This window comes from Diadema antillarum, unplaced genomic scaffold (genome assembly GCF_040938485.1).
Source record: "Diadema antillarum isolate AM-2024a unplaced genomic scaffold, OU_Dant_1.0 seq00001050_RagTag, whole genome shotgun sequence".
Classification (NCBI taxonomy): domain Eukaryota; kingdom Metazoa; phylum Echinodermata; class Echinoidea; order Diadematoida; family Diadematidae; genus Diadema; species Diadema antillarum.
Genome location: NW_027271880.1, coordinates 452,093 through 524,181, shown reverse-complemented (window position 1 = coordinate 524,181; position 72,089 = coordinate 452,093).

Sequence of the window (72,089 nt, the reverse complement as noted above, 5' to 3'; positions counted from 1 at the left end):
AGAGTTCTATTTGTTTCGTGTAGGTAGGTGGTTTGGAACCAAATTTTGGCACTTTTGTCACTTTCGAATAAGTTTCTGTGCAAAGATTAGGAGCTTTCTTCTCAGTCTGTCAAGATTTCCATGCCAAACGAAGCAGATTGTGCAAATTCACACAAACTTGTGAGAAAAATGTTTATAGAATGAACATTTTTGCAGAAGCTAATGATCATGCATAATTCACTCCATCATTTATGTTTTTGTTATGAACTTGAGTATTATATTTTTTTCCATGTGGTTTATAGCATTCTTTCTGGGCCACCCTTAATATGATTACAAATGCAATCTTGTTCCCTAATTTGTACAGATCAAGCAAGACTTCAGCCAGGAGATCATGGCTGAAGACAGGATGTTTGCAGCATGGCCATGTATGCTGACAAAGTACTCTAGTATGGGGAATCAAGATGTCCATCGTAGCAAATGCTGCTTATTCGTCACATGGGTGACACCGATGGCCTTTCCCAAGGTACATTTTAAATAGTATTGCTCTGTGTAGAGATTCTAATCTACAGCCCCAGTACCACCCTTTCCTTTTTTGCATTTGAGTTGAGGTGAATTTATTAACAACATTAACAAAATACTTACAGTATGTACATGACTATTAAAAAAAAAAAATTGTTAGACCGAGAAATTCATTCAATGCTTGTTAATTAATTTCTAAGACTTTCGCAAAAACCTGCAAAAACTGAAGTGGATCTGTAATTTCAAAGCCAATATCAAAGAGATCATCCGGGCTCTTGATGACTCTGCTTTGTCCATCATTCAACTTGCATGTCATGTTCCCGTATTTGGTTTTGTTGCCGATTTGACATCAGGAGCTTCCTTGGCATTTATCATGCACTGATCGAGTGACACATTGCATGCCTTTAGATCTTCATTGATGTACACACTTTTCATGTTCTCTTTTCCTTTCAGACTAGAATGCCCAGAATACAGTTTGTTCCTTTTGTTTGCAATAAAGTGAACTTTGATCTGCCTGCTCTTTCCTTCTTGCCTTTTCCCCACGATGATGACAAGATCATGAAGATGAGATGTCCTCTTTCCAAATGTCTAAGCCAACTTCCTTGGCAACAGTTGACTCGCCCTCAGTAAGCTCTTCCTCTGTCTCCTCAGCCCCCTCTGGCAGGCCAGTCAGGCAGAGATTGTCCCTCCTTAGCTCATGTTGGACCTCGTCCTGCTGGAACTGAATCCTCAAGAGATGACATGTGGATTCAGAACATCTTTAATTGTGCTCATACAAGCTTCTTTCGCTCCTTGTATCACATGCGGTAGTGCAGCTTTAATGACTGTAACTACAGCTTGGACAATTATTTGGGAGAGGCTGTCTCCTGCCCCTCTCTCACATTATAGCACCCCACGGCCACAGTAGTACACTGAAACTTCTGGACGGTTTGTCCTTGCCTCCTTCATCTACCATTCCCCTTTTCTTCTCCACTGCCTGATCAACTCACATGATAATCAAGCTTTTGTCATTATAGGATAACATTAACAGAGAAGTCTTTTATGAACTATTAAAGTTTTTGCATTCTTTTTCCTACTACTTGGAATAAAAATCACTGGACCTTGAACATCCCTTGCTCTTGCTAATCTAATTAAGATATATGCATATTAGCTGATCTTGCTTTATGCAATGCCAGAATATGACATGAACCTCCTGCAAAAGCCCAAATGTCATTCGTATTGCAATAGTCTTTGTTAAGCACTTAACAGTAGTGCAAGATTATTGTCCCCGCCGAACGAGTTCGAGCAGGGGACTATGAAACGGGCTCCGTACGTGTGTGTGTCCGTGTGTCCGTCCGTCCGTCTGTCCGTCCGTGTGTCCGTGTGTCCGTGTGTGCGTCCGTGTGTGATCAAAATCTTCAATTTGCTACTTCTCTGTCATTTATGAGCCAATTTTGATTCTGTTTGCTTTATATGATAGCACTACATGGGAGCTTTGAAACTTCTACACAGAATTTCAGTTGTGACCTTTGACCTTGACCTTTGACCTATATTGTACATTTTGCTACAAAATGCTACTCCTTTGCCATTTCTAACCCGATTTCGATTCCGTTTGCTTTATGTGATGGCACTAGGTGAGGGCTTCAAAACTTCTACACAGAATTTTGACCTTTGACTTCTTTGACCTTTGACCTTGATTTTTTACCTATATTGTACATTTTGCTACAAAATGCTACTTCCGGCGGGGACATATATTATACATTGCATAATTTCTACTTTTCCTTGTTACTTTTGACTTTCCCATTGCTTTACACACAAACATTACTTTTTTAAAAGTATTAATGATATTTGTTAACAATTAGGGACTTAGTGACCAATTCACCAAAAGGTCATCACTGTGAGGTTGTCAAAAGAAAACTACTGGAAGAAATTATATATTTTGTGTGATACATCCTATTTGGACTCACTTTACATGGTCACTAAAAAGGAAAATTATTTCTTGATAAGCAATTACCACAGGACTGATAGCCTAAATACACTCTCACCGATTTTATAACGTCAGAAAAGATCTTAATATCCAATTCTAATGAGATTTCTACTATTTTAATTGTCTCATTTTACCATGTATAGGGAATCAACTTCATTATGCATTTGATAGTGTTTTAAACCGTCTATCTAGTGACCATCAAGCAGTAACTTGATTTAACTCACTGACAGAGGGGGAGTAGGCAGGCTCAAAAGATTATTTGATAATAGATTATAAAAAGCTTCATGAATATGGCTGAAACACTTGACAGTTCTTACCAATATCATTCACCTTTTTTTTCATCCCTCACCTAAAAAGCTTTAGATGGATCTTTTTTTTTTCTCCACATCTAGCCTAGATTGCAAGAGTTCAACTTGACTAAGATGATATGGCAACACAATAGGTTACCCTTTCAGGTTTTCTGCATAAACACCTTTAGGTTTTAACACACTCAACAATTCTCTTATTATGCAGTACTGTTTATCTGTGGACTGATTTTGGGTTCGATATTAATGGTAAAGTGACTCAAGACTCGATGAGAATGGTGCAGTGATGTAATTACAGTATAAAAAAGCTCGAAAGATCTTTCTCATAGCACGAAGACGAGGTACTTTTTTTCCACACATTATTCTATCCTGAGGTCAGTGTAAAGTTACTTTTGAGAAGTAGAACTTAAACACACAAATTTCAGTCATTGTTAAATACACTTTGTTGGTATGTAATGCATTTTTATTCAATATGTGATATTCATAAATGGTATTGAATAGATATTTCTTTTTGCTTTAAAGTGTGTGCATTCATACCTTTCATGATAATTACTGGTGGATGGTTTATATTTATTTTTAGTTTATGTCATTCTTAATGGAGTAGACTAAACAACATGACTGTTGATATGTATGCTCTTGATATCTAGAAAAAAAAATTGATAGATAAGATAATTCACAACTATTGTGTACAGTAGCAGTAATATTTACATTTTGCATTTGTTAAGCAGTTCATCACCTTCACTGCAAATCAGAGATAGTTGTGGAAAACAAACAAACAAACAAACAGTGTCAAACCTCAAGTCAGTTGGCAGGCTTTTTTGCATTATCATTTCATTTCAATTGCGCATTTGGGGGATGTTCAGGCAAAATATGCAAAAAATGCAGCACAGAAGAGCACTTGACAAACCTCTGTCTGACCGATTGTTTGAGTTGACTGCCAAACCATCCCGCAAACCACATAATGCTGGATATTTATTCTGCTCGGCTGAATTACACACATCCAGCTCACATGGTAGGGGCATGCTCTTTGCAAGAGGAGTGCGGTTATATACGTATGTACCAGTGGCTTCATGCTGATGCCCATCAGTGGCAGATATTAAGACACTATGGCCTAAATTCATGAAGATGGTTTAAACTTAGACCATGGTACAAATTTTGACCATGGTCTAAAATAAGCATGAAATAGTCGTACCTTTGACATGCGGGTATCAATGTCCATTTGTTGCTGGACGTGTGTTGGCGTACGTAATCTGTCAATTGTATTTATCCAGAAGAAATTTGCATAAACCATGGTTTAGATTTAAACCACCTTTGTGAATTCGGGCCACTATGTTGGCAGGATATGAATAAGAAAGTGGTGTCAGCAAGTCATTCATAATGACAGTGTTACAACAACCAAGTGTTGTTACCTGAAAATGTGTTGTCATGATGTTGACCAGAATACAGTCAAATATCTGCATTGGTGCTCGTGTATTGAGCTAACCTTGTGTATTGTCAGTTTTGAGTGAGGAAGTTGATGTGTTTTATTTAGTGGTTACTCCTACTGTTTTGGGGAGAGCACAGGGAAGATATCTCACTATCCATTTTCAAATTCAAGTTTCATTTCAGTTTCCTTTTTTTTTTTTAAATTCTCTACTTGTACAAATAAAATTGTCATGAAAAATCAACAATGTTCTCATCAAAATGTAAATAAGAATTCTTTAAAAAAATATGTGCATTGCTATGTGTACACACGAACACATATTACTGGTATATCGTATAGTAACGTAGAGGGGGGAGGAGCATGTCACCTTAGTAATGCAGTGTGCGCAATTGAGGTAATAGTCTCTGGGTGATATATCTTGCAATTCTTGCTGTTTTGTAAATGAACAAACAAAACATACTCACACACAAACACACATAATGATGAGCAATTCTTCGTTCTTAATATCCAGAGTCATCAACACTATGGACATCAAATATCCATCTTGTTCTTGCTTGTTACAATGTTTCGTGGTTGTTTTAGTTTTTTTCTTTTTTTTTCTTTTTTTGGCGGGGGGGGGGGGAGTCTGACACAAAAAAGAAAAAAAACTCCTTTTGAAGTAGTAAGCGACAAATCAGAAGAAAGTGAAATATCAGCATATAGATTTTGTCACACAACAAATATGGTAGCAAGAACTGTATAGACTATTAAGGCATTGGGAAGAAAATTGCCTCTTAACAGGGAGCAGAGGCGCATGCATTGATGCATCTCCACCAAAGGTCACATCACATGGGGACCTCCCGGAGTCATGTCTTGGGAGATATTGTTCAGTCCCAAAACAGAATCATAATAGCTAGAGTTGCACTAGGTTGTGTGGGCAAAGTGCTTCTTACATATTCAGTGAGCACGTCTTGTTGTCTCCTCTATCACACTATCTCCCTCCACCTCCCCCCCCCCCCCAAAAAAAAGAAGAAGATAAAGTTAAATGGAAATAAGTAGATAACTAAGCCAGAGAATATGGATTTATATAACTACAGTTTTGTCCTGTGACAGTATTTCGAATCTGAACAAAGAGAGAAAAAAATGTGTTTACATATTAATGTTTGTATTTACACACATACAGAATATAAAGGGTAGATTATAGCAGAGTGCGTTAGAAAAAGAAGAAAGATAATAACCCCCCCCCCCAAAAAAAAAGTAAAGAAACAATACCCTTATATCTTCATTGATGCATGGTCACAACTAAATGAATTTTTATGCTGAATGGTAGTTATCCTTCAAATACAGTAAAATGTCATTTAAGTAAAAAAACATGGAAGTATCAAGCAAGTTTTGTAGTCCTGATAGAATTGGTTCCATGGCTGGCAAAAGGAGAATACTTTGCATCGGGGCCACTGTCCTCACAGTCAACAGCATCTCTAGATATTTTGATGAGCAAGATTTTTATCAAACATCAACAACAGGTGTGTTAAAATTCAGGAAATTAAAGATGAAGAATGTTGATTCTCTCATCATTCATGCAGGAGTATCAATACGCAGCAGTAGATTATTAGAGTTACATGAGTTAGAGTTTTCCAATCATCGCAGCCTTTGGTGTCACTTACACAATTAAAAGCCATGCATCCATTCATCAAAGTGTGAACCCAAGAGACTTAAACACTACCACTGCTGCACTTCCTGTGGTTTGTCCTGTATTATGTGTCTCTTCATATCACAAACCCTCTTTTCCCAAAGTAATGAAAAAAAAAACTATATGAAAAGGGACGTCTATTTTAATTCTGTCTTGTTCGCCTTGAAAGGCAGTATTACTCACCAACATCAACATTTACTATTGAATTAGAAGAAAATGTCATTTATATATCTTTTTTCATAACTGAAACTGAAATGAGAAAAGAATCTTTATTGCTGGCATACCAATAAAAGGACAAAGGTTGGTGCACAAAAGTTTTGGTAATGATAAAAGGAAGAGGAGGGGTGAAAAATTGCCCCGCTTTTTGGGAGGGATGTCTGTGATCAAAGGGGCAGCCCTCTGGGCTAGTTCATTGCCAGCAGCCTCAACCGGTCTTCCTAGGTCCCCCCCCCCCCAACCCCATTCCCACCCGCCTCCCCATCCCACCTCATTAAGGCTGACGTATTGGTAACGAGGAAGAATAGATACCAAGGATGATTTGTGTCTGCACACATCCTGGGGATAGATACACCCCGGGTCCTTGCACTTCGGACCACATTATCAGAAATGATTTGCGGCTCCATAAACTATTATCATCTCATCTATCCTTTTTTTTTTGAGAATCTAAAAGAAGAAGAAAAAAGAAATGAAATACCTGGTACCAGTAGTCATGATTCCGCTGCACTATTCTTAGGAGCTCCAAAAGCATAATCTATCTCTACTGGCTTTTATCTGGCCGTGATTATCTTTCAAGTCCTTTTTTGCTCATTGAGTGCACTGAAGGGAATAGCTCAAGAAAAAACAAACAACAAAATATAATAAAAGCATGATAAAAGAAGTGAAATGAGTCAACAGCAAACTGTTCGGGACCCAGGTGATTAGCTTTTTGTATTCATTCTCTGTTGCCAAGTTGCATACGAGGCATAGGGGATAAGGTTATGGACTCTTCAAAGGGATGGTATAGTTCTGGTTGAAATAAGGATTCAGGTTTTAACATTTTGCAGGAAGATTAGAAACCACTTGTACAAATTATGAAAGAGCATATGATTCTAAGAGGAATTCAAAGTTTGTTTTATTGAAATTTGGTTTTGAAATGGCTGACATATCAAAAAACAAAGAGGTCCTGATAAAAAGTGGGTCCCACCTGTTATCAAAGCCACTTTGTTCTATTTTTTTTTTTTTCATATCCAAGCCATTTCCAACAAAATTTCATCGAATAACCTATGAATTCCTTTTAGAATTGCATGCTCTTTCACATTTCATATGAGTGGTTTCTAAGTATCTCTCCAAAAGTTAAAACCTGAATCCCCATCTCAATCAAAACTATACCATCCCTTTAAACTGGGAATTTCTACATTCATGTCCTGCCAGTGCATACAAGCTTGGATAAGATGTTTGATATCCTGGTGGCAGAGTAATGATTATGACAGGACATGCAAGAAGAAGAAGAAGGATGAACATGACCCTGAAGAGGCAACACATGGTTGATGAAATAACCCTATTACAGGGTGTTCAGATGCAAAATGTTATACTAGAATGGTATAGCTATACCGAGATGGTATAGCTATACGACAAATTTATATGTCTGAACTCAGACTAACGAAACGACATATAATGAAACAACGTATGGCGAAACGATGGTCACAGCATGGTTTCAAACCAGAACTCGATAACGAATCAGCATTCCATCATGTCCCTTGTGCGTCTGAACGTATGGTGACCATAGAACGGTATTACTGGGCAGGGCTTAATGGGAGCGTGCACGAAAGGTGATCCTATACCTGTCACTCATGACCATAGCAGCATGCGCAGTGAGAAACTGCACATCTGTACTTTTTTTCCAGAACGGTCAAGATTAGTGTCTGAATGGTCTGTCAGCTATACGATGATTCTTTATACGTCATTTCTCTATCGAGTCTTGGTATAAACTGGCTTGCGTCTGAACAGGGGGTAAGTCTCATGGCTGTTATTTACTTGACCAAGCATAGTGCAGTGTAGGAACTATACTGTAAACATGAAATTTTTGTGGAGACTCTTTTTTTTATGTGCATATTTCACACTGCTTTTGGCTAGCAGGATTTCTAAAACCCATAAAGATATCTTAACAATCTTTTTTTTGTTGTTGCACATTTTGAATGTGTTGACAGTTGCGCAGCGCAAATTAAAAAAACCTGCAGATATGTTTTTGATCTGCTCAGTGCGAAAAATTTATTGAGAAAAAAAATATCGACATTTACAGTATTTCATTCAGGTGACTGTAAAGTTCAGACTTTACATTATTGCTGTTACCATTATGGTATTATCATCTGTTCATCATTTCATATGTGCAATACGAAATGTACAACATAATGCTAAGCAACATCTTATTTGAGGCAAAAATCATTTTAATAATGAAAATTATTTTCTTTCCTGAAGATCTGGCTCATTGGCAGTGAACAAAGTAGGACGATATCAAGATTTATTGTCGATTACTGTAACCAGTGATAGAGCCCTGAAGCTACCACAGGAGGTAGTGGGAATGGGATCTTTTATCATTGCTGGAATTATCATCATTTTTTTTTAGACACAGATATTGCATGATTGAAGGTCAGAGCTCAAGTTGACGTATGGATTATTTCGATTGAGTACAGATTTCTTCCTCAAAAGACAACATCATGGTCATATCTATGTCGGTTATCACCGGGCAGTAATTTAGCAACTTAGAATAATTTTGCAGCAACAAAAGCATTGTGAAGATAATTTTGTGACGTGCAAAAAAAATATATATTTATTAGTCTGTGATTTCCAGCAGGGCACAATAGGACTTGAAAGGAGGTTTTTCAGATGATAGATTGGATGGTTTTCCCATCTGTTGGACTCTTTATGAATAATTACCAGTCATTGAACTTGATGATTTATCCAGAAAGAATTCCAGAGAAGCTGCCCTATAGGTATTCACAGGGTCTGTTCCACCCATAGCTTTAGGAAGCCCCCCCCCCCCCCTCCCCCACTCCCAAATTGAATGTTTCTCAGAGCTACATTTTCAGAAGGGAAGCATTCAATTTAGGCAGGATTTAAAGATAACCAAATGTGATGGAGATAGTTGGGGTTAATTCTGTTTTTAGTCAAATGCTCAGTTTGGCAACATACATGCCTTTCAAAGAGATTGTTTATTTAATTCTATTCAGTCAAATATTTAATTTCCATCCATCAAAAAGCAATCAACACACAATACAAAGTATACATTTGTCAATTCTTATTGTATAACAATTTGAAATAACTTTTATATCGCTGATTACTTTTTAATTTTGTGTGTGTGTGTGTGATTAGCAATACATTTGACAACACATTTAATTCAGGTCTATGTATCCTTGAAATAAAAGTTTGTCTTTCTATTTTTAGCCTAACCTTTTTTTTTTCCTCATACCATATGTTGCTGTTTGTAGTATTGCAGCTGTAAGCACTGTCATATACATCTAGGTGTGCAACTTTATAATTACATTTGCTGTCTCTAATCCTTTATATCCCCCCCCCAAAAAAAAAAAAAAATATATATATATATAGTAGTCTATCCGTGTATCTTGTCAGCAAGTTGTATAACATTTTTTGTGTTGTTTTTAAATTCAAACTTCATATACACATTGTACTCCCATTTCATCATTTTGTATTTGAGGAAAGAACAGGTGGGGTTAAATTACTTTTTTTTTCATAAACATATTGAATATTGATAACCTGTTGCTCATGGCGTAGTTGTGATTCAAACTAAATGCTTCACATGAGATGAGTTACCAGCTTGAAGAAACACATCTTTCACAAATATCTCATGGAAGGCAGGTATATAAATTGTATATCAATTTTGCTGACATATGTATGTGTGTGTGTGTTATATTCTTCATATATCTTAGAAGGAATATATTAGCCAAAGAATACATAGTATTAATAACCATGCATCCTCATTTGTGCTGACATGGGTAGAACTGGAGAATCACCATATCATTGCTTTCTCCAACAGTCTGTATGATCTTATAATCATTTTTCATAAAGTTAAAAAAGTATGTTTGACTCAGCATTTTGCATGTTGTTGCACAATTAGTAAATTGCAGTGTGATTCTTGTTTTCTGTAAGCAATCAAGACAATAAGTTATGTTGATAATCAGGTAAATGCTCTAATTTCTATAATCTTGTAAGAGGGAGAAAGACAGACAGGAATAAAAGCAGAAATATCTTGATAAATACCATGATCTTGGAAGGCATCTATGTTTCCACAATAGACGTTATCTTTCAGCATTAGTAATTATACCTAGCAAGACAGTTATTCAACAATGCTGCTATTTCTTTAGTTTCTTCTTCATTTTTATGAATATTAAATTAAATTGTGTTTAGTGCTTAAACTATTTTTCACATTGTTTATGGTAGATGGGGGGGGGGGTTGAAGAGGATAGTTTTTTTTGGGGGGGGGATTATTGTATTCATAGTGACAATGAGTGAAGGACATCCATGTTTACTTGCTGTGATATGGCCATGTATGTGACAGATCATACATCTAGCTATGGCTCACCTGTGTGGGGATATCTCTTAGGTGTGATCACCTAATCTTTTGAAAAATGTGTGTGTGTGGGGTGGGGGGGGGGGGTGAGGAGGGCATGGAATTACCGTATTAGGTGCATTTACATTAACGGTGAAATATAGCACTATTTCGTAATGTGAATGCATATACACCACACAAATACATCACAAAATACCATGAGATTTAGATTAGTAATTCAAACTTCACATGTGATATGCATGCGAGATTTGAGTATCAATCATGTAATGAAATATCAGCAGTGTCTTTCTCAAGTGACCTGTTTGTGATTGTGTTAACAATGCCAAATGCTTTCCATAAATACCACAGGAATGAGAGTGGTACCAAATGAATTGCTGCAGTATCTGTAACCATGGTATTCTACCTATGAGAACAGGGTCAACAAATTTTGAGGCTTTTAGTACAGTGATAATTCTTCTGTGAATGCGTCTACAGGTAGACTTCAGGATGCTCAATTGAACCAACTGATTTTTATCTCCTAAAATCATGTTTGCACATACTTCTTATGTCAACAGATATGAGACATTGTAAAGCAAGGTACAAACTGTTTTTTGGGTTTTTTTGTCTTTAAAGGGATGGTACAGTATTGGTGGAGATGAGAATTGCGCTTTTAACTTTTTAAGAGGAATTCAAAGTTTATTTGATGAGAATCGGGTTTGGAATGACTGAAACATCCAAAAACAAAGTAAAACAAAGCGATCGTAATAAAAGATGGGTCCCACACTTTATTAGACTCGCTCTGTTTTGGATATCTCAGCCATTTCAAAACCAATTTTCATCAAATGAACTTTGAATTCCTCATGGAATTACATGCTCTTTCATATTTCATAAGAGGTTTCTCATTATCTCACCAAAAAAAAATTTTAAAAACCTGAAATTAGGTCTCAACCAAACCTTTATGATCCCTTTAAGTCTGGAAGGCAAAATCCAAAGAAGACACAAGTTTCTGTCAATCTGTCAATCACTCTGTTCTTCGTGCAGCAGAGATCTAATCTTTCAAATGTTAATGCCTTACCTCCCTTTCCAAGAAAGATTTGATAAGGTGACTCATGAATATTCATAGATTTTAAGTTATATAGTCTAACATGTGCACTCGTCTTGTTACAGTTGCATTTCAGTCTTTTCACCTTTTGTAAGTTCTTTGACAAGGGATTGTATCAAGCTGTTTGACAAAAGCATGTACATGTAGCTTTATTACTAGTGGAGAAAATATGTTAAACATTGAATGATTCATACAGGATGAATTTAATAAGGTTGCAAAATGAAAATGATCCTCCATGGACTTTGTGACATGAAGTATGATCTTTTTTCTTTCTGAGAACTGGGGAAAATCTCTTGATCAGCAACCTCCAAGAGCGCTTGTGGTTTTCTGATTTTACCTTGCATTGTGGACACGTGTGTTTGCACTGGGGTCTTGAGCACAATCATATCCATGCTGTGAACGGAGATTAGCCTGCGGTTCAACACCTTTTGTCATAACTACAAACATGTATTATTGCTTTGTATTAACCATTGAAGGACAATGCTAATCTCATTAGGGGTGAGTGTGCGTGTGTGTGTGTGTGTGTGTGTGTGTGTGTGTGTGTGATGTTGGCCATGAGGAGATGTATAACAAGCAGAACCAAGCAATAACTAGTCTTATGGTCCATGGGGTTTTTTTTTTTACTGAGCTAATGCCATCCCATGCTGAGCTTGAAGGTAGCTCAGATGTTTGAAGTTACATGGAACATATGTTATATGTTACATGGGACATATACCATATGTTATATGTTACCTAGGGACATATAACATATGTTATATGTTACATGAAACATATAACATATGTGTTATATTATAAATGGAGTAAAGTATGAATTTGTCTTGTTTGGGACATACCAGATATCCACCACTATAATACTGGTACCCCAGCAAGAGAGCTTAACCAGTTGCCTTCATGGAACTGAGCAGTCTGTAACATTTCAGTGAGAAGGAATATATGATAGAAATCAAGTAATCACGTCATTGCTTTAACTTTTTTTTTGTGCCACATTCTCATGCCCGACGCATTTGACACCTGACCAACTTCACATATTTTGCTCAGATACACAACAGCACACAAACCGAAAGACAAATTGCAATATCTCAGAAAAGTGTCTCTCAGAAGACGTGGCACACAGGGCATTAACACTGTGGTTCACAAAGAGATAAGTGGCAATCAGTCAGACAGCAGATATGTTTAATCAGTTTATCTGTTTCATTGTTTTTTAGGGGGGGGGGTCATGCTGGCCAGACATTTAGTTTCTACAACCAATCAATTTCAGAGAGTGATTATTTACATGGTCTGTGAAAACTCCAAATCACTTGTATTGGTTGTGTTGCTGTCCCTTGCATAAGCCTCTTTTACATGTGTTGATAAAACAAATAAAACATGAATCTTTTTGGTTTTAAGCCATTCCTATCTAGGACATTGTGTTTACACACATATTTTGCCAGACAGATAAAGATTAGTCCTATCTGATATTTTTTGAAAAGAAATGTTAAAGAGAAATAAACTGTTTTTTTTTTCTTTTGGGTAAAGCTTTGGAAGTTAACAACGCAAGAGACAACATTGTCACATGACCGAAACAGCTATTTTCAGTTGCCAGGAGGATATGGTGTTAAGTGTTTTGCTGACATTTAAATTGTCATGACAATATAAATTTTCTGATTACACATCTATATTCACTGATTTGTCACTTTTGTGTCTCATCCTTTACTGAAAACAACTGTAAGGTGTATTATCCTGAACAGTCCTGATGGCTTTTTAACAGTCTACAATATCCCCCATCATCTTATTGTATTCAATGCTAATCTTCGGATGATTAGTGTAAATGTTATCGTGGAACACCTGAAGTATTTTATAATTCTCATCTCAAAGTTCAACCATAAATGTGAAAGAATATGGACAGTGTAAAGACAAAGGTAGCAACCATAATGTGATTTTTTTTTAAAATTAAAAATGAGTATATGAATGCAATGTAATTGTGGTGATCACTTGATGGGAGAGTTGCTGCAAGACATCATATCTCAAATTTTGGTGAAAATCACTCTATTTTGGGATTAATTGTCAAATAATTGGTTATGTGATGCCCCATCCATTTCCTACCTGTCTTATCCCCAAAATAAAGCCACCAGAGCATGTCAAAGGGAAGGTAATATCATTTTAGACAGTACTTTGGCCACCAAGTTGTTTTTGCTCTTCCAAACATTTGACTTTTTTATGCCTCCGCCACAAAGTGGTGCCGGAGGCATTATGTTTTCGGGTTGTCCGTCCGTCCGTCCGTCCTTCCGTCCGTCCTTCCGTCCGTCCGTCCGTCCGTCGTAGCGTTCGTCCTTCCGTCCGTCCGTAATGAATTTTGTGGACAGGGTAACTATCACAACCTTTTGAGTTATCCTAATGAAACTTGGCATGTATGTGTATTAGGGGGTGAAGTTGTGGCTATCAACTTTTGGGTGCACATGCTCGAGGTCAAAGGTCAAAAGGTGAAGGTCAAATACATAAAATTTCACTATTTCCACCATATCTATGCAATGCCTGAAGATATTTTCTTGAAACTTAGTGTATACATGTATTACCCAATTAAGATTCTCTGGCGAAAGTTTAGGTCATGAGGTCAAAGGTCAAAGGTCAAAAGGTCAAGTAAAAATATTAAAACTTCACCTTTTTTCTCTGTACGGTACCTTCGAAATTGTTTAAGGTATCTTCATGGAACATAGTGTATATATACATTATACATGTACTGACTGGCAGTGATTATCTAGAAAATTTAGGGTTCATGGGGTCAAAGGTCAGGGGTCAAAGGTCAAGGGAAACACTTCAAAATTTTACTATTTCTGTCATGTTTATGCAATGCTGGCAGGATTATTATTCTTTTTACACTTGGTGTATGCATGTATAACCTAATAGAGATTCTTTGGAAAGTTTTTTTAGCTCACCTGAGCCAAAGGCTCAAGTGAGCTATTGCGATCGCCCTTCGTCCGGCGTCCGTCGTCCGTCGTCCGTCGTCCGTCGTCCGTCGTCCGTCGTCCGTCGTCCGTCGTCCGTCGTGCGTCGTGCGTAAACTTTTTACATTTTCATCTTCTTCTTGAAAACCCCAAGACCGATTTTCATCAAACTTGGCAGGTAGCATCCCTAGGGGGTTAGGAACTCAATTTGTTAAAATGGGCACCATGCCCCACCCAGGGGGCCCCCAGGGGGGCCCAAACCCCCCAAAATTAAGGAATCTGTAAAAATCTTCTTCTCTAGAACCAGAAGTGATAGAGCTAAGTTAATACTATGAGTTAGTACATTGATGACTGTAGTTTCAAGTTTGTTCATGGCAGAATCAGGGGTGCCCCCCTTGGGACCCAGGGGAGGGGGGTGGGGAAGGGTTCTAATGGGGCCTAAATTGTACATTTTCATCGTCTTCTTGAGAACCCCATGACCCATTTTCACCAAACTTGGTAGGTAGCATCCCTAGGGGGTTAGGAAATCAATTTGTGAAAATGGGCACCATGCCCCACCCAGGGGGCCCCCAGGGGGCCCAAACCCCCCAAAATTAAGGAATATCTGCAAAAATCTTCTTCTCTAGAACCAGAAGTGATAGAGCTAAGTTAATACTATGAGTTAGTACATTGATGACTGTAGTTTCAAGTTTGTTTATGGCAGAATCAGGGGTGCCCCCCTTGGGACCCAGGGGAGGGGGTGAGGAGGGGTCCTAATGGGGCCTAAATTGTACATTTTTATCTTCTTCTTGAGAACCCCATGACCCATTTTCACCAAACTTGGCAGGTAGCATCCCTAGGGGGTTAGGATCTCAATTTGTTAAAATGGGCACCATGCCCCACCCAGGGGGCCCCCAGGGGTCCCAAATCCCCCAAATGAAGGAATCTTTATAAATCTTCTCTAGAATCAGAAGTTATATATAGAGCTGAGATAATACTATGAGTGAGTACATTAATGACTGTAGTTTCAAGTTTGTTCATAGGAGATCCAGGGGTGCCCCTCTTGGGTAGGGGGGGGGGGGGGTGGTGGTTGGAAGGGTCCAAATGGGGGCCTGAATTGTACATTTTCATCTTCTTCCTGAAAACCTCATGATGGATTTTTGTCAAACTTGGCAGGTAGCATCCCTAGGGGGTCAGGATCTCAATTTATCAAAATGGGCACCATGCCCCACCCAGAGGGCCCCAGGGGAACCCAATCCCCCCAAATTAAGGAATCTTAAAAAAATTGGGCCCTTATTGTACATTTTCATCTTCTACTTGAGAATGCCTGGTCAAATTTTGGTAGAGCTGTGAATAATTTAGATTAGTGACTGCGTGAAAGGTGAACTTGCGATACTCAGGTGAGCGCTAGACCCGCGGGTCTCTTGTTTTCTTTTGTTTTTGCCTCAAAGGTCAAAGATCAAGTGAAAGTGCTGAACTAAGCTTTTCCTCCATATCTCGGAAGTGGCTCAAGTTATCTTGAAACGTACTACATATTTATGCATGTTCTGCCTGACAGTGATTATTCTATGAATTTTAGGGTAAAAGACCAGATGAAAATGGTAACAATTTACTATTCAATACAGAAATTGCATTTTTTCTCCGTACCTTGAAAATAACTCAATGCATAAACATATGAATGGGTCAAAGTCAAGTTAAAGTCCTTAACTCCCAAATACATGCTCTCCTATTCATCCAATTAAACCTAGGTCAAGGAAGGTGAACATTTAACACATTTGTGACAAACTTGTCATTTAAATATTTTGCCAATTTTGTAAAAATGTAATCACACATTGTCCGCATGTGCTATCTGGACCTATTAGGAGAATCATGCATTATGGCGGAGGCATGCCAGTCGCCATAGCGACATTTCTAGTTTTTTTGAGATACGATGTTTTGTCACTCCAACAGTGATATGCTGTTTACTTTTTTTTTTCTATTTCCCCACACAATTTGGCTGATGTGGTGATTTTGATATTCATTTAAAACTGTCTTTAGGAAACAAATGTTTCTTTGATGATTAATTATCACTGACCTCTTGTAGATATCAAACTGGATTCTATGCACAAAAAAAAACCCTTAACATAAACAAATATGATGGATTTCCGCTAATATCTCTGCTGAAGTCTTGTCAGAGAAAAATCTCTGAATGGGAATGCTTTCACCAAGCAAAGAGAGGGCACTTTATCTTTTATGGCGCACATCTTTGTTGAACATTTGCGGAAGGAGGAGAATGATTAAGCTCATTAATCATGTGAGCGACAAATAGTGGAATGGCTTTGATTTCTGCATTCATAAATCAAGATATGTTCCTTGGGATGCTGGGGGAAGTGTGTTGGGAGACACAACAGGTAATTTGGCCTGGTTTCAAGGCTGTAGGCTGTTTTTCCTTACCATTGCCTGCACCTTTCAATTAATGGCACATGTATAGTTGAGGACAAAAGAAATCCCCATGATTTGTGCAATAAATCAATGGCAGGAAATAGTCACTGATGAATAACACATGTTTTCTTCTTTTCTTGTAATGTCAAATTTAGCTAGTATTTGCAGAAAGTTCCTTTAATAAGAGGGAAAAAATGTTGCTATTGAATGACATTCCATAGACTTGAAGTAAGACTGCCAACTAGCTACAATGCCCCATTATGTGTGATGTGTGTACACAGCAATGAAACAAATTAAGAGAAATGAATGCCTAATCAGTCTCTGTTTTTTATATATTTACTATTTCTATAGAGTACCTGTGACTCCAATCAAGAACCTGTTCCACTAAAAGGTATCTAAACATTAACTTTCAATTCAAGTGATATTGAATAATTTGTAAAACATATTTGCATATCTATTGCCTGCCCCACGTGGATCTTCTGGTCATCCAATACACTGTGTAGACATACTCAAGGGAAATAGTCAACCTTGCCTAAGTCGACCCTCGCACAAGTCAAATGATTGCCTATTAAAGTCAAAGGTCTTTTCAAGTCTTCTCTTTATATTCTATCGATTTTAATCCCTCATAAGTCAAATTTTCTCTAAGTCGAAAGCTATTTCTTCAGTCCAAATAGATTCGACTTAGGCAAGGTTGACTGTAGTCTTAAGTCAAGTCTAACTAAAGGTGCTAGATAAATGGCCACTCATGGCAATTGAGGAAGTTGCCTCTTGTATAGAAGTTTAGCATGAGAAGGAGACTCTGTCAGTAGGCCAGCAGCAGCTATTTCTAGTCTGCACTTCCACAAACTCAGCTGATGACATATGGACCTTACTTGCTTGGTGGGATACCTGCATCCTCTCTCCTTCTGAGCCCCACCCCCTTTTTTAACCCTCTAAGAACCACCATTTGAAAATGGCATTGACATCTGGTGCAGTGTGGTTGCCATTGACAATGACAGCAATTAGTCCATGTTCCCTCCCTTCTTCTCCTAGCAGACTCCACCCCCAACAACCTGGGCTGTTCAGTTCTTGTCGTTCAAGTTTACATCGAGCGTCCAGCTATGTGGTTCAGGTTGATATGATGCATCCTTCTTCAGCTGTCCCCTAGGACAGCTCATAGGAAGCCTGTCTGGTCTGACCACTAGCCCAATAGATCCTGCAGTACCCCTTTCTATGAAATCTTGAAATAGCACCAGGAAGATGGCTTGTGACTCAATGAGGTGCCTTGTTTAGGCCAAGGGAGGCAACAAGGTGGCTTTTGACCCATTGAAGACTAGTCTTGAGGCACATAGATGAGTTTTCAACAAATTGCCCTTTTGTCACAATTTATTACTTCTATATCTCTCTGGTGGTTTCATCCTGATACATTGTTATTCGGCAAAAGTGAGAAAAGATAACTAGAAGGGTGTCAAACACCACATGCTTTTGTTTTTTTTCCTGCTGATGATTTCAGCTTACATTTAAAGACATATCTTTATTACCTCTGCCAAGGGAGGATGTTATGTTTTCATCAGCGTTGGCTTGTTTGTTTGTTGGTTGGTTGGTTGGTTGGTTTGCCTGTGTGCAAAATAACTCAAAAGTTGTAAACAGATTTGGATTAAACTTGCAGGAAGGGTTGAGAATGACACAAGAATGATGACACATGAATAACACAACAGATGATTAAATTTTGGTAGTGATCTTGGAATTTTATGGATTTTATGAGGGATTTTGAATATTTTGGCTGGTTGGGTCAATGAACTTGGGAGTTCAGCTGCACATTATTTAAGGTTTGCATAATATTATGTACACTAAAGTTTGTGCTCTAGTTTCTGCTAGGGCGAGGTGCGCCGCACAGCTGGAAGTTGATAACGTAACAAAAGGTTCTATGTTGGGAAACCAGGTGATTTTCAGCATGCATATATGTATGAGTAGAAATCACTGATCTCATTTGGAGAACAAGATCAGTGGTGGAAATGAGCTGCTTGGCTGAAGTCTGCACTCTCAGAGTGCTTCTCTTGTTTTATGTTTTCCCTCATACACCACTTTCAACTTGCCTTGATTTGATTAATTTATCCATTCACTTACTTGGGCAGTGATCAATGTACTATACCTGGCAACTCTTCATGTTTGATGGGAACATAAAGATATTTGGGAAGAAAACTGAAGCCTTATTCAACCTTGAATTCCTATCTCTATGAACATATGCTAATAGGGATAAGTGGGAGATGGATAAAATTCCCTATTTGTGCAATATTTTCATGGACTAAATTCTATTCCTGACTTTCACAGTTAATTTATTTCCATTGATCAAATTCTTTTCTTAAATTTCAGGGTTACTTGGTCGCAGTGCATAGTATATGTACTCTGTTCAGTGAATTGCTACAAATGACAATTAATATTTAAATGACTTCCAGGACCACCCCCTCCTTCTTGAAATTATTAAAACAAAAACAACAAAAGTTGGCAGGTCTTGTAATAGAAAACAGGCTGCTCTAGTTTGTCTTGCACTTACTTGAAATGTCTCCTTTTCCCAGACAGAGCATGTTCACATTGCAGTTAGGCATATACTTCCTTATAAAGGTTCTCCCACATTGGCCAGTAATGTGATGACCTATTCAGCACTTGTAGGAGAGAAAAGAAAGATCATTTCTTTTTATATACAGTAGATTACAAGTCTGAGTGAGTAGGAGGATTATGTGATTGTCTGTAGAGAACAAGTGATGGTTCGTTGAACTCGGCCCTGCTCTTGCACAACTTGTAACAATGTGCAGAATGTAAGTGTTTGTTTCCTGATGTGGGTAAAGGTTGTGCATGAAAGTCAGATGTGATGAGTTATTATGAGCAATGGTGTTTTCTCTGAGTTTGCAATGATTTGAAAGTATCATCCCACAATAAACATCAGCAAACATCAACAGTCTGGAGAACATTTAATGTCAGAATTACAATTCATCAACTATGTAATTCAGAAAGTTTGTCAACAATGATAAAAAAGAAGAAATGAATAATAAACCTACCTGCTGAAAATGTAGCAAAGCTCAGCATAGCATACTTATGTATCAGTAGAATGTCTCGAATTTGTTTACCAACTGTTCTGCTATTGATAGCCTGTAGCAAAGGATTACATTTTGTATATTTGTAGACGTGAAATATATTCTCTTAACCTCTAAATGGAATTCTGAGCTTACTGTCTTGCATAGCTGTAAAAAGAAAAGGGAATGTGCACTTTTTTCTGTTTATACAAAGTTATACACATGAAAGAAATTAGGACATAATGGTTACAGATTCTGATATGGACATGATGAAAAGGTATTGAATCATGGAAGGAATGTAATGTCTTGCAATGTGTTGAAAAACAAAATCAACATTGAGGATCGGAGAAATTAGATCAGATCAACAAAAATTCAAAATTAACCACCGGAACTTCTGCTGTAATTTCTATGGAGCGAATCTCAGATCATAAAGACCATCATTTTTTTTAGAACTATATCCATTTGTGACCGGCGACAACGGTTTCAGGCAAAAGTCGGGAATTTTGAAAATTCATTTTTTCACTGAATCTCATTGCCCATTTCCTAAGCTTTGCATTGATATAAAACACTTGTATTCTTCGGCACCATAAGCGGGCATAGAAAGAGAAATAAAATGCTTTTTTTAAGTTGTTAGCCTGACAAAATTGCGAGAAAACAGGCTTTGAAGATTCATCTCTTTCTCAAAGACAACGTCCGAGCGGCGATGCGAGGGGAGAATCACCCATCCGTACGATGGTGCCAATCGATGTTAAGCTCCGCCTCTAGCAACCACATCGCCTTCTGATTGGCTCACTGAGAGAGTCAAATTTTCCAGGGCTCCTTCCTTGGAGCTCAGCGTATGGAGCCGATAAACAATGCATTTCGCTCGGGTTTGTTTACCAGTACGTCTTTCAAGATGGCGAATACGATAATTGCATGTATAATGTACATGTACAATGTACATGTGTATGGTGCACGCATTACGCAATGGCATCCACATTCCATGGCCGTGTGCGTGTAACAGGAGTGGTGGCGAATCCACACATTTATAAATCGCGTTTTCATTGTGGTGCCTTTTGAAAGCAGTACATTGCTAGTGCTGGCAAGGGTCACGCTTCCTGTTTGTTTTGCCTACGAGACATGCATATGTTGCTTTGTTCGGTGGTGCTCATTAAATTAAAACAAACAAACAAACAAACACGACTCGTTAGTTTGGTGAGATCTTGGTAGTATTTGAATATAATTGGTCACATGTGACCGCTCCTTTCCTCTCATCTACCTTCCATTTAGTCAGTCTGCTGCTGTCATAGTTTTTACTACATGTACAAGTAGACAAATTTGAGAATATTTAGTTTTCTTTTCACACGATTATGTCATGCTACATGATTTTTGTTTCACTTCCGTTGTCGAACATTGCGGTAGAATAGTTTGGATACAAACGAAGAGCACGCACTATAGCAAGAACAATGGAACATGTAATCGTGCACGCGTGGACAAAGCATTCCCCAAACGCTGCAACTAGTGTCTCCGAAAGCCGAATTATGTAAATGTATGCGACGCACCAGCCACTCGCATGCGAGACCCTGCGCCGTAGCAACGCTGAGGATATTGGCGCGGCGTTCGAAAGAAGCTCGAAACTGACGAGTGCGATCCAACATAGGGTGCTTAAAATTCCATTTTCGATAGGAAAAACTTAGTCTTGTGCTATGAAATTTAGTGTAGATGTAGAAAACATATCAAAGATTCGATTTCTGCAAAAAACCTAAATCGACAAAAATAATGGTCAAAATCTTTGTACCCCGCCTAGGAGGGAATTTGCTCTTGCGACTTTTGCCTGAAACCGTTGTTGTAGAGAGGTAATAAGTTTATTGGAAAGGATGATATCTAAATTATGCCCTTTTTCAAGCAATGTGCAATGCATTGGGACAAAATATTGGAATAAAGCAAAAGAGCAATACCTTGCTAAGCAGAGCTATAATGTTATACATTTGTTCTTTTTGTACAGATTTCGTGTAAAATCCATACATTCTGGCTGATTCTTAAAAGTACATGCTGGAATTGCTATGTTTACTATTTTGATTCTTTGCTCCTTATAGAATCAAAATAGCTTTTAATTCCTGTGTGGTATTAGATGCATTCATCATTATGTATTCAGGTACACATTGTTATTGAAGCGGACACAAAATGCCTGAAAATAAACCAAAAGTTATGCACATGCACAAAAAACATCTTTCTTTCGTACGAAGCATTTCATGCTCTACAATATTTCAAAGATGAAAAGTATGGAAATAGAGGATGTGGAATATGACTCATGTACACCGGACTACATTATTGAAACAGTACAATGTTTGTCTAGCATTAACTCTACTGGAGGAAAAATTGGTTTCTGTTTTTCTTGCGCACCCATATGGGTCAGAAATCTGCAATTTGGCAGATTTCCACAGGAAATGCAGTGTCTTACATTAAAAAAAAGTTACTCCGAAAAAAATGTGGTTGTCATTGAACCCAACTTCCATATAAGGGCTTATGAGCAACACCAGCATACTTCTTGATGCACTCCCTCCACCCTATTTATCCAACAATTGCAAATTAATTCCATTGATTCCAACATCAATGTTAAAGTGCAAAAGGATCTAGTTTACAGCCAAACTTTACAAGGTAATTATGGATAACAATTACTGTATTTTTAGCACAATGACGAATGACATATTTTATAGGGGAAAAAACTGTTGTTATCATGTTAATAAAAATGTTAACAGTGTGTGTGTGGGTGTTAAAATATGCTTAGCTCGCTCAGGTCCTTGCCATTTTGAGAAGTGTGCATGACCTGTTTGCGACAGGTATATCTAATGTCCTAGTTTGATATCAGTGTCTCAATGCCTGTTGTGTGGGCTGCTTTACCTTACGGGGGAAAAAACATGGGGGGAAAAGAAAGAAAAGAATGTTTTGTTTGTGAACTAGATTTAGATCCCCCGGCCCATTTGATCTGGGCCGACTTGTTTCGTGTGGGCAGATGAAGGCCTGTCGCACTTTCCTCCCCGCAGAAGTAGCCGTCGTAAATCTGAGATTTGGGTGAAGAAACACGCAAATGGATGCAAGTTTAGAAGTCTTTTTTCTTAATAATAGAAGCATCTCATCCTGTTTGTGGCAGGTTTGATGTATTTCAGTCATTTTGAATGGTGAGTGAGTTATGCGCATACATGCATTGTTAGAAAGTGGCTCAGGATAAAGATCGGACTTGCCCGCGTGACTAATTTGGTCTTCATTGCAGGAGCGAGGATGTAGAGGTTTTTCGCAAGTACGTTATTTGCAGTCGTGACTGGACAAAGGTTTACCTTTTCTATCACTTCTATGGAAGAATGAGAACCAAATTTGTTCTTTTCCCTTTGTCTTATATGAGTTTTGAGAATGAGAATTGCAATTTTTTTCTGTGTGAAATAATAGGTAAATACACACCATATTCATGTAACCCATATCGAACAAATAAGAGATTAACTAATCTCTCTCTCTCTGCAAGTTGAAGTATAAGAATACAAATAGTAAAGGTTCAAGGTAACAAAAGGAATGGTTAAGATTTCACTGAAGTGTTCAGATATGCTGTGATCATCATTACCTCTTTCATTCTGTCCAAAGCTCCCCGGTATTTGGTATATCATTATGCCCCAAGGGAAGGTAGACTTGTATCAGGGAATAGTATGGTGAGGGTTGCTTGAAAACCAGTCTTTAGTTGTTGCAGAAGTGCGCAAGAGTATATTTCGGCCACATATGTATTACCAATGTGAAAAAGATGCTTGGCAGATATAAATATCTTTCGTTGATCTCAGTCACAACATGTGTTGACAAAAACATGAAAGGAAAGATGCTAGAAGAGGTAAACAGGACCTAGAGAGAAAGAGAAAAAAAAGAGAAAAGGAATGAGAATTTAAACTGATAAGGGTGAATACCCTCCTCTTCTACTTGATAGTCTGCCATCACAATCCCCCCTCCCACTCTTCCACCCACCAACAGTCTGATCTGAAGTTATCACCTTTCTTACTGAAAGACAATTAATATTCTGTAACGGCACATTTTCTTGTGTGTTTTTGTTTCAGTCTAGTCGTCATTTTCTACTTCATTATCCGCACTCACTGAACTAGAACTTGCCGAACACCATTTCTTGTTCTTTTTTTTTTCCTTCGCGTGTATCGCCTCGTGGGTTTTGTAAAGGTGGGGGATGAAAAGGGGCGGGAAGGAGGAACTGTGTAGAAAGAGGCTCTCCCGCCTATGACTTGATTGTTAGAACGGTATGGGTAGTCACACTGTCTGCCGATCACAATATCTGGGATATATTGGCAGGAGTGTGGGAATGCCTTATTTGTTTTGTAGGTTGTTTTTTAATTCAGGCTTTGGAAGATTTTGTAGAAGGATCTTATAAGAGTTGTAGTAAAAAAAGAAAAACTTTTGATTGTTCAGCAAATTTGACACACATTAACAAGGTGATAGAAACAAAAAGAACTGATCAGTAATCTTATTCACACAAGAATGATCGCTTTTTGGATTTCGATGCAAAGATACATTGTATTCACCGCTGTTCACGCATTGGTCTTGGCTGCTAGTGAAGCGCTTTGAATCTCTGAATTATGCAAGCCTAATAGAAAAAAAAATGGCATAGGTAAGAATGACCTTAGTCACCCTTACACATGGCTTAATGCCACGTGTTGGATCATGGGAAGAAAAACATAATAATTCTGTTTTCGCGGGCCATTCACACGAACTGAGATTAACAGTCGTGAGGGTCTTAAAAGAACCAAATGATCCAAGTTTTGCACCACTCTACTGTGAAATTGTTTCGTGATTATAACTGGTATGATGGCTAATGTGATGATTGATTTACAAACTATATATACCAAAGCATTAGTTCTACCCGGTTTGTGGGAAAAAAATGCAAAACAAGGAAAAAGATGATGTTTTGAGACTTCTCTGTTGAAAAAGAATAATTGTGTTTTGTTATACATGATAGAAAGGGTGCAGAAATGATCATGGAAAACTTAACCAAAAAAAAAAATGCAAAAACTGATGCTGTGCTTTGTAAAGTTATTATAATGATGCTGTATTATGACATAATCCAGAATCCAGAATAGAGTTGATGAGTCATCATTCTGCAAAGCCCAAATTTGCATTTCAGATATAAACTTCCCCTCAGGTGTCACAGATGCTTTCACGATATGACAATGATGAATTCAAACTGCAAAAGTAGCTCCAGGGTTTTTTCTTTCTTCTTCTTCTTCTTTCCTGTGTGCCCCTATTTCCTTTGGTCCATGATGAAAACATGATAACGTTAAGTCACCCTACTGCACAGCATGCATACATCAAGAATCCATTCATCCGATGACTGTAATTTGGCGACAACTCCAAGAAGTATTGAGGGAAAATTAGTAGAAACTCCCCGATGGAAGCCCGCTGTACTGCCTGAATATTCTACCAATGGTTGCCAATGTCATCACGACTATGGCACTTTAAATTTGATTACTTATGAATGTATGTGTGTTAATGTATTGCTAGTACATTATTGTTCTAACAGTGGTTTTGTGAAAAGGATACAAAAGGATTAAATCAATGAATTCAGCATCAAATTCTAATCGTTAATACAGAGTGATTCAGCCATGAGATATCAATATTGTCATATCTTGCTGGAATACATCGAACTCCTATCAAAGACTTATCATGATATCTGTGAAGTAATGGGTTTTGCCCTTGAGAGTGACTTTGGTTTTCTTTTTTTCATGATAAAATATTCATAAAATATTCATAACATAAGAATGATCAATCACATGGTCAAAGTGTGAACAGTTCCTCAGATTATTTTGACGGTTCTATGATATGAGACAAACTCTTCCCCACCCCCAACAAAACACCAACAATGCAAATGTACATTGTGAATGACCCATCTTAAGTATGCTTCTCCCACTCTGCCCCCGCCCCCCCCCCCCCCCCCCACTCATGAAACTTTGATGGAACGGTCACAGTTTGATGTTGTGGGGTGTGAATATTAGCATCATTGAATGCTTCCTAATGTCTCATCTTGGATAAATATTGGTGTGCGATCTGCGGACGAGACCTCTGCATGCTTGTCAGGTTGATGGAGTCCGAATTGACGCATGCTCCATCACACTGTTGCCAGAAGGCAATCACGACAAGTTGGGAAAAAGAGAAAGAGGATAGTAGAAAAGAAACTGCAGCATGTTTAGTTAGGCAAGTTATGAAACTGCTATCAAAACTATAACAGAAAAAAGAGTGTACATTCTCTCTAAGAATAATGTGCACTCATGATCTACAGATGTAGACATTCAGACTTCGGCTGTGGAAAGCAAATTATATCTGAAATTGCCTGCTATATGAAGTAAAATTTTGTAAACAACATCGGGATTTTATAGCGTGCACTGTTGAGCATTTCAGCTTGTGCACAATAGTGATGTGTAGCTACAGGAATGACTTCACATGAATATTGAAACTTGCGTGAAATTTCATCATTTTCTTGCACGTTAGGATGCTTTACTAATACCACAAATATTTGAAAAGTTTGCCTTGGGAACCTAACAATGAACTGTGCAATTCATTGATTTTTACTAGATTCATTTAAGTATTGGTATTATAGATTGCACACACATTAGACAATGCTATGTTGGGCAAGTCTATAGGGCAAGCTGTCTCAGGTAGGATCAACAATTGCTTTACAACAAAGGATGCCCAAATATCTAAACATCTAATCTAAGTAAAAACCACTCATATTTCTCACACTTCTTCATAAATTTCTGATAGAGAGTTAAGGTGTCAAGAATGTATGTCAGTTCAGCCAAGTGGAGGGTGTTCTTAGGTCCCCAAACACCCAGAGAGGCCAGAGCCCAACCCTCTTGTTCTCTCCAGATAGGCAGCGAGATGGACCCTGACCTTGATTTTCCCCCCACGGCAACAGGGAGGCATCCGATCTGACCGGGAGACCGGTATCACTGAAGAAGATGGAGGACTGTTTGGAGGCTGCGATTACATCCGAGTTTTGCCTGAGAGGTTGTAGTTGGAATTTGAAGTGAACTTTTTTTGTGTGTTTCGGCAGGCTTTCATGCAGTCATGTTACAGCTATCAGTACCTTTCTTTATATGTTGCCTATAAACTTTGGTAAAGCAATTGATCATCATGTATACTTTGTACTATGTTTTTGATTTTCGATGATTGGAAATAAACTATGATTGAATTGAATTGAATCATTTCGTTTTCTTTTTTTTGGGGGGGGGGGAGGAAGCAACTTCCATAAGCACAAGCTTTTACAAATGATGGTAATTGTTTTAAGTTTATTTCCCCTGCAGCAATTCTTTTTTTTTCTCCTTTATGTGCAATGGGGTATTGCTGAATTTCCATCCATGAACACTGTGTCTGGCAGACAAGACTTTAATGCTTTACCCTTCTAGGACAACTGGTCTCAAAATGTCATTGATATTGTGTGCAAACTTGTCGCTGGTGGGTGTGACAGGCTTAAAGGAGTATCAGAAGTACAGGGATCCAGTATGTGGTGCATCAGTAAATGGTAGAAATAAATCTTTTTTGTGTGTGCGTGAATCACAAGATGTTTGGGAGTAAGCAGTAGCACTCATAAGATTTTATACTGCATGAGAAAAAAAAAAGAAGAAAACTGCAAGAAATATGTGACAAGAGTTTGTGTTGGGCTAGCTGGTAGCAAAAATATGTACTGCATTCCAGTATCAGCTTTGTTCCCTCTGGACCAGATCAAGATGGGGACTTCTGTAGGTGTTGCACCTGTCTGACCTTGTGTATAATTTTACCAGTTTCTTTTTTTGTGTGTGTGCTTTGACAAAGAAAACAACAAAAGTCACGGTCTTGTCTCATATTCATATTTTTGGGGTCAAACTTCCTACTCCTGTTGCTGTATTTCTGAAACTGGTCTCCCTCTATCCCTCTCCTTTTCTTTCTCCCCATCTCCCCCCTCCCCCCCCCCCCCTCTATATTTCCTCTGTCTCATTTCAGCGTCCTTGGGAGAACTCTGGCCAGTAATCTTGACCTTGTTAGTGTTCCTCAAGGGGGTCCGGTCAGCCCCTCCCTCCCCCCCCCCCCCCACCCCTTGAGGGCAGTGGTGGTGATGGATGCTGCTTGAAGGAAGGGTGGTAGTCTGACCCAGATGTGGGTGAGAGATCTTACACCTCTGGCACACAGAAGTGGCCAACCAATTCGGCATGTGGTTCAAAGATATTGCAAAAGAGATTTCGATTATGATGCTGTCCAACATAGTTTGCGAACTGGAAAAACGGAGGCAATGTTCTCACTTTTGTTTAGAAGCCTTAAGTGACAAAGCAACTTATAAATTGGAACACATCTAGGTGCCTTGTTTAGGATTAGAGATTGTGAATACAACTTTTTGGAGGAAGGCGAGGAGGCAACTGCTGAACACTTCCCAAAGTGCATTGTCTTGAACATGGTGACCAGGCAAATCTTCGAGTCACCTTCTCTCCACATCTTTCCACAGTGTGATAATCAAAGTGGAACAAGATCTAGGCCAGAATAGCAATTGTTAGCATATTTTTTTTTTCTTACATGCAAAAGATAATTGTTTCCTCTTTTGTTTTAACTCTGGGTCTACCTCTGGTAACATGTGTCCACACAAAATCAGTGGGATTTTGAGATGTAACTGCTGAGAGTGTTAACTTGCCATAAAGGAAAGAAATAGTTGTAGATACCATAGATAGTGGATATTATTGATACTCATATATTTGTGTATGTTTTTGGGGTAGTTTGGATATGTTCTTATCTTGTTCTGCTTCAGTATCTGGTTCTCGCAAGTGATGGATAGTAGGTATATCAAGCACACTGACTTTGTATTCCAAAGATATCACTAAGATATCTGTGGAAGAGAGAGGGGAGTGGGGGAGAAGGGTAACTTAAAGGGACCGTATAGTTTTGGTTGAGACCTAATTTCAGGTTTCTAACATTTTTTTTGTGAGATTATGAGAAACCTCTTATGAAATATGAAAGAGCATGTAATTCTTTGAGGAATTCAACATTTATTTGACGAAAATTGGTTTTGAAATGGCTGAGATATCAAAAAAGAGCGATTCTGATCAAGTGTGGGACCCATACTTTATTATGATCGCTTTGTTTTACTTTGTTTTTGGATGTTTCAGTCATTCCAAACCCGATTTTCATCAAATAAACTTTGAATTCCTCTTAAAATGGTATGTTCTGTATTATATCATAAGTGTTTTCTTGGTATCTCGCAAAAAGTTAAAAGCCCAATTCTCATCTCCAGCAATACTGTACCATCCCTTTAACCAGTGTTGTTTGACGGAAGAGGAAGAAGGACTTACACGGTGTTGAGTGGGAGGCGCAACTTGCTTTTTTTTTGGTCCGTCACTGCAGTTAACTCACCCTTAACTGCTTTCATTCCAAACACCTGCCCTCAGGTGAAATATGGGGACATGCAGTAAGCTCTCACAATGAAAAGAAGAGGCTAATGAAACTTTGTCATTTGCATCAATCTTTATGTGAAAAATTAGATATATTTACACATTTCATAAGAGGGTGGCACTTGTATCACTTTCTTTTTCTTTGGCAGTGGTCATCGGAAATAGAATTGAACTTACATCATCAATCATATTCATTTACCATGTGGCTAATGCAAATACTGATGACATATTTTATCGCATATCATAAAAGAAGTATCTTATTTAAACATTGTCATGTCAACCGTGTCATTATAAAAAAACTATGTCACAGAGAAATCTAAGTCTTCTCTTTCAAAGCTTTTTCAAGAGATTTGTTTTGTGTTTTAGTAAATGAAGGAGGCAAATACATTGCAATTAAAAAAGGTGATGTCAACAATTAAGAATTCTAACACAGGGGAATTGAGAGTTTGGGCAATGAGAATTTTAATTAGTTTTGGTGAAAAATTTTGTTTGTGGAGAAACTCCTGCCGAGGTGCATCTGACTTTCGTGCACTCGGTGAGCAAGCCAAGGCAAAGGGGAAGGGTAGAAAGGACGCTGCAGTGCACACATGTTCCTCTTTCCTCCATCATCTCACTGGCTCCTGCCCAAACTCCAGCCTTCCGATCTCCCCCCCCCCCCCCCCCCCGAAATCCGCCGCTCCCCTCCTATCCCCCACCATCCGCCCCGCTGCTGTGTTTGATAACACCGCTGGGGTGTTCTGGATCATCCCATAATGCACCATCCGAGATACCTCTCACCTGTGAGGTCCAGGAGGATGTGAAGATGTGTGACAGAAGAGAGGTGAGAATGATTGACAAAGTTTCCATGAAAAGAAAGGTCAACTCTACGTTAAAGTTGACATTATTTCAGCAAAAAAAAAAAGAAAAAGGGATGAAGTCAAATGGACGAAATATAAAATTGTCAAGATCAGACAGAAAATTGAAATGTTACGGAATTTGAAGTTTCACTTGTTACACGACAAGGATATTGGTAGCAAAGTAACCAATGGAACATCACTATTCTGTCAGTATTTTGTTCTTCAAAAAAAACATTGTCTGTTTTTACAATTGTTTAGCAATCATAAACCCACTCCCTTTAAATTTCATCATTGCTCAGTCTTTGCAATTACACCAATTTTTTTTTTTTATCTGCCAAGGATATAATTTGTGGTATTTATTTTCATTTCAAGAATGAACATTTGAATTTAAGCCTTTGAGTGCTTTGAGTGCTGATGACGATGGCTTTTTTTGTAGCGTAGGTATCTGAAATCTTCTTGATCATGTCATGTAAACATGTCTTTTCCTCCTCTATACAACCTCCTCTTCCTCTTCCTCTTCCTTCTCCTCCTCCTCATCTTCCTATTCTTCCTCTTCCTCCTCTTTAGAGTGACTCGTCTTTAAATATGGTAATTGATAGAAATGTAGTCAAGAAGACGTAGTGTCCGCAAGTTAGTGAATCAACTAGCAGGCATGTTTTCTTTACGTGGAATTTCTTGGAGAACATCTCAAGGATATTGGTTTACCGGAATTTTTGTTTGGTTGCTTGTCTGCTTGCATGTTTGGCAGTGTGGGATGGGGGCGATTTTTTTTCAGGTTAATTGTTTGCATTAGTGTCTAATGGTACCTAAATCTTCATCCTGTTTTTTGAGCAGTGGTCACATTTGTTCCTAAAATTTATGACCAAAAAGATGCATCTTGTGATAGTGGCATTCCCTATGTGGAAAAAAAAAAACCACCCGACAACAGAAATAAAACAACAACAACAGAAACAAATACAAAAATTGGTGGTAGTTTGGAGGTTGTCATGTACAACATTTATAAAAGGGAGAAACAATGCGGAATGTACTTCGTATTTGTAATGTATCATTTATTGACTGGATTAAAAAGTCACTTTTACGTTAAAAGTGTATATAAGACGTACCAGATATGAGGTCAATCACAATCACATTATATATGCAAATCAAACAAGATGATATCATCACCTTACAACTTTGCCATTGGTTTGTAGATGGGTATATATTGTAAAATAATTCTGTTTGTTGATAATTAGGTGACTCTAGACCTGTTTCGAGTTTTTTAAGTCATTATTGAAAAGGTTATTTGTTTCTACTCTGAGAACAATTTGATGTGAAGAATACTATTACATCTTCTTCAATTTCTGTCAGAGAAGGGAATGTAGTAATGATGTGTGTACATGTGACTAGGAGACTTTCGAGGCCATGACATTATTGCCTCGTCAGAGTTTTAATATGCCACTATGACTAATATCATTGGTGGTTTGTTTTTTTTTGCAAAATGGCAAATTTTGGCATTCCACAACTGTCCTATCTCTTAAATGATTTTAATGAAATTTCTACAATCTTCGTATGATTTTATCTTCATAAGTAGGACTTGGTTATTTCTGACATCACTCCTCTCCTTCTGCATAGATATTGTGTTCTCAGGATGACTCCAAGTAATTACATAAAATGGCTTTTCGTGGATCTTACAGAGGAATACCTGTTAATCTGTTATGTAAGATATTCATTGACACAACAAACCAGAAATATTATCCTGTGTACTGCATTAGAATTTTTACTGCTAAGAGAATTTGAAATTTTGGACGGTTGACAAAGCAGCCATACATGACAAGAGTTGTGACTAATTTTGAACAGAAGACTACTACACAATCTCAGCATTGAGGGTTTTTTTCTGTTTCATTTGATTCTGGTGATTTTTTTTCCCCCTATAAATCAGAGCTGGAGTTCTTTTCCCTTGTCGCTTGTTCTTTTCTTCTCTTTATTGCTACCTGAACTGTCTTGAACTTTGCACATGAGATTCGCCTTGAGAAAACGATTGTCCTTTGGAGTGTAACGGGATTCCCGTCTCCCTTCCGGTTGCTTGTTCAGTGACACAAAGGCGGGCCTGCATCTTGTGTGCGTTTAACATTTCATCATGAGTTTCAATGTCAGCGAAGTGTTTCAAGCAAATGTGTGTGCCCTCGCTTGGTGGCTCTTCTTGTGTCTAGCTCCATCTTGCTGTATCAGTGCACGTGTGTAATGAACACAAAAAGGGTTTTTACAGCATTCCAGGAGCAAAGTTGATGGAGTTTGATTTTGTTCTTGTTTTGTGCATATCTTATTTCTATTGCTGTCTCAGAATGAAGAGCAGATGTAATGCTGTACAGCATGATGTGCTCCCATGCTTGTCCAACAGGATGGAGACTGTCTGGTTCCCATTTTTTTTTTCTGCCAGAACAAACATTCAAGGTTACATTATCCACTGAGAAGTGGTTATACCAGTCTCATGTCTTATCGAGGGGACCCTGTCTATGGTGGGATTCACACTCGATTAGCAGGATACAAATCTTGAAATTGGCATCGTACTAGTTGTGTTTCAAATCTCGAGATTTTTGCCTGCTTTGAAGTAAAAATCTCACTAAGTACTACTGTGGTGAGCATTGCTATCCAAATCCCAAGAAATCTTGCGATTATTTTGAAATTATTGTGGTCATTTGGGAAATAGCATGATGATTTGCACTACAGTGAGTGTATGAATGCTGAAGCAAAAAAAACTGTAGATTTTTTCACCTGTCATTGAAAACACATCACGACAGCCCACGAACTCAAGGACAAAGGTCATCATTTTGCTAAATTTCCAGCACTTGCAGTTTGGTCGACAAATTATCGCAATTGGCAATTAGTGGGATATTTCTGTCTGTCTAAACAACCACAAAAAATCATGGTATTTGGATCACGATCATTAATTCCGCTATTATGTCCGTGTGAATTCACCTTAACGAATCAGCTAGTCCCATAAAACGTACCCATCTCTCTCCCACCTACCACTTTCAGACAACACACACCCTAAACGTAGTTTGATACTCATCACATATATCCCGCCCTCAACCATCAAGATAACGCTCTATACCACCTATCCACTTGTGCTCAAATAATCTATATGGCTTAAATGTGTCATTACAGACATACATTTTGCCAACATAAGTGTGTTGTTCATTCATAGCAGGGAGGTGGCACCTTCCTGTTCATAGCAAGCTCACATATATACACACATTTACCATCACACACACGCAAACAAATTTACACGCGTTTGATATCCAATATCACTTTATCGAACAAAGAAACGGCTGTTTCTAGAAATCACCCATCTCCTTTGGATTCACTGACCATTCTCATTGAATCTTTTTACCTTCTCCCAGGACACAGGGTGGATTTAAATGATCTTTCTCTCGAGTATCAAAAGCAGGCAGGATCCTCTGCTTGATTCCAAACGAATCCATTACCTTTCCCCCAAATCCCACGGGCTGAGCTGAAGATGACTCTTTGGAGTTCATCGGGATCATCGTCACAGACTGTCCCATTCATTTTCATGAGATTGACAAGTTGGCAGAATGCGCATGCATCACAGATGCACCCTTCAAAGCTTTCACTGTAAAGGTCAATGACCTCTTCTGCAAGATTCTTGGTATTTCCTAGGGATTTGCAATTCTTAATGAGAATAACATCTTTTGGTTTTTTTTTTCTTTTGAAGCTGTAACTTGAAAAAGCCTTAGCATTGAGGTTTGAATGCAAGTTAAATTTTGAGATTTTTTTCTCTTCTCTTTACAATATTTACAGTGTTTACAATATTCTGAAATCATAAATTTGTTAAAAGATCCGAAGAAATGTTGTGAAAGGAATGAAGGAATGTACCATTATCAGGTGTGTAGGTTTGTTTTTTTGTTTGTTTGTTTGTTTGGGTTTTGTTTTGTTTTGTTTTGTGTTGTTTTGTTTTTTGCCAGCCCCCCAAAGAATTACAAAAATTGGTGATTTGTTTTCATCTGCAAAACAAACATTCAAACAAAAATGAAATGATTAAATGAAAAACTCAATATTGTGCTAAAATATTGTTGTTGTGATTAACAATGGATTCAATGGCATAAATAGCCAGGACCCTACTGAAATCCTGGCATTCAAATATGGCCAGTTGAGTTTGGCAAAGGATTTTGATTACTCCTTGCAAGTGTACAATGCCTCTAAAATCTGTGACCAAAAAAAAAAAAAAAAAAAATGGAAACAAGTTTCATAAATGTATTTAAAGCTTTGAGCTTGCTGATTTTGATTCAAGCCCAGAGTAGACAGCTTTCTGTGCACCTGTCTCCCACCACTACAGGTCTTTTTGTCTCAAGTGATCTTGATCTTTGTGACCCCCCCCCCCCCCAAAAAAAAAACAAACAAACAAACAAACAAACAAACAAAAAACAAAACACAACCACGAAGATGAAAGAAGAGAAGCAACCTTTGCCAGGCCAGGCAAGCTTCCGGAAAGCTTTGTAATTGCCTAAGGTGGCCCAGGTACCATGGTTGATAAAGGATGCATAAAATCTCTTACAAATGAACTTTTTTTTTAAAGTGTACATTACTACAAAAGCATTTGATCGAAGAATGAATGGAAAGCACAGGCTGGTAAAATGTCACCAGCATGTCTGAGATCAGAACTCATTTGGCACCTGTATGACTGGTTCTACATCTTCTCTGTAGAGAGGGGTTTTCATACTAGCCAAAAGACTCGCATCTGTAGTCATGCTTCTGTATTATCTGTAATGCAATTCTTAAAATATGTTTAGATTTGCCCAATGTTCAGGTATAGTGTAGAACACTTCTAACCAATTGCAATTGAAGCAGGATTCCACTTAATAGCTGTCGTGCATACTGGAAAACGAGGAATGTTCGCGTGCATTTTAATTTCGCGAGAGCCAAGATTGGTGAAATTGAAATGCACATGAAAGTTCTTGTCTACACGATACACATTGAATGTTTGTGGCAACCTGCGAAAATTTCATTTCAGGAGGCCGTTGGCTCCAAATCGCCAAAATTTCATGCCGCAAAAATATCGTGTTTCACTGTACTCCAGGGTCTGTCAGTCAGGCAATCACAGGCGCAACTGTCAATACGTTTACATGCAAGAGAACGCAAGTGTATGCACACACCATAATAGAGCTGTATAGGCTCCTCCTCTTTAGCCCTGCTTTATGAGGTTTAACCAATCATACAAATGTTAAGAAATATGAGAACAGTGCTAAATTTAAAACTCCCTTCCAATGAGTAGCTAAACTTGCAGGGCATTCAGACGCAAAATTTATACTAGAATGGTATAGCTATACCAGAATGGTATAGCTATACCAAAATGGTGTAGCTATACGATGAATTTATACGTCTGAACGCTGACTAACGAAACGATGTATAACGAAACGACGTATAGCGAAATGACCGTCAGAGCATCGTTTCGAACTAGAACTCGATAACGATTCAGCATTCCGTGTGCGTCTGAACGTATGGCGACCATAGAACGGTATAACTGGGCGGGGCTTAATGGGAGTGCGCACGAAAGGTGACCCCACAGCAGTCACTCACCACTATAACAGCATGGACAGTGGGAAACTGCACATCTATACGACGTTTCCCAGAACGGTCGAAATTAGTGTCTGAACGGTCTGTTGGCTATACAATGATTCTTTATACATCGTTTTGTTCTCGAGTTTTGGTATAAAATGGCATGTGTCTGAAAAGGGGGTTGGTATGACAGGGGGGTTGGTATGACAGGGGCGGATCCAGGAATTTTGTAAAGAGGGGGCGGCTTTATAAAAATTAAAGGGGGGGGGGGCTCATGCACCCACTGGGTCCACCTCCCCAATTTTTTCTTTTTATTTCTTTTGTTTTAACAAATGATAAAGGGGGAGGGGGCACCCAGTGCACCCCTGCCTGGATCCGCTACTGTATGAGACATATGCTGGGGGGAATGTGATTTGATCTTGCAATCAGACATATAAATTCTTGATAAGCATGAAATGTGTATAGAACATTTTTTTTTTTTTTTAAGTACATTTACTAGTGATGTGTGATGGCCCTAACTCTATGTGTGCTTTCAGGTCAAAGATTCAAGGTTACTTCGTGGAAAGTTGACTGTCATCATACAACAGTTCACACTTCTGTGAAAAGCTCTAATGTTGGTTGATCAATCACCTATTAAGGAATTACTGGATGCATTGCAACTGATTGACAAATTGCCCTACATCGACGATGCATACAGTCTGTCTCTTTTCTGGGGGGGGGGGCAGGAGGGGATGGGGGTGGGTGCAAGTCCAATTGTAACTCTAACCCTGAATGCCAAGATTCTGTATATGCCATAAATATAGTGAGTCTATTTTCTTTTGTGGATCAGGACTTCGCGATTGTGGAGTACAGTACTGAATAAAGAAATGTATGCGTGCACGTCACATTCATGTCGGGATCAGTTAGTATTTTTTTCGCATGTCTTTAAGTTCACCAGTAGCAACCAACTCACTTAATTTGCGAAATATTGCAAAATGCAATATATTCGCTGAGTGTATGCGGCACTTATATTGTGACTGTAACTTGCCATGCTTTTTCATTAGCATTCAGCTAATTCTTTTAAAACTTGACCTAATTGTAAATTATCTGGCCCATCAAAGCATAACTTTGTGCCTTACACCCCTTTCAGTAACTCATGCATGTTTGGCCAGCTCCAGGCCCGAGCTAATTGGCCCGCACCAAGCAGTAAAAATTGTGTTCAGTAACTATAGCAGAGCCGCGCTACTTTTACGATGACCCATTCACAAACTCGGCCAAGTAAGGGATAACTACCATGGTAACTAAACGCGTGCTCTGACCATGGACCTACAACGTTGTAGGTCCATGCTCTGATGGGGGGGGGGGGGGGGGGGGGGGGGGCACGGCCAGGTACTTGTGACCTTTAACTATGTAAGGAATTTTAGGCGGAGCCTGGCACTGCTATTGTTCATAAACTCTTCGATCGGCATCAGGTCTGAGCCTGGCCCGCGCCTGGTGCTAGCTTCAGCAGCGCCAATATAGCCCGCTCCCGGCGTGGGCCACTTTGGCCCGACCCATTCACAAACTCAAAATTTTGCGACTTAGCTTGGGCCTGGCCCCAGCCAGGAGAGTTAGCGAAAGGGGTATTAGTCCATTAGGAAAGGCCATGGTCACACAATAGGTATAAAGAGCATTAGGTAATCTCTAGTCATCTGCAGTTAGTTTCCAGACATCCTTGCCAGTCAGCAAATAATGAGCAGTAAATGTCAAGGGATACTAAAATGGTACCTATTTGGTAACATTCAAATAAAGAAAAATAAATGGATGAGCTGGATTAGAATCTAGGAGTGGCAAGATGAAGCTTCCTCCTGTGGTAGACTCCCTGACATGAATCTGGAATGTTACCGTGAACACAAAACAAATCGGGCATTCATGGCATTTTGATATTTGTTTTTTAGTGTGCCTATAAAGAGGGGCATATCACGCCTTTAAATGTTTTTGTGTGGTTCCAAAGTTATTTACCATGACACATGTTATCTTATCTTGATCAATAGCATCTGATTATGTCAATTCAAACAAATATTCAGCTATTTAACACTCCACCTCCAATCTTTATCATGGGGGTTTCGGCTCTATGAACAAGAATGCCTTCTATTCTCTTTCCCGATTCACAAATACCAATGCAAGATATTGATCTGGGTCTAAACCACATGCAATTTTTTGCACCGATTGCATTCAGGATGTAGCTTCATCAAATATTTGATGGACAAATGACTACCGGTATTTCATCTGATAAATTCATCCAAAAGATAGACAAAAAATCCATTGAAAACTCTTGACCCATAGATCCTTGTCTGTTCTAGCTAGTACACTGACATCCCTGACATACAGTAGATAGACCTTATGCGCTTATAGTGCTATGTTTATCAACTTTCCCATGTTTGAAATGTGTTTCAATACCTTCTACTAAAAAGTATTTGCAAATGCCTTTCAGATCGTGTTTCTCAAGTTTTTGCATATCAACTCTGTCGTGAGTTGATTGGGAGGCCTTGTCACTGCACAGCTCCATTGTACAGTTTGACACGAGGAGCAGAGATGTGTAGTTGGCACTGGTTGGCATAGGCAGGTCCGAGCTATAAACACATTTCAAAACCACTTTGCATTTTATCAACTTTGCAGAAATGCGTTTCTGGCTCAAACGTGTTTGCGATCAGACTTTTTGCAGTGTTTCAGTGGCAGGAGTGAGTTGATAGACACACACACACAAAAACAACAACAACAAACAAACAACAAAACGAAGCAGTAGTCTCAAATATATTATACTGAAGCCTTGTGAAGCCATTGTTTATCAATATGAAAAGAGTCTCGCATATGAAGGAGGGTTGGACTCCTGATTTTTTGTTTTGTTTTGTTTTGTTGTGTTTTATTTTTGTTCTTTCGCTAGAACCAGTGTCTGTTTGGGGAAATGTGATTTATTAACCTTTACAAAAACATTTCTGGATATATCACTGATAAAAATCTTACTGATGATAGGTTGTAGTTGAATGACTGTTAGCCCAAGTTGAGGTAGAAAACACATGAATGAGATGAGTTTATATACCAATTGTTTTGACAAAAGTTTCTATACGTTGCTTTCCATGTCTAGTCCTGTGAAATAAAGCAGTACATGAAAGGTACATTATTTTTTAGTAGTAGAAAGACAAAAAACCCTCACTTTCACACCAAGACAGTGTTTCTAATGTTGCTTTAATATGTAATTTGTCAATGAGTGCAAATCTGGCTGAAGACATATTTTCAACAGTTGATTGAAATCAGAAATTCATCCGAGTTTGCAAAATCACGCATTCAGGCAGACAAATATATATCATCTCTCTCTCTCTCTCAAAACAAGACCCAAACTTTGTTATCAAGACTGACTGCAATGCTATTGTTTTATGAAACCCAGACAGTATCCAGGGAACCATGCGTGGTTAAGACTCACTCAGAATGAATTTTGAATAAAAGCCAGAATCCATTTTAAATGTAAAATGGTTTAGCTTAGCTCCACCAGGTCGACAGAGGCATACAAATGTATCTCATTGTTGCGTATCTTTTTACTGTTTTTTCCCCACCTGTAGGCAGCTGTGCTATTTATTCTTCCTCATTACTTAAAACATTGCTGTGCATGCTTGCGTGGAACAAATGCTACTTTTAATAGTGTTTTGTCTTATTCTGTCATACATCATGACCTTTGTACAGTCACTGACTGCATTCTCTAGAATATGTGTATTCAAGTGGAATCTGTCAACAAATAAGACAGGTTTGAGGTATTTATCACATTCTGAAGTAAAAACAGCAGCAATCCCAAGGGCACACAAAAGCTGAAGCATCTCCCAAAACAAAAAATAAAAACAGAGCAAAAAAGAAAAAAAAATAGCTGTGATATAATGTTATAACCTTAGAGGCAACAAGTCTTCATGAAAAGTAAGGGAGACCCTTTGTCAGCCTGATTAACTTTTTATGTGTCATGATGTAAACCCCCTATGTGCCACATTATCCTGAGACAGCAGCGTAGCCATGCTTTGGGAAACATTCTGTTTTTCCAATCCATGCAACATTTTTTTTTTAGATTTTAGTTACCATCAACATACAATGAGCATAGTTATGGAGAAAATGCCAAGCTTTGCTTCGATGTAAATTGTATGACAAATCTATGATTATTTTTCTTTCAAATCACCAGTAGCAACATTATAGTAGCTGCATTACTTTTGCACACAAAACAGTGACAGAAAGTTAGAATTTACTCGCAAATCCAGTAAGGAACACCGCTTGATATTCAATCACCGCATAAAATTCAAGCTCTGTGTGACAGGAATGGAACCGCGAGAAACGCTTTCATTGTTCTGTGGCATTTGGCGATTTATCGATCGGTTTGGGCGGGTTTATGCGCTTGAGCAGAATATGCGAACTTGGCACGCCATTGACTGAGTCGGGCGTGTGAACATGGCACATAAAGAGATAAGCTGAGAGTGGAGATGCTGGTTAGTGAGAGATGGTCTGTACCACCGTTTACGACTATTGGTCGCACGACAGGCTGCAGCAGGTTTCAATCACCACCGAACTCATAGGGTTGCGGATTCATTTGGAGTCTCGTCCTCCTTTTTCCCCATGTTCTTTCAGTAACTTCTTTTACTACGTACTTTTCATTAAACTTTGGGAGATTTTGTTGTTATTCTTGCTACTGCGCCTAAAGCATTCCATGCGGTTGTGGTCATGGATATCCACATGAGACGAGTTGGGGCTTTCTCTCTGTTCGTGGCAGAGTCAAGTCAACTTCGGTGTGGTCACGCTTCACGCACTTGTGCCCAGCCATTACACCTCATAAATCTGAATGTGACACACGTCACTTCTCCGAAGGACTATTTCTTTCCCTAAGCTTTTAAAGGGACACTCAGCCCCTAAAGAAGGAATGCAATAGTGGACATTGCTCATCACATCCTCGATCCAAAGACCTATAACACCTCCTAATTGATAATGAATGAGATGTTCCTTTGGTGGAAAAACAGTAGAAATTATCACATACTTTCCGTTAGCAATAGACCTTGTCTTCCCGTGATATTTAAAAACATACAGTATATCCCCAGAGGAAAACCAGAAATATATCTTCCATGCATATTTCATCTCTTCGATTACTGCATCTTCCCAAAAGACCCCAAGAGACTCCCCCCCCCTCGCCCCTCCCCTCTGTATCAGAAATACGATATCAGGATTATCTATTTAGTTATGACAATTATGTGGCTACTAGGAGTGTCACATAAAACGGTCAGCCAAACGGATGTATTTTATGAATCAATTCGACAAATGTAAATTTGATGTGAAGGGTACGTGGAGGGTGATAAACCGAGCGTTGAAACGTAATACTGATAATAACGTGCCTAGTTATATTCAAGAGGATGATGTCCGTATTGATGACCCCATAGATATAGCTGAAGTTTTTAATGATTTTTTTGTAAACATTGGGCCAAATCTGGCTGATAGAATTCCTGAAGCACAGCGAGAATTTCACTCTTTCCTGGGTAGTAGGAATATGGAATCTTTATTTTTTGTCCCAATTGTCGAAGATGAAATAATAAAGATTGTAGATAAGTTAAATAATAAAAAAAGTTCGGGATATGATGGAATCACAAACTTCTTGGTAAAAAATGTGATTCATGAAATAATCTCGCCTCTTACTTATATTTTCAATCAATCTTTGTCTACTGGTAAAGTTCCTCAAAAAATGAAAGTAGCCAGAGTTGTACCCATTTTTAAAAAAGGGCGAAAAGACCGTGTCAATAATTATCGCCCCATTTCTCTTTTAACTTCTTTTTCAAAGATACTCGAAAGACTTGTGTATAAACGCACCCTTAATTTTTTTCTTCAGGCAAAAATATTTACTGAATCTCAATTTGGATTTCGGAAAAAACATAGTACAACTCACGCATTACTCAAGTTTATTGATAAGATAGCTCATGCTATAGATGATGTTTCTCACACTGTCGGTGTTTTCCTTGACTTCTCCAAGGCATTTGATACAATAGACCATGACATTTTACTTTATAAGTTAAATCATTACGGAATTCGGGGAAGGGCGCTAGAATGGTTCACTGATTATTTAACGAATAGAAAACAATTTGTAAGTATTCACGGTCACGATTCCCAACCAAAACTGATTTCTTGTGGTGTTCCACAGGGTTCCTTGTTAGGCCCACTTCTTTTTATTTTATATATTAATGATATCCAGAACTCCTCTAAGATTCTCTCCTTCGTTTGCTTTGCAGATGATACAAATTTGTTCTTCTCTCATCAAAATCCTGATGCGCTTATAAACATAATAAATAAAGAACTTGTTTCTGTCCAATCTTGGATTTTTGCGAACAAATTATCCTTAAACATTGATAAAACTCAGTATATGTTATTCAGTAATTCGCTACCTGTGTTACCTCTCTCTGTCAAGATAAACAACATTGATCTGTCACAGGTCAACAATACAAAATTTTTGGGTCTTCATATCGATAGTGATTTATCTTGGAGAACCCATGTTAATTATGTAAGCAGAATTATTGCTAGAAATACCGGGGTTCTTAACAAACTTAGCTATTATTTTCCAAGTAATATTCTACAGAGCATATATTCAACTTTGATATCTCCCTATCTCAACTATGGGATTCTGGCGTGGGGAAATGCTTCTAAAAACCTTATCGATTCGTTATTTCTTGTACAAAAACGAGCTGTTAGAATTGTTAACCACACTGGATATTTATCTCACACGAACGAACTTTTTGTAAGTAATAAAATTTTGAAAATTCCCGAGTTATTTTATTACAACGTCGGCCTGTTTATGTTTCAATTTTCAACTGGCCAATTACCAGATGTATTTTCCCAAATGTTTACAAGAAATTATACAGTTCATGATTATCCAACTCGTCAACGTTACGCATATCACCTTCCACGTACCCGAACAATTTTCGCGAAAAAAACCATTATGTTCGCTGGGCCCAAATATTGGAACGAACTCCCTATGGAACTTGTAAGTTGTACCACTGTAACCTCATTCAAACGAAAACTGAAGCAATATCTTCTTAGCAGCTACATTGTACGGCATGCATAGTGTATAGTTCTTGTTACTCTTTACATGTTACCCCTTGTCTATCCCACCTTAGTCCGGCGGGATCCTAACCATGAACACTATTTTTGAACAGTCTGCCTATTGCGCAGTTCATGCACCTATTGTTCCACTCGGTTATCGAAACTCTCGCGCGTGACAGCTGTCGGTTACTATGGTCACACGGAATGCTTGGTTTTAGGACCCATGCTGGAATGTTACTCCTGAGCTTTCGGTATTGTTTACATTCACGACAAATCTCATTATCCCACCTTCTACTTATGTATTTATGACATACAGTTACGCCATTTTCTATACTCTGCAACACACCCCTTGAATCTCTGCAGTTGTTGCTCACTGCTGCAACATGTGACCTTTCAGCTTTCTGTTTTTCTGTATTTTTATTTAGTGATATATATTTAATTGGATTTTTTGTTTTGTTTGTTTTAATCGGTTTCCCCAGATATAGTTGGTCTTAAAAAACATCCGTACTTTAAACTTCCCCTAATCTGATTACTCACGGGACCTGCGGCTGTACAAGCTAATGCTTTTACGCAGGCCCCATCATATTTCTTTTCGCATTATGACCACAGTGTAATTCGCATGCATACAGACCTCATGTTTATACCAAATCAAACTTCTGTACATTCTGATGAAGTCTCATCTGAATTATGTTTTGTATAATTTTCTTATTTATATACTTTATTGTGATATATGTGAGAAATATGAAAATAAATTGAAATGAAATGAAATGAAATGAAATAAAACTTTTGTTTGTCATGACAAGTAGCAGAAATAAAAAGAAATGAATTGAAATTTACATATTGAAGCTGCTGCACAGATCCATAGCCTACCCTAATGTCAGCTATTGAGATACTAGGGGCATCCTTTAATCTCTCCCATTCTTTCATTTTTTTTTCTCTCTCTCTCTTCTTTTTTTGATTTCCATTTCTCTTCTATACAAGAGACCTTGAGATGTATTGTGCCCCGTGCAGAGTGGAACCGACATAATTAGTTGAGATGGGAAAAAAATCCCTAGAATTTTGTCATTTTTCTAACAGAAAGATGAAGATGAGGAGAAGTGTGATGTTGTCCCTCTTTTCATGTGGTTTCATTGCCAAAATTCTTGTGGTACCCGTCATATACATTGTAGACGAGCATTAAAATTGTGGGAATAAAATTGACGCTCTGACAAACTTGTGTGAATCTACCGGAACCGGAATACTTTGATTGCGTTTGAACACATTGTCACTTTATGTCATTGCCTATGTATTTTCCATGTGTGTGTGTGTATATGTGTGTTGTGTGTGTGTTTATTATCAATGTAAATATATGACTCATCTGTTTCCCTATGAATTCAGCTTTAGGAAGAGTCTTTAGTCCCATCCACACTGCTTGGTAGTAGATAACATGCTGTTACCCCAACTCTCTCTTCTTCATTTACATCACCGTGCAAACTTTCAAACCACTCATAACCACTCTATTTTGTAGTGGTCTGTGATGTGGTATGCATGCCTACATGGAATTGTTGACATTAGCAAGGAGTTAAGTTTGACTAAATTTGGCTGAATGTTGTGGTGTTATGAAACTACAAAACCAATACAGATGATTGTCATCAACATGTAGACGAAGCAGGAAATTTGACACATCCCTGAGCACGCCCATTGCGCGACATACGATCAGCAGACGGATACTGAACCGTCACGGATTGGTATCAAAGTCAATGTTCGGCCCATGACAGTGACTAAAGAAAAATTTGATGATGTGAGCCTATGCTAGGTACTTGTTCTTTCTGCCTTTGTGTGTAGGCTACAAGTAATCACTGCAAACAAGGGCATTATTGCTTGGGTCATGAAATTGCCATTCTAACAGATCACAGAAATGAGATGATGATGATAGAAAAATTCTTCAGACATGAAATTCATCAGCGTCAAACGTTCCAAATCACATTAGGTGGAGAAGCAACACCACCAGCAGCAAATGACAAACCAAAAGATCAAAGAGCTTGGTATGCAATCCATCATTTAACATTCATTCTTAATGCTTGCCCTTGGTCATACGTCATTATCATTGATATCATCTCTGATACCGCTATTATCATTATTTCCTTTAGAATTATTTTTGAAAGATATAAGAGTCTTTGTGTATATTTTGCCTATCACAAAAAAAGAAGAAGATATGTATACAGATACGTATATGTGGCAGGAAATGAGAGAGAAAAACTATTGTCTCTCGTGAGTTATATATATTTGAAATTACAGAAGAAATATTGTTTGTTGTAGTAGCCATGAATTCAGTATTTGGGGGCAAAAGTGAAGAAAATGGCATGACAAACAGATATGAAGAGGATGTGGTATGATGACATCATAGTCACATGACCAATGATTCTTTCGATGATTCACCCATTGGATCCTACATGAGATAATTGAGAAACCTTGATACAAGGCTCTGTTATTGTTTGTCTGACACGTGTGAGCCTCAACTGATGTTTGATTTCAACGCTCTGCTGCCTCCCGATCCAAAACAACCCAATCCTGGAGATTGAAAAGTTCTCAATAGAAGCGACCCCAAGTTGCGATCATGCATAGGAATGTTGCTGTCGTATCTGTGAACACCTATTGAGCTGCAAATCCAAATGTTCACATCCCCAGGGCAGCCAACATTTTCTGTCCAGAGAAAGTAAAAATAAAAGATAATTTGCTGGTGAGAAAATTGGACACTTGCCAGAGTCTGTACTTGGGGAAAAACCTTTTATCTCTTTTTTGTTTTGTTTAATGTTATGTAAAGAAAGTTTACATTTATGGTGAAATAGTTGAGGGAAATAAAGACATCATGGCCTTTGATGACAGACCAATATATACAAGTTGGCCATCATTTTGACTTAAGATGAATTTCTATGATATACTTCAGTTACACTTTGCAAAACATTTCTTTATGTCACTGATTTGAAATGCCTTAGAGATAAGTTAGTAGCAAAGATAAAATAGCTTGATATTCTGTTTTGGGTCAACAGTCCTACCAGCCCAACAAAGATTCTAAGAACCATTTTGTGAGATATAGCTGTACTTGAAAAAACAAACAAACAAAAACAAACAAACAACCCCAAAACATCATTATACAGGAACATATGGCTCAATATTTTGTTTTATGTCATGTAGAGAAACTTTACATACATGGGGAAAGAGTTGAGGGAAATAAAAACATCATGGCCAAGAACTGAAGATAGTGCTATGTTGTCAGTCAAAACATGGTGAAATATTGACCATGGGACACTGATTGAGTGGAGAGGTTGGTACTATACAGGGTCATCGTGATGCTATTGGGTGTGGCTGTGTCATTGTGGCACACAGGGAGTCTGAATTTGAGGCTACATGTGAGTTCTTCGAGCAGATTTTTATATAGTGTATTGAATATGTTACATCTTATATATTATGTCGGCATTGTGATGTCTTATGGAATATTTTTATATTCATATATTTGTGTGTGTGTGTGTGTGTGTGTGTGTGTGTGTGTGTGTGTGTGTGTGTGATATGTGTTGAGGAAGTAGTTGTGTCATACAGAACGAAAGTAGGAAAGAGCTAGTTTTCACAGAAGAAAAAAAAATCAGCTGAAATATATTCATTTGTATTGAAAGCAAATAATCCATTATCAGGATTCAAAATGAGTGGACTATGTAACCAGTGGATCACCTGCTTGCATTGTTCTCCGTCACTCCACTGTGGCATTTACGGAATATAGTCGAACGATTTGCTTTGCTCAGTCATCTTATTTAAAGTAGTCCATCCGTCAAAATGCGGGAGTGGTCGGCACAAAAAAGTGAAGGCCGACAGTCAGTCTCACACAATAGAGCGATGTAAATCGCTGTGTGTTCAGTGCAAGTTGTGTTCAATGCAGCATAGATTTTGTGTTACTCTGTTTGTACTTTTCGAAAGCTCTTTATCATTAAGCAATAAAGCACGACAGACTTGTCGCCAGAAATGGGATGTGACGTACACCATTGAGTTACATTATTGGCACAATGTCTGCAACCTGCTAGTCCCGTAAATGATAGTTGTGAAGTTCCTTAAAAGCCGTAGACCCACTGAAAAGTAGACCTACTGTACGTGCTGTAAAACAAGAAATGTTTACATGCATTTTAATTTTCATGAATTTCACAAGAGCCATGATTTGCAAAATTAAAATGACGTATGCAAAAGTTCTTGTCTACATTATATGCATTGAATGCCAGTGGCATTTCACAAAAGTTTCTTGCCGCGAAAAAGGCCATTGGCTGCAATTCGAGAAAATTCATGCCACGAAAATATCATTCTTTACAGTAAATGCTCCAAGTGGATACCACTATGAGGGTAGAGAACAGCAGTATTGCAGTTAGTCAAGCATATGCCCATTCATATTTGATATATGATTAAAATTTGGTGTGGTGGATGCAGGTGATGTATGTAACTGTGTCGTAAATAGAGATTTGTTTTCAAAGCTTCACAGTCAACCTCTGCACAAGACATGTTGAATCTGTACAATATTCTACACCGTCTCCCTTACAGCAAGAACCTTTCAAAGATAATTGCTCACTCACTTGGCCTGGGTTGACAAAAATGTTGTATAAGGGTGGTCTTCTTTATAAAATCCAGGTAGAATCTTCTCTGTTGTCACTGCTCCACAACAGGGCCCCATAATTATAATTAACCCATTGAAGACGAGTCCTGGGTATACTCAGGCAGGTGTCTATGGGAAATGCGTGTTATGGCAAAATCAGTCTGTCCTCAATGGGTTAACCCAGCATTGCCAGGGACCCACTTGTACTCCTGGGTCAATTGAGGAACATCGTGGGCAAAATGTCTTGTCCAAGAATGAAAGCACCAGTCGGGATTTGAATCTTGAACCGGTGTACTGCTTGAACTCTCACATGTACATGTCTGTCATATCATCCATGAACTGAGTTTAAAAAGAGAACCAGGATTTGTAATTTCACGTCAGGTGGAGTGTGCTATACATGCTTGTTCTGCAATTAGATAAGCTTTATTGGACCCCATCAAAGCCAAAGATATCATGTACAACAGCAATAGCATTATTGTTAGATGATGATTCTCGGAATGTTAAAATTTTTGAAATCTGTCAGCTAGAAGGTTTCATCCGTACAAGTGACTATAAAGGCTCTGGCATAAAAGTTTTGTGTTTTTTTGAAGTTCTCTCCTCAGAATCAGTGAATTATGTTAAAAGATTGCATTTGGTTTTAGATTACTGCTTGTCACAAATTGGCTTTTAGAGTCAATGCATTTGGTAGTGCAAAAAAAAAGAGAAAAAAGAAAAAGAGAACATTTGTTTCTTTTGTCCCCTAGTCTCCTATTCGTAATGATTAGGCTAAAATTCTGTGTAATAAAGGGAGTAGGCCGACATGTTCACAAAGTTTATGGTATTGTTTACTAGTGTTTGTGACATTCATTTCAAGCAAAAATGAACCCATCCACCTTGGGTTTTTAAGCTGACATGCCATTGACACCTTACTTAGTTCAGTTTAGGAGGATTACTGATCATTGTATTGAGGGATGGATAAGGACCTACTCAGTCACCCACTGAGGTCTGTGTTCAAATGTAGGATGCCACCTTTGAGGTGGGCCAGTCATTTCTAGTGTCTGATGGTGATATCATGATACGAGACACATTACCATGAAACCTGCATCACATACCTCATCAGTCACACGGATATTGGAGTATAGAGCATCAATAATGGACACTAAGAGCTCGTCAGAATCATTTTCTGCCACAGGCAGATTGTAATGAGTAGTGTAGTGGTTAGTAGCCATCATGTTTTCAATCAAGCGGGAGGCCGTCCAGGCATGTCATTAGACAGTGGAGGAAATGTTGTGATTGTAGAGTGATCGTCGGCAGGCCTGGAATCTCTCTGCTAGGTGTATACCCAGACAGCGACAGATGAAGGGCACCAGTTGATGTGTTTCTCCTTCAGCTGCCGACAGACACCTGCACCGTGGAGGAAGTATAATGATGCCTCCATCTGTGTAAATTCAAAACAGAGCCCAGAATTAACCATTTCCAACATTAAAACAACACATTCATGTGGTGGACAGGAACAAAGGCATATAGTGATGGTATGACACACCAATTCTTTAAAAATCAATGCAGAATAATTACCCCCCCCCCCCCGAGGTTATGATTTCATCCTCATTGGTTTGTTTGCTTTTTTGTCAGTGTGTAAAATAACTCAAAAAGTTGGATTTGGACGAAACTCTGACAGCGCAGACCTCCCACCAAGCAGTTCATTTCCACCACTGATCTTGTTCTCCAAATGAGATCAGTGATTTCCACTCATATGTATGCTGCCGAAAATCACCTGATTTCCCAATATAGAAGCCTTTTGTTACGTCATCAGCTTCCAGCTGTACGGCCGAGCAAAGCATGCACTTTAATGCGCATGTGCAAGCCTCAAAAATGCGCAGCTTGAACTCCCAAGTTCATTGACCCTACCTGCCAAAATATCGAAAATCTCTCATAAAATCCATTAAGATTCCAAGATCACTACCAAACTTTAATCATCTGTTCCTTGTTTCATTCTCAACATTTTCTGTAAGTTTCATTCAAATCCATTCACGACTTTTTGAGTTACTTTGCACACAGACAAACAAACAAACAAACAAACAAATGCCGATGAAAACATATCCTCCTTCCTTGGCAGAGGCAAATAGCTGGGACTGCTTGAATGTAAGGTAAGTGACCTAACATGGTTCGTAAAGAAAAAAAAACAAACCTCAAAACATTCTGGCAAAAAAAATTTCTGTAGTGATTTGGCTTTGCCAGGTATTTCTCATGAGTGTTGTAAATCAAAAATTGTTATTCTCGCTTTTCTTCCTCTTCATCCTCTTCTTTCCCTTCTTCCTCTTGCTCCTAATCTTCTCTCCCTCTTCCTTTTCCTCCTCTTCTTCCCCATCTCTTTCTCTTCCTCTGCCTCTTCCATCTCATTCCTCTCCTCCACACCTTTGTCCTCCTCCCATATTATTCAACTCCATAGTGTGAGACCGCACCAGCGTAAAAATTATCTATTTATTTATTTGTTTGTTTTAAGCTGAAGAATCCAAGAATGGCAGATAGTTGCCAAGCACAGTGAGTGAAAGCATTACTTGGCTCTCAGTGAACATGCGACTGCTGTGTGGTATGGATTCATGAGAAGAAAGGGAATCTATGCTGAAAGAAAGTAATATGTCCTCGGGGTCCGTGTGAAGATTTGGCAGTGTGGAATACAGGTAGCAAGTTTAGCTCCAGGTTTCTAAAGCGTTTGTGAGTGATACTTCTCCATAGTCATGTGCAGTCTCTCTGTAAACAGGTGTGTATTTTTGTTTTCATCTACCTCCCTTGGGTTTATGTCTACTCATGATGAAATGCTGGATTACTATATGATTGATTAGTGTGCATATTTGGCACATATGATCACAGTTGGCCACTGGCAATAATTTCTATCAAAGGAAAAAGGCAGGGGAAAAAACAGATAAAGTGTACCAAGCATATCCTAAAGTGCTGATGCTCGAAGTATGATAATTTAGGTTGTATTATACCAGCGCCACATAAAAATGGAGACAATCAATCTCCTAATGTGTTCGCTCCCGCGAGGGAACCGTGCCAGCGTAGAATGCTGAGAAATTAGCAATGAATGGCAGAATATCACCTTATTCATATTCGATTCGGTGAGTGCATTGGTTTTCGAATCCGTAGAGATCACTGCGCCTAAAGTGCATTTGGAAGTCAAGGTCTTGTGTGCCAATTTTCATCAATAATTCATGGAGAATGGGGAAGGGGGGGGGGGAGCTTAGAGAGGGAGGGGTGGGAGGAGGAGGGAAGGTTCGATTAATTCCATGATTATTCCTCCAGAGTGTATGAGAAATATCAAAATCTGAGGGGCTTTTTGGTGTTTGCTTAGACTTGGGGTGACACTGTATGCACAAAGTGTAGAGTAATTCAAGGTAGAATTCAGTCTTGGGAGTTTACATAAGTGATAGCTTCCCAAAGAATGAAATAATAGCTAAAGGCAGAGAGGGACAGGGGGCATGGGAGGATGCCTTGTTGTGCCTCGTTCCAGAGTGTTTCTGGGATGATGAAATAAGGTTTTGTTGCAAGTTAATCATCACAGAAAATAGGGATCATTCATTTTCCCCTTTGTAGCTCTACTCCTGCACTACTTGATGCAAAAAGAAAGAAAAAGAGCAAGAGAAAACTCAGTATACTTGATGACCTTTTTCTGAAGTTTGACAGGATGATAAACATTTTCCAGTTGTATCCTGGACTAGGGCATGTTTTTAGTCCACATAATTGCTTTTTCCAATATAACAAGATAGATAAGACAATCTGCATGATTTGTGTTCAACCCTCCCTAATCATTTTGTGACTTTCTACCAAACCCTTGCAAAGTGCACAGTTGGTATACATAGTTGTACACTTCAGTATAATCAAACATTATTGTTTGTGCATGAATGGGGCTCTAAAAACAGAAATTGACCTGTTCCTATCATGAAATATTATGACTCATGAGATAAAAATAGCAAGCATTTTATGAAATGAAATATGCCGTAATGTTGACTGTCATCCTGTATGAACATCAGCTGCAATCATTTGTAAATCATTAGAGAGCTTTGAATGGTATCACTGAGGTGAATAGACATATAGACCTATTGATTACCAATTATTTTTTTTCTGAAGTCCTGGGGGGGGCGGGGGCGGAGGGGAGATAGGGTAAATGTACGTGTGCATAGACACAGTCAGCATGGAAAATTTACATGTGAATTGATTGATTACAGCCAACATATACTGTAGGTGCTATTAGCTCCTCCCCCAATTACAACCCCCTCCAGCGCGGAAGGGAATCTCGCCTTGAAAGGCGATCTAATCATCGATGATGTGTCATCAGGATCCATTATTACCACCACTCCGCTGCTCTGTCCTGGACAGATCCCCAGGGCAGGGACAGGTTGGGGGTGGGGTGGGGGGGGGGATACTATCTATGATGAAATATTGGTAGAGGAAATGATGCTTTTTATTCCATGGTGATAACCAAATGCACTTGTAGTCTCTGATGTTTTAAGACCAACACAGACACAATGCTCCTATATGACTTTTTTTTTTTAGCAGAGAAAATGAATGCAGACAGTCTGATGTGATGCACTCCTGGGATTTTCTTCATTCACTCGAAATCTAAAGACCTGAAGCGATTGTCAGTCTAGATGCAGAAAGACATAAAGCCTGCGAGACTTTATGTCCTATATTGATGCCTATGAAAACTGATTGGAGTGGGAGCAAGAAAGTAAAGGTTTTTCAAGTAAAGTTAGTGAACTGGGCACTGTGTTTTATGATGAACACTGCAGTGGTGGTTGATGCTTGGATTCTTATGGAAGTCACATTCATACTGTTAACATCTGTTTAGTGTCATACAATCTATTGGTGTCAATCATCCAACTGGACCCCATGGAATCCCAGCTATTGCAGCTGAATATGGGCTATCCAGCCATCTTCTTAGATGGAAATGAAACAAACAAACAAACAAACAAACAAACAAACACAATCTCAAGTTGCTGTTTATTACCTCAAATATATCTTACTCTGTAGTAGCATGGTACATATACTTTTGTCTTTACTTTATAAAATACCAGCCTTTATCCCCTTAATAAAACTGAGTCACAAGTGAAATTGTGCTAAATAATCTAGGTAGTATAAAGTTAGGTATTCCAAAATTCAACCCATTGAAATGAATCTTTTATAATAAGCACATATATAGAGAATTACCACAGAAATGTACGGAGGGAATTGAGTTCTTGCTGCTATTAAATAGGAATTTCATATACACCTATACCTTAGGATAGAATTTGAAATATGTTGTTCTCGGAACAGTCTCTGTCCTTTTTTTTTTTCCTGTCTCTCTCTTTTTTGAGATTGAATAGAAATTATGAATGTTTATCAGTAATGCTCTGATTTGATTTAAGTGTCATTGTATGGTTGATTGCATACTGCTCTTACAGTAACACATCAGGTACTGTGGATAATTTTATGGCAGAGATTATCATCTTGTCATCATTACGGTTGCAGTTCTAAATTTCACTGCATATCTTATACTGGAGAAATATTAGATGAAACTTGTAATATTCACTGAATCTGCACAAAACTGGTAAGAAATTTACCAAAAGTGGAATTTTTTCCCTTGTCCAGCTGCAATCAGATGGTTACCCAGTTGGAGGCTTATTACTGTTGAGGATTGCACTAAGCATGGTGATGTGCACCACCCAATAGTGGTAGCCTAGCTGGGTGCATCCCATAAGTGTAGGGCTGATCTGAGTGATAGGAGCTGTAAAGCTAATCAACCAATTGAGGACAAGCTGATTTACAATAACATGGATTTCCCATTGATACTTGCTTGAGTATACTCCTGGACTAGTCTTCAACAGGTTAAGAGGCACTATATCCAAAACAAGCCCTGTCATTCATACCAATCCTCAATTGTAGTGAGGTTTTAAATACTGCAGAAAATACTGTAAGTATGTTGACACATTTGATATTGAAAAAGGAATCAGGCATAAAAGCAACAGTTCTATGTACAACACAGGGGACTGTGATTAACATATATGATGTATGCCTAATTCATATTGATCAAATTATACTGCAATTACATCTTGCTTACATACAACAACAAAAAATCCTGGAAAGGAACTTGGATTTAACCTGTTGATGGTCAATCCCAAGACCGACAGATTCAAGTGGTCGTCAAAGGGTTAAAGAAGAGCATCATATGGTTGCATTAAACTTCATATTTCCATTGATTTCTCTGGAGATGGTCTTGTACATTGCACAGGTATTTTTTCAGCCACCTAATACACACAGGCAGTTTACATGTCCAATCTGGAAGGAGAGATAGTGAGAGAGAGAGAAAGAAAGAGAGGAGAAAAGGTGTGGAGAAAGAGAGGAAAAGGGAAAGGGAGGGAAAGATATGAAATAGATCGATACAGATAGATAGCTGGGTAGTGAGAGAGAGAGGGAGAGAGAGAAACCGGAGGTATGGCTGCCAACTTTGACGCATTCCCCGATCAATGCAAAATAATTAAATTCGTACATCAAAAATTGACTGGATTTAGATGGGAAAATATGATTAGTCCAGGCGCAGAAGGCCGCTGGGAGTCGTATAAATTCATTCTCACAAGCAGGAGCTGCTGTCCCAAATACCTATCGCTGTCTTTACCGAGTGTCTTATCAGAGTCATTCATTGAAGCTGAAATTCGCTTCTCTACTCTCGCCTCTTTCTGTAAGAAATGATCTAGAAGAGGAGAGTGGAGAGGAGAATAATTTGTCTGTGAATTTTTTTTGGTAATGCTGGCACAACATCAACAGATGTTTTGAAGGAAACCAAAACCCAAAGAGCAGTGTGGATTGAGTGAAAGCAGCATCATTAGCAGAACACATCAGTGAAAGTTGGAGGAAAATCGGACAATCGATGCAAAAGTTATTAATTTTTCACATTTTGAAGTTTGATGTGGGCCATGGCATGTGGGCCATGGCATTAAGGGGTGGGGTTCAGGGGTTGAGTGATAATTTTTTCGTTTTGAATGATTGTTAAATGTTTCTTAGGGGCAACATGTGTGGGTTCACATGCCTACGGGCAATAGTAAATGTCTTTACTTTTGTGTGCCCTGACCCTCATGTTGTCTCCATTTATTTCATTTTCATTTTGTGTAACCTGTACAGTACAGTGTATTCCTTTGTAATGTTCATTCTGGTTTTTGTTTCATGTTTGTAATGTTTATGATATGTATCCTATATTCTTTACCTGGTCGAATGAATACTACTACTACTACTACTACTACTACTACTACTACTACTACTACTACTACTACTACTACTACTACTACTACTACTAATGATTTTTAAAGTTTTGGTGTTGTAATGACTGGATAAGGAGACTACTGGAGTTCATGAAGTCATGTGTGGACAACAATATAAAGAAGATATTAAGAGAATTCCACAAACATTCCTTTTTCATGAAAATTACACATTCCATCACCTTGATACTGACATATGTTAAGGGTAGTAATTATTCCCCCTGCTTTCTGAAAGCGGTTAGTGAAGTGCTCCTTCATTACGCTAGAAAAGTGAAAGCATGTTTAATTTTCTTTATATTTTCTGTACAACGGTTGTCCACACATGATGTCATAAGCTCTAGTAGTCTCCTCATCCAGCGGTTCCAACACCAAACTTTTAAAATTCATATCTTTTGCATCGATTGTCCGATTTTCCTCAAACTTTCACTGACGTGTTCTGCTAATGTTGCTGCTTTCACTCAATCCACACTGCTCTTTGGGTTTTGGTTTCCTTTAAAACATCTATTGATGTTGTGCCAGCATTACCAAAAAAAAAAAAAAAAAAAAAAAAAATCACAGATGAATTATTCTCCTCTACACTCTTCTCATGTAGATCATTTCTTACTCGACCTTCACTGATGTGTTCTACTATGGTCGCTGCTTTTGCTCAATCCACATTTCTCCTTGGGTTTTGGTTTCCTTTAAGAAAGAGTGAGAGGGATTATTTGCTCAAGAATTCCTTTGCTATGATGATTTTGGTAACTGCTTGTCATGAGAGAGTAAATATGAATGAATTATACAGGCGAATCACACCAAAGTATAGACAGTCTTGTCTGCCATGTATACGTAACATGCTTCTTCCTTTAGTCCCTAACTTCATTCCACTTATTCATAATTACAATTATTAAAAACTTCTGCATTTTGCATATCACAGTGTGCTTTAAAGGTCTATTAATTGATTGATTTTTTATGTTGTTGCTGTTATTGTTGAAAGACTCTTGACTGTTGTATGTGTGATGAAGTGGATATACTTTAATGCTTGATTATTGATTAATAATTGTAGATATTTTGAACTCTTCAGTAAGGGAGTTCACAGTTACGAAGTGTTCCAGTATATTTTTGGCATACTTCTGGTGTGCACAAACTGACTGAAAATTATTTCTTTTGAAATAAATCCTGAATATGGGTAGAAAGAAGCCTATCACAGCATTCATTTCCAGACACCAAGAGTGCTAAAAAAGATTTTTATACCCCCGCCAAACGAAGTTTGAAGGGGGTATATAGGAATCAGCGGACGGTCGGGCGGTCGGGCGGTCGGGCGGTCGGTCGGTCGGTCCGTTGCAAATCTTGCGTCGCGAACTACTTCCTCAGTTTTCAACCGATTCCCATAAAACTTGGCACAGATGTGTGCCTTGGGTTGTAGATGTGCAAGACGTATTTTTTAACAGTACCCAAAAGTACGTTGCCATGGTAACGGCATATTATGGGCAAAAATGGGTACAAATCTTGCGTCGCGAACTCCTCCCACAGTTTTTGATCAATTTTTATGAAATTAGGTACAGATGTTCATCTGAATATGTTAATGTGCAAGACACATATTTCCGCAGTGGCAAAAAGTGCGTTGCCATGGTAACGGCATGTTATTGGTAAAATATAGGGCAAAATGCTTCATGGCAAAACTGCTTCATCAGTGTTCTTCCAATTCTCATGGAATTCATATTGAATGTTTGTCTTAGGATATAGGTCAGCATGACACATTTCTTGACAGTGACAAAAAGTATGTTGCCATGGTAACAGCTCACATATTATGAGCCAAAATGATGGAAAATTTTGTGTTGCAATCTACTTCCTCAGTTTTTGCCCAATTTCCATGAAACTTGGTACAGATGTGTGCCTTTGGTTGTAGATGTGCAAGACGCATTTTTTGACAGTACCCGAAAGTACGTTGCCATGGTAACGGCATATTAATGGCAGAAGATCAAGGAAAGATCTTGCGGATTTAACTACTTCCTCAGTTTTTTTACCAAAGCTTATGAAATGTGGCACACACCTTGATCTTGGTGGGAAGATGTGGAAGACATATTTTTCGGACGTGTCGGAAGCTGCGTTGCCATGGTAACGGCATATAAATGGCAGAAGATCAAGGAAAGATCTTGCGGATTGAACTACTTCCTCTGTATTCGACTGAAGCTCATGAAATGTGGCACACACATTGGTCTTGGTGGGAAGATGTGCAAGACATATTTTTTGGACGTGTCGGAAGCTGCGTTGCCATGGTAACGGCATATTAATGGCGGAAGATCAAGGAAAGATCTTGTGGATTGAACTACTTCCTCAGTTTTTGACAAAAGCTTATGAAATGTGGCACACACAATAGTCTTGGTGGGAAGATGTGCAAGACATATTTTTCGGACATGTCGGAAGCTGCGTTGCCATGGTAACGGCATTTAAATGGCAGAAGATGAGGGAAAGATCATTCCTTGGGTAAGACTGTCGTCACGGGGCGGGGGTATTAATCACCTTCAGTGATATTTCTAGTTTAAGACTGTTAGGGAATTTCATTGCTCTTTCTGTCAAGGAAAAGCGGAGTGTGTTTTGTGTAATGTAGGTTTCCAAAAGGCAGTGATTATGCCTTCATTTGAGAATTGAGAAACTCTGTGGAATCTTTGTATAAACAGTAGGGTATGGTGTGATATGATATCAACTCTGCCGTGTTTGAAATGTGTTTCAATACCCACTATCAAAATGCATTTGCAAATGCCTTTCGAATCGCGCTTCTCAAGTTATGTTGCATTTATCAGCTCTGTCGTGAGTCGATTAGGAGGCCTTGTCACTGTGCAGCTGCATCGCACAGTTTCTAACCTCATAATCAAACTAGCTTTGCGCTCATCAACTGCCCAAAACTCGATCCCCGAAAGTTGTTTGGAAACCGTAATTCTGCGCCAGAAGTGAGTTGATAAATGCACCCACAGTAATCAAATGGGGAATTTATGGACAAAACGCCAGGAATGATCCCCCCCCCCCCCCCCCCCCCGAAGAAAAAGCTCACTTTGGACTATGCAACGATAACAAGTCGCAGCAAGCGGCAGGGTTGGTGTGGATGCGACCATGACTCACACAGTGGTACATTGCCTCGAAGTAGACGGTGGGATAGTTCTTACTGGAGGGGAGGAAGACATTAAGATACAGATCACACCTTCCGATCCATCAGAGCCAGATGGCCGAACCATAGAGAGCCCTTTGAGAGCCCGCCTAGTGACGCAGCCCTCCGTGGAAGTCGTAAACTATTCTTACTGTGCGACATCCTGTTGTGTGACGTTACACACGCTCTCTCCCTCTCTTGGCAACGGCAAAGGAGGGTGAAAATGTGTTTAAAAAAATGAAAATGAAGAGGGAGCCGGGTTTATAAGAGAAAAGGACCATCTCACATCCAATGTGCTGATCTACATTTATTCCTTGACGATCTTGCAAACACAAAGACAACAATGACATAGATCAATGTTCCTTTCTTAACCTGTTGAGGACGAGTCCAGCGTATACTCGGGCAGGTGTGTATGGAAAATGCGTATTGTAGCAAAATCGGTCCGTCCTCAATGGGTTAAGATACCAGAGGAGGATTTGAAAGATGTCTTGTACAATGGTTTGTAGAGCTGTATACTATTTTGTTCTCTCATCTTGTGTGTTGTAGGATTGGAGATCTAAGGTATATGGGTGTATTCCAGTAAGAGATGTGGATCGCATGGATACAATATTCATAATGGCTGTTGGCATGGCTGTGGAGTGCTTACGTTGTTTTTTTTTTTTTTTTTTTTTCTCGTTCTCTCATTCGAGTTGATGGTTACTGGATTTGAAAAGAGTCATTTGAGTACAGTATACCACCTGTCTCGGATATACACCGTGTTGTTTGCCTGAGCAGGAGCACGTGGCTGTGACAAAAATCACTGGCTAACTTCAGCCTGCCAGTGCAATGTCCGCAAAAAAGATGTTCGGCCCACTGTGTATGAGCTTGATGAATACACCTCAATCATGGGAATGTGAGAATTTGATCCACTCTTTTTTCAAATTGATGTGCATCAAGAGTGTAAACTTAACCACTCATCAGCTTGCCGTGACCTGCTGTGGTGCATTTATTGATGTATCAGGAAATAAATAGTGACAGTTTGCCTCTTACAGTAAAGGCTTAAAGGGTGCGTGAATCTTCTTCCCTTTTTTTTTAGGAGAAAACCATTAACCAAAAAATCTGCATAGTAATTTTTTTTTTTTTAAATCAAGCGACCATCAATGTGTGAAAAATGACACTCCATATTTTGACCATCCAGAAGAAATTTTATCCTACTTTTCCTGACATATTTGACTCATTACGATTAACACTGACCAAGGACTTTAAGGGGAGAAGCAAAAAACTTATAAACACATTGAGTATGGCCCCATACTGGGATAAATACAGGAAGCTTTTTATGAGAATGCAGAGAGGGAAAAGGGGTGTTCACTTGTTGTTGTCCTTTGCAATGTAGCACACCATATCCCTGTTTGATGGCGGTGAAGTTAACAATTATACGGTGTCATTCCACCATCTCGTTTTGACATTTAAGAGCAAGTGAGAGATTGGGGGGAGGGGGCAGTCAAGCTCATGGGGGAGTTAAAGATGATGATACCTCGTCACCTGTTGCAGAATGAGCCGGGCACATGTGGGGGGAAATGTTCCCCATGTATGTGACAACAAACAGAATGACAATATTTTGGTTAAGCGACGGAAATAACTTGTCGCCAAGCAATTTTGACTCTGTTTTGAGTTATTTTTGGAAGACCATTAATGAGGCGCAGTCATTCTACGTGTCACGAAATATCAAACGGATACATCCGCTCCTGTCCATATCTGTGTGTTTCATAAAACTCTTAACCCCTCATTTTTTACTTGCTTTCTTATTTAAGGAAGAACTTTATATTTCTGCATTTTTTTGCATGTAATACCTGATATGTTACCACAAAATATTGACATAAAATTGATAAACAGCAGGAAGAGACAAATACATATAATAAAGTATATCAAATGATAACCAGTAATTAACCCAAACAAATAAATCAATAGTCTTGATCTGTACATGCATTATGGAAGAACATAAATATTTGTAAATAAAGAGCTACAAAGGCAGGTGGCTACCTTGGTAGCATGAAAAAAAGCTCAGCCGGATTTAAGCCTGATGTACAAGAGTGCTATATGAATCATAAATGCTTCTTGAGGTTGAAAAGTGTAGTCAAGTGCATGTGGTATGTTGATTGCACCTGCACATGCTAGTGAGGATGGACTCAGGGACACACACAGAACAGTCCTTATTGTTTTCACATATTTATGATAACAATAATAATAATAATAATACTAATAATAATAATAACAATAATAATAATAATGATAATGACGATGATGATATTTATAATGATAAATGATATTCCGAAAGTCCGTTATTCCGAAGGTTCGTTAATCCGAAAATGAAATAAGGCTTCTTATTCCGAAGGTTCGTTAATCCGAAAATGAAACAAAGCTCGTTATTCCGAAGGTTCGTTACGGACCCTGTTTCATTGTCGGATCAACGAACCTTCGGAATAACGAACAGCACCCAGTCATGTGTGTGTCCCAAGTGCTGCATGTCTCAAGTAAGGGCAGAACTACAGAAATTGTATATTATTTTCATAGGATGCAATATGCTCCTGCAAATAATATTGATGGTTCAAAAGTCAAAGAGTAGATTTGTTGCCTTTGTCTTGTATTTTCTCTGTATTGTAATTTGCTGCATTCATTCATTTATTCCATTTCCGATAGAAGCATATAAATATTTTACAGGAATTGAATGCATAGATTACATCACAATGCATAATAAAAGATAAGTTTACAGAATATTGTAAGTATACGGAAATGCTGGAAATGGGGAGGAATGCTGTAAAAGCTTGCTTGCCATTAATGACAAGGTAAAACTGGGAGTGTCACAAAACCAGATCATCCCACGATATCTCCTCACAACTGGATGAAAAATGACAATATTCATGTTTTACCATCATGCTCTGGTCTCAAAAGAATACAAAGATTTAACAAATGATGCATTCACATTAGTGTAAACAAGTTTTGTTGAATATTTGAACCCAAATCAGAAGTGTTACGACTGCAGAATCATGAAAATGTGATATTGCATGTATCAAGTGACTGAATTTTTGTCAGAGGAAAAGAGAAAGGTCAAAACAAAACTGGGCTCTCATCCAACTCCTTGACTCAAATCCTAATCCTAATCCCTGAGGCAGATATACTGCACCCTTCAATCCTAGTAGAGCTATCGGATAAACTGGAAGATGGCCCCAAGGTGAGAAGGGGACCCAAAAGCAGTTTTATCTCAACCTATTAGGAAGACTTCTTTTTTCCTGACCCTTTGAGGGACACACACACAAACACAAAAATCCAAGTTCTGAAAGTTTCATCCCTGCGACTTCCCACTGACCCTGCGAGTATTTATCGTCAATAAATAAGAGGTCTTGGGAGCACAGAGTTTAGGTAACATGTCAGGTGCTGTATGGCAAGAATTGTATAAAGTGAATGATTGAGGGGTCCATCAATATGTCACTGGGCAACTAAATACCAACCAATCTCTGCATGACCCTATTTGGAAGACTTGGGGAAGATTTTGGGGACCAGGCGAAAAAGCACTAATGATAGTGGTATATGTCATGAGTATGCCACTTTTTTCCCCCGGATTGATGCGTTTAGAAACGTCAGTATTAAGCGCTATATAAATGTTATTCATTATCATTATCATTTTAGTTTTTAAGTTTCTGCCATTAAAGGTTCAGTCTGGTTGGTTATATGTTTATTTGTTTTTTCTTCATTGTTGTTGTGCTTTGTTTTGTTTTGTCTTTGATTTTGTTTTTGCCTAGTGAAATTACAGTGACTTCACACACGTGATCCTTGTGAGGGTCTTATAAGTTTAATTGGAAGTTGATTTGCAATGAATCAATATACATTGTCTGACCAAAGTCTTTGACAATTTGCAAGAAAGCGATAATGTCAACATGTGATTATTTCAGCAAAAAAAAAATATATATATATATAATGCAATATCACCATGCTCCCATTAACCCGTTGAGGATGAGTCCCGAGTATACTCGGGCAAGTGTCTCTTGGAAATGCGTGTTGTAGCAAAATCAGCCCATCCTCAACAGGTTAATATAGATGAGTGCATGTACACTTATGTCCATATGCATAATAATGTATAACAGATACTTTTGTGCAGCTGGTTTAGTATGTATGCAGTATACATTATGCATATAAACATTCATTATACAGCCTTAAAGTTTGGGAAGAAATATATAGTTAAAATGCTAGAGTGCAGTGTGAGATCATCATGCTGGCTGGAGGACAGAAGAAGGAAGTAAAGAGGGAAATAGGCATATGAATAGAGAGAGAGATAGAAAGAGAAAGAGAGAGGTAGAAGCATAGGTGCAGAGAGGAAGAGAGAGGAGAGGGAAGAGAGGGAGAGACATACAGAAGAGTGTGAGAGAGAGATGGATGGAGAGAGAGAGAGAGAGAAAGTATAGTCAGAGAAAAGAAGAGACAGCGATCTGCACAAGATATGAAGAAACCACTCCTGGTATCTCATCCACACCCCAGGCAACACCACCATCTTCTCCCCCCTGTGGGCATTCACTTTTCACAGAAAATGAAAGGTTTGGTCCTTACACACACTGGCATAATTCTCCCCAAGATATAGAGTATGTGTCAGGCTTTATGCCAAATTTGAGGGCATTGGTATTTTTGGAACATAAATCATACTCATCTATTCATGCCTCACTCTGCCTATCTCTTCCTCCTTCTCCAATAGTAGTAGTAGTAGTAGTAGTAGTAGCGTATCCTCCAGTGTTTGTTTGTGTGGCTGGCCAACTCTTTCTTCATGCACCTCAATCTGGGGGGTATGGTCAGCCATCGAGGCCTTGAGGTATTTACAGATATGTATACAAGAGAGGTTTATTGATGCAAGTGTGCCACATAGGAGGAACATATACATAACATGGCAAGGGGGAAGGGAGATGGGAGGGGGAGGGGGTAAGTAAATTTTGGTGGGTTAGGAGAAGGGGTGTGGTGCTGCTACTCTCAAGTGTAAGTTCTCAAATGCTTTGATAAGTTTATTGTGGCTGGGGTACTCTCTGCAAACTAGAAGTTCCCTCACACTTATTAAATGATATATTGTGGAGTCTGTGAATGCAAAAAGATTAGTGGCCACTCTAAAAGTATGAGAAAAAGTGATACTAGTAATGTGATCAAAACTTGTGATGGTTGTAGGACTCAAAAGAGCACTTTACCTAGCTCCTCTAGAAAAGCATCAAATATAATGTGCCTCAGCAGCAAGGGAAGGGAGTGTGTACTTTTCATAAATATGGGACATTTGCAAAATTAGGTGATCCGAGTATCCTCTCGGATCACCTTCTGTATCTGTACGGATTCTTTCTTCTTCTTCTTCTTTCTTTATTTCTCCCCAAAAGTTGTGCAGAGGTTAGCTCAAAAAGTGCTATGCCTATCAAGTTCAAACTTATACCATGTATGTATCGTGTCCCAAAGACGGCAATCGAACTAAAATCAAAGTGATCAGTCGACCTTGACGTCACTATGACGTCATTATATGAAAACACATTCTCAATCATATCTCATTAATGGAATGAAGTTTTTCAATGAAATTCACGTCACATTTATTTCAAGTTATGCGCATTCTACTCATATTCTCAAAATTCACATTTTCTCTTGATACGTGCGCGTACGCGCGCGTTGAAATATTTGTATGCTCAAATCGAGCTCAAATTTTTTTTGCATACGTTTCAGACCATTTGGAGCATTTTTTGAAAAATTGATAAAATCGGACGGACGCGTACGCGCGCGCACATATACGCACGCACAGCTCATATGCAATAGAAATTGTCAGTTTTTTCACACGGATCGGATGTCCGAAATGTGAAGGAATATTTCTATCAAGTTTCAAGTCGATCCGACTCAATATGACGTCATACGGGCCCGTCAAATTCAAAATTCCGCGCGTGCGTCAATGGGGATACACAGTGCAACTATGCCAAAAAACCGCCAAATTTAAATCGGATTTTACTCGTCAGGATGGAAGGTGACCCCCCATTTTCTTGATATATTCTAAAAGCTGATGAGTTGTACATGTCATTTCATAGGTTGGCGATACTGAAAAAATGATTACAAGATATCAAATTTCTTAATAAAGTAAACAAAGTAAATTTTCAAAATGACGTCATCAAATTTCAAATTCACTCGAGCGTATCTCACTTAAATTTCGCCAATTTTCACCCAGATTTCAGTATGTTGTAGCTTATGAAATGTTCTTTCATTAATATTCAAACAACATTTTGATTGGATAACGTCATCACCTCGTAAAAATGGATTGAAAGTATCCTTGTAAAATTTGACCAGTTTACGTGTTATCTCTATGGGAGAGCAGTTTTTCTGGCAGAGAAAATTGACATGACTATCTTTTTCGAGCACTAGCTCACTTATGCTTCGGTGAATTTTTCCCAGATTTTAGTATGTTGTAGCTGAGACTTTGAGCTATCGTAAGTGTGCCCTCCATTTTTTCATACGATGTCGGCATCACGTCGAAAAACTTGGTTGAAAAATTGCATGTGGCTTCGATGCAGCGTCATTTTGCTTAATACACAGGGCCTATGGAGCATGAAATAGGTCATTGCATAGCGCATCCGACTCGTAATCCTAAGGTCCCTGGTTCGATGCTCACCCCTGCCAGTTTTTTTTTTAAATTTCTTTAAACACTTTTTTTTCTTCTTTTTCTTTAGTTAGTCTGAATCTCCTTTCCTAACTTTATCTTTTTCTGATTTTTTCATGCTTCTCCTTCAAATTTCTATAAAAATAACATAATTTTTTCTTCATTTTTCTTTCTTTCTACTACTTTCTGTGCAATAGATGAACAATAACAATGGCTATTAATCCCATATTTTGCACATGTTTTGTTCATGTCACGTTTATTATTTCATAAAATAACAATTGCTTGATCGGACACCATCTTGGGTATGTAAATTAGGGTCAAAGGTCATAAATGTTCCATCCTGTATCTTGGTGAATACATGTCCTATCTCTCCCATATTTTGCACACGCAAAGACCATGTTACAAGAATCATTTCACAAAATAACGACTTTTTGCTCAAATGCCATCATGTCTGTGCAAAGTGGGGTCAAAGGTCATATATTCTTCTTTCTGTATCTTCATTATGACGTGTTATCTCTATGGGAGTGCAATTTTTCTGCAAATGAAATTTGACATGACTATCTTTTTCGAGCACTAGCTCACTTATGCTTCGGTGAATTGCTCCCAGATCTTAATATGTTGTAGCTGAGACTTTGGGCTATCGTATTTTACCCTTCGTTTTTTCATACGATGTCGGGATCACGTTAAAAAACTTGGTTGAAATTAAAGCTTATCTTCAATGTATTGAGATATGTCTTTCTTTCTGCAACTTTCTTTGCAATAACTCAAGAAAAACAGCGTCTATCACCCTCAAAGTTTGCACATGTTTAGTTCATGTCACGTACATTATTTCATAAAATAACAACTTCTTAGTCAGACACCATCTTGGGTATGTAAATTAGGGTCAAAGGTCATAAATGTTTCATTCTGTATCTTAGTGAATACATGTCCTATCTCTTCCATATTTTGCACACGCAAAGACCATGTTACAAGAATCATTTTACGAAATAACCACTTTTTGCTTAGATGCCATCCTGGCTGTGCAAAGTGGGGTCAATGGTCAAATATACTTCATTCTGTATCTTCGTTACAGTGTATACGGAATTTGGTACCAAAGATGGCAGGTCTGACTCGCTTTTGTAAATGAGATTCCAAATATCACACGGCGAATGTCCCTAAACTCACATGAAACCTGTATGGTCATGCCTAAATTATGTATTTGTTGCTGAATCTTCGTTATCTAGTGTATACAGAATTTGGTACCAAAGATGACAGATATGACTCCCTTTTTTAAATGAGAATCCAAACATCACACGACCAATGTCTCTAAACACAGATGAAACCTGTATGGTCATGCCTATTGCGATCAGACCTCGAATCATTGATTTAAAAAAAATCGGATCACCTTAATTTGTCAGTAATGACAAATTACAATCTCTAGTTCATTTTGTATATATTTTTTTCTATCATTACTATTGTGACAGTGCAGATTGTTATGGACCTCCCATCTAGGCAGGGAGGCACACCAAAACATTATGAATTCACATCTGTAACATTAAAGCAGAATTTCTGAATTTTCTCAAATCTCAGTTGAGCATTTCACTAGTCAATCTGTCTGCATGCATTGACTCTTGGTATATGCGTAGGGAAACATCCCCTTCAAAAGAAACTCCTCTCTTTTGTGTCTGCTCTAAAAGTTGCACAACCCTGTCCCCTTGCCACCCTACGGCACCTATAAAATCAGAGACACGCCATATTTGTGACAAGATGTGTTTCAAGAAAACCCGTCTCATCAAGATTCTTAATGTAACTGAATGGGGTTGCAGCAGATGGTAGAATACTACATGAATTATTCTTATCAAACTGATACTTTTAATCTGAATTTGAATCTGGGGTATTGTAGCTAGGGGGTGGGGGATCAAATGCTGAATCTTCTTTGTCAGTATCCATTTGAGTTCACTCATTACTTGTGGAACAAATTGTCATCTGACTTTTATCATTTGAGGCCAGCAACACGTGTCAGATTGATACGTTGGAGAAATTGATGTTGCCTGACTGATTTACTCTATCGTCCTATTTTTCTGGAGTATGATCACGAGCATTACCCTTTAGAATGGATGACAGAGGAAGTAATGGATGTGAAGTGACATTGCGTTCAGTGGGAATTCTGGGGCTGAGTAGGTCTGTACTCATTGGGAAACATCATAACATCGAAAATTGCAATGTCAGAGTACACCATTGCTACAGAATATTGGGAAGTTTGAAGTGCATGTACTGTGAATGTTTGCCACTGTGACGTACGTGCCTGTGCAGTCGGCTAAGCAGTCTGCTGTGTGCAACTTCGGCTACAATGTATGACGGAACACCAGACTGGGCAGATAGCTGCATGATATGTATAGGGTCATGGGGAGAAAATTATTATTGTAATTATTATTATTTATTCAGCATTTGCAAGACAATACAAGTGATAACAGATAAACAGACAAAACAAGCAAAATACAAGAATACAAAATGTCAGGCTTTCCCTAGTGAGCTTCCCTAAGTTGCCGCATTGGAAAAAAAGCACTCAAAATCACTATGACCCTTCGGCCTCTCCAACCAAAAATCCAAACATACAGTGAAAATCACACAACAAATTAATTTTACAATATTTATTATTGCAATTTGTCACAGCATACTGTAAGACAAGGAATGTTCACATGCATTTTAATTTCATTTTGCATTTGGAATTTCGCGAGAGCCAAGGTTCATGACATTAAGATGCTCACGAAAGTTCTTGTCTACACTATATGCATCGAATGCCGATGACAATTTGCGAAAAATTTCGTGCCGCAAAACAGGCCATCGGCTCCAGTTTGTGAAAATTTCATACCCTGAAAATATCTTGCTTTACATTACTTAGTGTGAAGTAAAGAATATTCAGCTCTGGTCGGCATAGTTATGATGGATGTTTTGCATTGTGTTTCTACTAGCATCATCCTTGCTCGCCCCTACCCATACATACCTGAGGTTACTTTTTCCATCATAGTATGGGCATTTCCTGCTTTCAAAGAATTTCACAATGTATCCTCACAGTTGAACTAGCACATCACATCTTGTCAGAGTTAACATCAGGCAGTAACATCAACATCTCCCAGGCTAAAGTGGGGTGTGAGCGACCGCGGTAGATAAGGAAGGGGCAGTCCGAGAAATCGAGACAGTTTACACTTGCCAACGTTGCCCGTGACAACTCGCATAATTTATTGTAAAAAAAAAAAGATGTCTTCCTGCCTTTTTGACTAAGTGGCAGAAGAGATTGTAGGCATGACTGAATTTTTAGAGAGAGATGGGCAGTGAGGCGTAGGAGTAAGTTACTGACTGTCTTCCACAGTCTTTTCGAGATGGAGAGACACAGCAGTCTTATTCTAAGACACCACAATATCCTGCCTCAAAAGGAGAACTGAGACAAATAATTTTTCCCCTTTCCCAGTATAAGCAGTCAATGCCCCTCTATCTTTTTTTTAGTAATGCTGCAAGTGCATTTGTGATACAGTACAACATTTGACAAGCCACATTGAGTGTCAGAAGGGTACTAATTCCATAGACGTGACCGGGGTGATAAAGGTAATACAAAATGCAAAGTATACATTTGATAAATCATATTGTTGAAACTATTTGTAAGAAGTACAAGTCATAAAGCATAATACAGATACTATGTATGATTGAATGTATGATTAGAAAAACAAGTTACCAATGAACAGAATAGAAGGTGCAGTGCCTCCCACCTCCAAAAAAATAAATAAAAAACAACATGCAAGCTCCTAAACAAATAAAAAAAAAAACTTACCAGGAAAATGGGATAATATGAAAAAGCACAGCCAGGTAGAATGGAAAAGAGCTGCTGATGAATAGAGAAAAAATGTAAATCTGCCCTCATGAGGAAAGGCACAGACATATATAAAAATCTCTTTTTTTGTGTGTGCATGGAGAAAGTCAAAAGATATGTGTTATGTAATAAGTTGTATTGAAAATATATGTATCAAGGATAGGCATTAACTATAAGAGAATGCTGAAAAATACACAAAAACTAAGAATGCTGCAGTAGCATGCCTGCTCAGAGTGAAAAATGGACAATGTCATTAGCATGCCAAGGAGGTGCCGCAGCTGATCACTTCCTATGCACTAGCAGAGAAATAAACTGTTAATGGGCTTTAATGGCCCGTCAAGGGTATACATTCAAATGATAGACGCGACCGCCTGTTTCAAAGGTAATGGGTTGTCAGACAGGTTTGGATGGGATGACTGTGAAGACAGAGGCGGCAGGTCTAATTGGGAACTGAGTGTTTGGAATGAATGTTGAAGCCTGCTGAAAAGCAAAGTAGTTGCTTAATACCCAGTCAAGGTTTTCTCACACTCGAAGCTAAATAATAGGATGATTTAATTTCCTCCTCTCCCCCTGCTGAAAGCTTTAACAAAAGGGGCCAAGTGCCAAAATATGTATTTTTCTGATGAAAAATTGTTTGTGTATTCTGTCCAAAGCTGTTTAAAAGCGCAAGCAAACAGTTTATCACCTCGGAGGCACAAATGCCGGTCAGTTAGTGGGCATAACAGCTCCAACAGCAAGATTTGCAGCCCTTGAACGTCCAGTGAAGGGGGGCTTTGGCTCATTTCCCGTCCATCGTCCCTCCCATATTTCAGAAGCTAATTGGTCAAGCGAGTGTTTGGTCCCGATATTTACAGGGGGAAAGTCTTGGGTCACTTGGCCTGCAGACTTGACCTCCAGTCACTGACAGATAAGATGATGCTCTTAAGATTTGAGTTACGACCTGTGATTCCTCGGTGAGCTTGCCTTCGAACAGAAGTTACCCATACATTTTAGCACTCTTGATATACGACTCTCTGCTCCTCACAGAGTCTCCCGTAGGCTGTCAAATTATGACCTCTTCTATCCATGAGTGGATTCCATTCACACTCTCTTCTTCAACAGAGAGACCAAGAGCAAAGATTCTCTATGTCGGAATTGGGATTTGATGGAACATCACATCAAACATGGCAAATATTTCAACTCATATTGACAAAGAAATGTGTCCCTCACAGTGGGAAAACCTCCAGCAGGATTACAGGGTGAAAAAGTGTCTTGTACAACATCAGAACGAAACAGTATCTTACAATGCAGGAACAGAATATGAAGTATTTTTGTTGTTGTATCTCTTTGTCAGTTTCTACTTTGTTTGATTCTGTTTTTATGCCTCTGCCAGGAAGTGTCGCAGGAGGCATTATGTTTTCGGGTAGTCCAATCAATTTTGTGGACAGTGTAACTAAAAAAACGTTTTGAGGTGTCCTAATGAAACTTGGTATGTATTTGTATGAGTGGGTGAAGTTATACCTATCATTTTTTGGGTGCACATGCTCAAGGTAAAAGGTCAAAAGGTCAAGGTCAAATGCTCAAAATTTCACTATTTCCCCCATATCTATGCAATGCCTGAAGGTAACTTCTTGAAACTTAGTGTATACATGAACTACCCAATATAGATTCTCTGAAGAAATTTGGGCCATGAGGTCAAAGGTCAAAGGTCACATGAAAATGTTAGAATTTCATTTTTTCCTCCATATCTCAGAAATGGTTTAAGGTATCTTCTTAGTACATATGCATGTACTGACAGGCAGTGATTATCTAGGGAATTTTGAGGTCATGAGATTAAAGGTCATGGGTCAAAGGTCAAGGTCAACTCCTCAAAATTTCATTATTTCCCTCATATGTATGAAATGCCAGCAGGACTTCGTGCACATATGTATTACCCAAAAGAGATTCTCTGGGAAAGGTTTTGCCAAAAGTTCGAAAGGTCAAAGGTCAAGTAAAATGCTAAATTTCTCTTCTTCCTCCTTATCTTGTGAGTGGCCCAAGGTATCATCATGAAACTTAGTATATATTTATGGATGTTCTGCCTGACAGTGATTCTCTTAGGAATTTTAGGGTCATAAGGTCAAGGGTTAAAGCCAGGTTAAAATGCCAAAATTTCAATATTTAACACTAAAATTATACTTTTTTTTAATGTCTTGGAAATTACTCAATGTGTAAACTTATAAAAGGGTAAAAAGTCCAGTAAAAATTCTCAAATCCCTCAATACCTGGTCTCTTAGACAATATAGCCATTCATCCAATGAAACCTAGTTCAACGAAAGTGAACATTCAACACATTTGTGACAAACATGTCATTTTAATATTTTGCCAATTATGTGAAACTGTGATCACATATTGTCTAGACCTACTATAGAGGTATTAGGAGAATCATGCATTGTGGCAGAGGCATACCAGTTGCTATAGTGACATTTCTAGTTTTGTTCTTCTAGAATGTCTTCCAGGAGGGTCTTTTACCTCACTGATTATTGCATTGAATGTATGGTAACTCTGAGTGTGCACATCAAGTTAGTATTTTCTGAATGCTTCTCTTTCTTCATTTTTTTTTCCAATGATAATATCTTGGTCTTTCCAGAGGCCCTAAATGAATGCCATGGCAAAACCTCAGAACTGGTTGTGATGCGATACCATCGTTGCTTTTAAGTGCCATGCTCAGTATTCGTAATCAAAACAGAGCTGGAGTAAGACATGGATAGGGATCCTCCGGTGAAGTAATTGTCCCTCATACTTTGGTTGGCAAGGAAGGCCTACCTAAACAATGTTTGTTTGGCATCAAGGAAGATAAACTCACAAAGACGGCTTGCTCCCTTGGGTTCATTGTCCTCCCAATCCTCTGCACATGTCAATGACCTTTCTTTCACCACCCTATTCCCCATCACTGTAGAACATCTGTCCAGTGCAAGATCATGCCTGGCAAATGTCTTATCAGGGTTGAGTAAATGGAAACTGTGTCAATGTGTACAAATGTGGATCATAAAGGCCATCAAGGGGGTAACTCTGTGATAACTGCCAGACTGGATTTGTAGCACTTCAAAGAAAAGCTATGATAGGGACTATCACTCGATGGGTTTTCTGAGCAAACGTTCTGACCGAGAAAATGCAAGACGCTGTTTATGTTTGCACTCCAACATCATGACTGTCTTTCTTTCTCCCTCCCTCCCTCTCTATCTCTCCCCCTCGCTCTCTCTTTCTTTCCACTCCCTATTCTTTCCTTTAATCTGTCCATTCTTTCCAGAGATGAAAAAGAGATACAGAAAAAAATGGAGAGCCTCACTTTCCGCTAATCAGGATGCCTCAAGCATGGGTGAAATGCCAACAAAGAGTCGAGAAAAGATTTGAAAGTGATAGTGCCACCTCTAGGCTACCTCATAAGCCTCCCCAGTACTCTTTGGCCCCAAGATGAGATGGAGGAAAATCTCTTACTTCTTTTCAAAGTGTTTGTGGCATGACAGACTTGAGTAAAAACAGTGTTTGGAAGAGAACCACTCATTTCCCCCTCCCCCCCCCCCCCCCTGCCTAACTCCCCTGCCCCCCCCCCCCACACACACACACAAGAAGGAGAAAGGGAGAAAAGGAAAAAGTTTCTGAGAAAGGTTGTGTGAAAGAAATGCTGAAGCATGTTTTAAAAAACAGATGGAAAAAATGGATAAATCCCAACCTTGCTGTGACTGGTTCCATTTCAAGGTAAAGGTATGAGCCCCAGTTAAGAACTCCAGTGTAAAGGTTTTATGTCTTTGTCAATAAGGAGCTTTTGATAGGATTCTGCTGATGGCTATTTGTCTTTACCTAAAGCATAGAGAGTTTTGGAGAGAGGGAGAAGGGTG